A 72,089-nucleotide genomic window follows, 5' to 3' on the forward strand; every position below is an offset into this window, starting at 1 on the left:
TCCACATGCTGAAGTGTAGACCTGTACACAGCATCAGAGTGTGCCTGTGTGGACAATGTGGAGCATCCTTGCTCAGGAAGGCACTTAAAGCATTTAAACAGTGGTAGTCATAAGTAGATACACTGCGGGAGAGTTTTTTATTTTCTCCAGTAATAATCATAAAGAAAGTGAACCACTTCTTCCATTCTTTTGACCCTAGCATGCTAACTCTACATAGTAAACTAAACAGTCATGAAAGATTAATCACTTAGGAAATTAGTATCTTCTTATATTTCAGTCAGTGAAACTTCACCAGCGCCATCCGTTCAGTGACAGACAGGACGATGTTGATGTGGTACACTTTATCTTGATCCACTCAACCTTCAGCCGATCTCTTGTATAGGTGGCAGCTGGAGCAGCCCTGTGAAATAGTCACGATGCCTAAACATGAAAAGCCAAACGACACTGAAGAATATGGTAATTACAACTATAATTATGCATCTCAAGCACATATTTTCTGCATGTAGCTCAGCAGAATGAAGTTTTGTTTTCTTCTTGTTCTTTCTAATACAAAATCTCCTTTGCCACAATTCAGTATGTTTTTGTTCATAAACGTATTTTACTTGGCTTTTGAAAACAGCTTTGCTGTATGAGTTGACTAGTTGTAGAATGGCAGTGTGGCTTTCCACTGGTTAGGAAATGAAAAGACTACATTTGTAAGTACTTTTTAGGGAATATAAAGAATGCAAGGATTTGTCATGGTTTCTGTAAGCTGTACAAAGGTAATGTTTCCTTTTCTTATTGCTTTCAGTATTTGGTATGAAATGTCAAGCATTCTTCATAGTAAGATTTTCTATAGTAAGTATTTCTGTATTGATACTGCTCTGTTCTGTACATAAGAAGTGTTTTGAAGGATGATCATGCCTAATGGCTTATCCTGGCAAAGTCCAAGGCAGCTCTTTGATATAGTAAGTGCTTTCAGTTCTCATGGGCAATACTACTCAAAATATGGAACTTGTTCATACAGAATAGGCATGATCTTTCTCATCTTCAGCATGGAAGAGAATTGCCAGGGGCCTTATTCTAGACTGGTTTCTGCATTAGTTTATTAGGTCTTGCTAAGAAACAGGGCTGGTACTAAACATTGCTTTCCATATTTTTAATCCACTTTTGTAATAAGCAATAGTAATATAATGCTGTGACTTCCACAGAAAACATCAGAATGGACTGATTAGCATTTCAGCAAAAAGGCACTGAACATGTAGTTCATTTTAAGAGTCCATCCTGTTCTCTTTCCTTTTGTTGTCTGACCAACATCGTTGCTTTTCCTCCCCATGTTTTTCTGCAAGTCCCTTTCCTGACCAATTTAATTTTCAAGCTGTTCATGCTGATGTAGCTCATTTTAACATGAGAGAAACACAGAATTTAACGTTGCACAGCCAAAACACCTCCCAGCTTCAGCAGAATTTTTACCTGAGTAAGAAACAAAACTAATATAACCATAGAACATACGTATTTTTTCATTTTCTAATGAGTAAGTTCTTAGAATATCAAGGTTCTAAGTTTACCATAAATACCTGTCTTCTACTTACAGGTATCTAACTGACTTATCTTCTGTTCAGTGACTTTATTATCCATTCAAAGTATAGGTTAGCATTCCCATGGTGAACAAAAACCACATCTTTTAACTGGAGAAGGTTGGATCATGACCACTCTTTGACATATTTTGCTTGAAAATTTATCCTGTACTTAATTTGTAATAAAATATAACTATCTTAATGACTGTCATTTGGATATTTGGAGATGAGAACATGTGAGCAAATTCAAGACTCCATCTTGGTTTAAGACTTAAAAAACAGGAGCTCCATTGTAAGTAACTATGAGATGCTTTCAGAATGTGGTTCTCCATCCTCTTTTGATTTAAAATGTTACAAGTCCTGGAGTTAGCACAGAATCAGGTACAAATCTAGTAACAATTTCTTTACAGGAGGTTTTGCTTTGTTGTTGTTGATAGAAGGTCCTAAGGAATATTCTTGCAAAGAACGGAAGACAGTTGCAAAAACACAGTCTGAGAACATCCATTTTTGCTGTTTGATATCTGTAGCTCTAGTGAAGCCGAAGCCCTCATTTGGACAATATTATTGTTTCGTAGCATGTCTTCTGAAAATCTATGATAGTAGGAGATATATGATTCATTACTCTAAACTCATGGGTATGAATTCATTGTTCTAGGCATCTCCTACAGGAAAAGAAGACAGGGCACAAACCTTCTGAGCAGATGTTTAAAAGAGATCAGATGGAAAGTGCCTTTTGTCCTCTAAAAATAACAAAGAGAATATGTGGTGAGCTGGTCAGCTGTAGGTATCAACCTTAAAAGAGCTGTCTTCTCATGAGGTAGTCAAAAATACAATTGACTTTAGATTCATCAAGAATGCCACATTTGTATTGAACATAACCTGTTTTCTCCATATTAACATGTTCTTCCCGTGTTAACAGTACTATGAATGACTCACAATAAGATAAGTAAGTCAATTTTCAGAACATGAAAAGGTCAGATTGGTATGATTTAAGGCATTTCCACACTCCTCAAAATGCACTGGACACTTAATATTCTGATCCTAATTCTCGCAGTAAAGACCTGCAATGAAAATGAAAAATTGCCCACCAGCAGGCCATCTGTGTTCTGAAGATACAATGCAAACATGACTTCTCCTTTTTGTTTTATTATAGTAACCAATAGGTCCTTCAAGCTTGTCAAATCTCTAGTCTTGGGTACCACAAAGCACTACCTGGTTAGGTCTTTGTCTGGCACAGGTAGGGTTGTGGAGCTGCATCCATAGAGGTGATGTAAAACACAGTGGCCTGGAAATTTTTATGCAATGCTTTCCTGAAGGGGGGTGAAATAATGAGGGGATTCTCACTGAATTATCTTCCTCCTGTAACTTCTGTGGGTTTTATAAAAGCAAAATCAGATTTGGCCTAAAATTCTTGGACTGAATTGTGCAATAAAATTATTCATCCCTGAAGGGGAATTTTGCCTAAGAGAAGTCCTGACCCACAAACAGAAGCAACACTCAAACCTTATGGTGCGTAAATACAGCCCAGAAGTAAACTAAAGAGAAGAGGGTGTTATCAGATGATGTGCCCAATGCCAACCACAATGCCAACTTGATCTGTGCTAGCTCTATCTCTGTTGTTTTAGTAGAACATTTGTAATTTTTCCTTACCAGTGGAAAACAGATGAGAAATCTATGGATGTGAATTGAATGGATTCCATTTGTTCCCTATTGTCCCCATGTTAATTTTCAAACATTGACTGAGCTACAGTATGTTGGGGAAATTGTCCTTATTGGGAATCTACAGAGAGGGAATGTTTATTGTCCCACAGTCAACTTCTGGAAAATCTTTGGGTGTAGAAGTCTGCAGGCCACAGCATGTACATCAATACTAATGAGTCTTCCGAGGCACCAGTTGCTTTGTGACATTGTAGTATAAATATTTTGTCTACATTAGTATTTACAACCTTGCTAATTTAGGTGCAGAAAAGTAAGCACTCTATTTGCTAGTGTAAGTGTAACTGTATAGGAATTATTTTACTTCATAAATTCTTAGCTATTGCTGGACAGGATATTTTTTTTGGCACTGTGAATTTCATTGTAGTCCATTGGAAGAAAAAATTCAACATCAACTGAGAAAAAGATAGAAGAAAAATCAAGCATGCTCTGAAATACTAAGCATTCTGGTTGTTCTATAAATGTAATTTTTATTTGCAATTTCTGTGTGTCAAGTCCACTTCTCCTGTGCCTAATGTGGGCTGTCATTTTTCCCTGTGTTTGGAAATACTCTAAGAGGATGGGATCAGCATTGTTAAGGTCTTGAATCTTGGATCTTGAAGTCTGCACAAGTTCACTCTTGCCATAGATGTTCTTCAAGATCTTGGCATATTATTTCTTATATTATGTTACACAGCTGTTACTTCTAGTGGCATTTATCCTCACAGAAGTGTCACATGTTTACATGATCAGAAAGAATAGTATGAAAATATATGTAAATACCTAGACTTGAAAATTACACAACTCTTCCTGCTCCTTTTGAGTAGTACTTCACATGCATTCATTGTCTAATAAGGTTTTGTGTTACTGACATACCTACCTGTTGGACAATCAGTTTATTAGCTGTCTATGCTAATGCCTTTCTGGCACTGAAAAAATTCCAGCATGTTCTAGACCAGGGGAAGGCACAGTAATTGCCATCAAAGCTCTATCTGCATATGATTCAGTTCATTGGCTTGGCAATTAATTAATAAAATAAAAATTAATTTTATATCATATATAAAAAGTCTGAATGCATTTTTTGACTTTCAGATTACTTTGCATATTACTGATTTGTGTTTTGTTTTTTTTTTTTAAGACTCCAGCACACAGAATTGCTTAGCAGCTGCCAGTTTTACACAGTAGTAATGTGAGCAGTAGTATGACAACGGTGGGCCATATTTTACTGGGTAGTTACAAGAATCATTATTCCTCTCACAGTGAAAAGTTGAGGAAACTATGTCAGTGTAAAACAAGTTTAAAAAAATTCCAGAACATGAAATCTGAATAATACACTGTGATAAGTGGTATACAAACAACCTGGGAAAACAAGGTAAGGTTAAAACAGCACCCACAGTCTGCTAAATGGACACCTCATGTAGTGAAAACTCCTATGGTTTTGTACTTTTTTTTCTGGCCTTAATTGCCAACCAATATTTCAACATTTTGATCTTTCTACTGAGCTGTCTGATACTCTGTCTTCACTGCAGTCTGTGACTTACAGGTTAGTCCGAGCTCATATTCAGGACACCCTCCTTTAGTCTTGTTGACTCATTTGTGGCTATAGTCTAAAACATAAATAAGACTTCAGGTAAAACGATAGCTTACTCAGATTACACTTTCCCTGCCCTTAGTCTAGAAAGATGAGAAAGTTTCCCTTAAACTACTGTGGAAAAAAAAAAATCAGAAAGTGATTGGGTTTCCTAGAGCATAAACAGTTATGGACTATAGATCCAAATATGCTTAATGATATATGTGTCATTAGGGCAGGATAATGTATCCTGGAATATATAACTACTGAGCAATGGTTGCTCTGGGTCACATAAACTCAAGTTAGCTGACTCAAAGCCGAATAATCTGATACTAGCCCTATGAATATTGATACCATGAAGAAATGGGGTCCTATCAACCCTTTTCTGGTACAAGAAGTACCAGTATCAGTACCAGTACAAAGTACCAGTGCTTTAGTGAGGCTTACTTCATTTTAGAAGATTCACTGAATTTTTGATAACTGGGATCACATGAAGATCTGTTTAAAAAAATAGAAGTCATGTATGTCAGCCTAAAAGGATCTTATGTATTGACGATTTTATTCCTGCAACAGAGACTGCACATTCTTATTTTGACAAACCAGAGCATGAAAAGTGATCATCAGTTTTTTTATAGGATGATAATACAGTGCCTGAGGAATGCACTTCGCACTGTACTGTTTCTCTGCATTATGGTTTATAGAAGATTTAAATTTAGTGCTAAACAGCATGAATTGTAATTTGTGTATCACTGAAATGCTTCTCCAGTAATTCAGTAAGACAGGGTTTGCCACAAGTACCTAAAGTGCTGAGTTATGAGCTGCCTAGCCTCTTGCCTTCCTATGTAGCTCACATGAATGCATGCATATTCACTATGCAGAATAGACCTTACGGATGTTAAAACTCCTTCAACCCCCTCATAAGTGATTTTGTTCCTCCTTGGTGGGATAGCACCTGCTACTATCACAGCTGACACAAGGGAAAAACATTTTACCCTGAGCTTCAGCTTTTATCCTAGTGACACAGCTCATGACACAGAGTATGAGAAAACTGGAAGAGCCCTCCTTGGCTTCCAGCTTCTTTTAAAAACAAATACTAGGACAATGCTTTCTCAGTCATAGCTCAAGACTTGGGAGGGTTCTCTTCTGTGAATACAGCAGAATATGCACAGAACTCTAATATTCTTTATATCTACATGTTTCATCTCTATGTGAGCATGAGGCTGTGGAGGCTGGAATGTTTTAAACCTCGGTTTGGAGTTATAATTTCAAATTTTTGCAGAAATAGTTTTGAAGCTGCCCTTGTGCTTGTTTAGTCTGTCTGTAGTACCCCCCCTCTTCTGGCTGCCTGATTCCATGTAATCACTGGTTGTGTTTTCTACTGGTCATGGCTGTTTTGTGGCAATATATACTTCCATTTGATTTTATGCTACTTCTTAATTTCTTCAAAAGCTTCTTCAATATGAACCTCAGCATTTAAGTGAAAAAAAAAGACATAAACATATGAAGTCTCTTTTCAGATACACTCCCCTCTAGTATTGTTCAGTATTTTCTTCAAGCAGCCTGAAATCTAATTAGTTTACCTGAAATGTCAGATATATTTCCCTTATGCTATTAGAATTAATTAAACCCCAGCAGCTCCCTTCTTCCCTGCTTAAGTAACTGTTTCATAGCCCATTGTCACTTTCACTGTTATGTCAATAAGAGGTCTGCTGAACTAGGATAACACTTTTCACTGCTAATGCCTGTTTCAGTACATACGATGAATCTGCAGCTGTTTGCTTGTTATATGACCTCATCAGAATCTGCAGTGAGGCCAATCTTATACCACTGAAGTTCTTTCCCAGGAATTTCTGTTTGGCTGGAGGAGATCAGCAACAGCATTAGTTACAATAAAAGACCATGCCCTATTGTTGCATGCAAAGTATATTTTTAGAAGTGTCTTTCTTCATCTTTGCAAGCTTTCAATAGCGACGTAATGATCTTTGTCAAATGGAGATCCTGTTACTTTCAGCAGCAGAAGGCATATGTCCAGACAGAACAAAGAAACACTTATTTTCACATTCCACTGATGATATTCAAGGGTAATATCTTTGCACAGTGTTAAAAAATTATTGTGCAGACACTGTAGAAATTGTGGAAAATGTAATTACAATGAAATGTTTTGTGCAGGGAATTTAGACTCCTGACATATATCCCAGTTTTAAAATGGATGCCAAATTCTGGATATTAACCCTTTGCCCATTATTGCACATAGTGAAACAAGACCCTAGATTTCTTCTTTTTTTGCATCCTTAGGTATTGTACTGTTTTTTTTTTTTTTTTGATACTAGGTAAAGCTAAGAAGTTGTGCCTCAATATTTATCTAGCAATTTCTAGATAAATCAATTTGTGTATAAATTTTTGATGAATCATTAGGGCTAGTAACATTTATAAAAGGAACTAGGGAGCTAGGGTGGAGAGAGAATATAAAGAAAAAATAAAAAGTATTACATGAGCAAAGAAGGAAGATAACTGTAATTTCTTCTTGCCTGAAAAATGCAACTGTAGAGCTCATGACATGTCACCTCACCTGTCTTACAGAGGGAAAATTAGACAACTTACATCTGGAATATACATGGTATAAAGGAGTGGAATGACAGCTGCCTTTTTCTATCCATAGTAATACTTAATAGTCTTCTTATTACCCTCCTTTTCTACCATATATTTCTATGTCATCCACTGATACATCAAGAACTGTCACACATGTATAAGCTCAAAGACACCTCAAGAGAGCCTATTAGCTGCTGGCTTCTCAGGTATTAGTTAGATTGCTTATGAAGAAACATTGCTGGTGAATACTAATAGCAGTTTCCATTGTGTTGTGTTCAATATTTGCAGAATTAACTAAATATTATGAGGCATTTAGTGTATATGAAAGAGGGGAGTACTTTTTGAATTGGATACCTTCCTGGTTTTTGATGGATGGCAGAGACATCTCAACTCATTGAGACTGAAAAACTTCAGCAAGAGATCTACCAAATCAAAGATGTTTCTGAGCAGAAATACTACTTGCTTCTGTTAATAGGCTCTCTAGAGACTCCAATGTTTTTATCATCTTCTGAGTGGTAGACCAGGACTGTGGTACAGCATACGAGTGACCTGGGGTCAACTTTTGTCACTGTGCTTAGGGATTTGGTTGCTGGAACTGAGAGTAAGTGTTCTTCTTCTGGGACTGAGCTCTTCAGCCATGCTGCCACTATGAAGCTTCATGCTGTTCAGTCTGTCAAATCAGAAAATGATTCTTTTAATCTTCTTTAATATCAGATAGTGCTTATCTTTCATATGCTCAAGAAAATCTCTGAGAATTGTCTGAAAAGCATTTTAATTTTCCTTGTTCTTTTACCAAATTGTAGGATATTGTGCTTCTTTTTGAAGGTCTTCCTGCCCTGCATATTTTTTCCACAAAATGGAGATTGTCATGACATTACATTGGATCTTACTTATTTGGGTGCTGAAGGAATGTGCAACTATTATTTCTGCCTTCATCTTATTTTTTGAAAACTATGTTTTTGAAAACTATGTTTTTGAAAACCATGTTCCAAAAAACTGGGTTTGTGAAATGGTGTAAGGGAGTACAAATGTGGTAATTGCCAAGAATGTCTTGAAAACCCTGCATTCCTAATGACTGATCCACACTTCACATGCACTGGCCTTTGTTTTCACTCCACAGTGGGCAGTGATGTTGACAATGAAGAAGGGAGTGCAGCTGAGAATGAAGAAAATGTCAAAGTAACAGGTCTGTAATGCTGATTACTTTGTAAGGCCATACTCAGATGTTTTCTGATTATCTGCAGGAATGAAGGAGGTGGAAAGGTCTCCTTCTAACATATTGCCCTCTCTCATGTGTTTTTTTTCCCCTCCATCACAGATAAAGGAGGGAAGAGAGCAACACCGAGAACCAGAAGGGGACATGCTAGAGTGAGAGCCAGGTGTGGTGGTGAGGAGGATGATGATGATGAAGATGGTACAAGGAGAGCTGGGCATCGCAGGCACAGAAACCGTAGAGGACGGGGACGAGCAGCTAGAAATGAGGGCAGCGACTCTGAAGGAGACCCTACCAGGAAGAACCAGGCAAATGAGAAAACCAAAGAAGATGATGCAGAGGAAGATGAGAAAGGGGGTAAAAGTGGGAAAGGCAAAGAGAAGAAACAGGACAAAAAGTCTGATAAGAAAGGGAAAAAAGAGAAGGCCAACAAGAAAAAAAAAGACAAAAAGAAATCAGGATCTGGGTAATTCAATATTTTTTTTTTTAAATGTAAGACCATAGTTATCTTACAGGAAACCTCCTTTCATTTATAGCTGTGAAATACCTGTGGTCAGTATGACTCCCTTACTCATTATAGCCCAGTTAGAGCTGGACAGATACTTTTTTTCTTTCTGCAGTGAAGAAATGCTGGCTGAATGGAAATGGAAAGTTCCCACAAATCCATATCCACTTCAGTAGAATGAAGTCAGGGTCACAGGTCCAGGGTGTGACCGCAGGAAATGACAAGCCCGGCCCTTCTGTGTCTTCTGATACCCTGAGGATTAGGTCAAATCTGGACATGTGGAATAGGAACTCAAGCCAGGGTCACCCTTATTATAGTTAAATATCCTAAGTTTATGAGCAGTTCTCTGTAGAATACATGTGAAAATAAAAGAGGAGAGAAGCAAATGACAGAAAGATGTGACAACAGGTAAGACCCCTCCTGCTTTTCCCTTTCATCAAAACTAAAATTCCCCAACACCCAAGATGATAAACCTGCAAATACCCAAGGTCTAGTTTTATTTCCAATATAGAACTAAAATCTTAACACTTTTCACAACATGAAGTTCTTTTTTCGCAGTCAGGTTTGAGTCAGCTCTATATAAAAAGATCAGTCAGTTGCCAGCACCTATAATAAATGCTCAGAGCAATGTAGAGTTATTCCAGCCGCTCAGCTGGAGCTCGGCTCAGATGCCTCTATACAAATGCCCGTAGCATGGGGAACAAACAAGAGGAATTAGAGATGTGTGCACGTCCATGGGGTATGATATAATAGGCATCACAGAAACATGGTGGGATGGCTCCTATGACTGGGATGTTGGCATGGAAGGTTGCGGGCTCTTTAGAAAACACAGGCCTGGCAGGTGGGGAGGGGGAGTTGCCCTTTATGTTAGGGATAGGCTGGAGAGTGTGGAAGTCTGTCTGGGGACAGGTGAGCAGTCCACAGAGAGTTTGTGGGTCAGGTTTAAAGGGAATATAGCTATGGGAGACATTACTGTGGAGATCTGTTACAGACCACCTGATCAAGGAGAACCTGCGGTTGAAGCACTCCATAGACAGATAGGAAAAGCCTCACACTCGCAGGCCCTTGTTTTCATGGGTGACTTCAACCACCCTGACATCTGTTGGAAGGATGGTACGGCCCAGAACAAACAATCCAGGAGGTTCCTCGATTGGAAGACAACTTCCTTCTGCAAGTAACAGAGGAGCCGACAAGGAGAGGTGGCATGCTTGACCTCGTGCTCACCAACAGGGAAGGGCTGGTTGGAAATGTGGTGCTCCAGGGCAGCCTTGGATGCAGCGATCACGGGATGCTCAAATTTGGGATCCTCAGGACAGTGAGAAGAGCGTGCAGCAAGCTCACTGCCCTGGACTTCAAAAGAGCAGACTTTGGCCTCTTCAGGAACCTGCTTAGTAAGGTTCCATGGGATACAGCCCTAGAGGGCAGGGGGGCCCAAGACTCTTGGTTGATATTCAAGGATCACCTGCTACAAGCTCAGAATTGTTGCATCCCAACTAGAAGGAAGTGCAGCAGGAGGGCCAGGAGACCTCCTTGGATGGATAAGGAGCTGCTGAGGAAAATTCAAATGAAAAAAGAGGCTTATAAAAAGTGTAAGCAAGGATGAGCGGCCTGGGAAGAGTACAGGGATGTTGTCTGGGAAGCTAGGGACCAGGTTAGGAAAGCTAAGGCCCAGTTAGAATTAAACTTAGCTAGGGATGTTAAGGATAACAGGAAGGGATTCTACAGGTACGTAGCAAATAAAAAACAGACTAGGGAGAAGGCAGGCCCTGTCAGGAAGCTCTTGGGAGAACTGGCTACCCTGGATTTGGAGAAGGCTGAGGTTCTGAATGACTTCTTTACCTCGGTCTTCACTGGCAAAGGCTCTGACCACACCACCCAAGTCTTGAAGGCAGACGCAGGGACTGTGAGAATGAAGACCTTGGGCCCACTGTAAGAGAGGATCTGGTTCAAGACCATCTTAAGAACCTGAACGTGCACAAGTCCATGGGACCTGATGAAATCCATCCATGGGTCCTGAAGGAGCTGGCAAATGAAGTTGCTAAGCCGCTGGCCAACATTTTTGAGAAATCATGGCAGTCAGGTGAAGTTCCCGATGACTGGAAAAAGGGAAATATAACCCCCATTTTCAAGAAGGGGAAAATGAATGACCCGGGGAATTACAGACCAATCAGTCTCACCTCTGTGCCTGGCAAAATCTTGGAGCAGATTCTCCTGGAAGGCACGCTAAGGCACATGAAAACCAACAAGGTGCTTGGTGACAGCCAGCATGGCTTCACTAAGGGGAAATCCTGCCTGACCAATTTGGTGGCCTTCTATGATGGGGCTATGGAACTGATGGACAGGGGTAGAGCAGTTGATGTCATCTACCTGGACTTGTACAAAGCGTTCGACACTGTCCCACACGACATCCTCGTCTCTAAATTGGAGAGACACCAGTTTGATAGATGGACCACTCGGTGGATAAAGAACTGGCTGGATGGCCGCACACAAAGAGTTGTGGTCAATGGCTCAATGTCCGGCTGGAGACCAGTAACGAGTGGTGTCCCTCAGGGATCGGTGTTGGGACCGGTCTTTAACATCTTTGTCGCTGACATGGACAGTGGGATTGATTGCTGATGACACCAAGCTGTGTGGTTCGGTTGATACGCTGAAGGGAAGGAATGCCATCCAGAGGGACCTCGGATGGGCTGATGCCAACGTCATGAAGTTTAACCATGCCAAGTGCAAGGTCCTACACCTGGGTGGGAGCAATCCCAGGCACAGCTACAGGTTGGGCAGAGAAGAGATTCAGAGCAGCCTTGTGGAGAAGGACTTGGGCGTGTTGGTTGATGAGAAAATGAACATGAGCAGGCAGTGTGGGCTTGCAGCCCTGAAAGCCAACCATATCCTGGGCTGCATCAAAAGGTGCGTGACCAGCAGGTCGAAGGAGGTGATCCTGCCCCTCTACTCTGCTCTCGTGAGACCTCACCTGCAGTATTGTGTGCAGTTCTGGTGTCCTCAACATAAAAACGACATGGAACTGTTGGAACAAGTCCAGAGGAGGGCCATGAGGATGACCAGAGGACTGGAGCACCTCCCGTATGAAGATAGGCTGAGAAAGTTGGGGCTGTTCAGCCTGGAGAAGAGAAGGCTGCGTGGAGACCTCATAGCCGCCTTCCAGTATCTGAAGGGGGCCTATAGGGATGCTGGGGAGGAACTCTTCATTAGGAACTGTAGTGACAGGACAAGGGGTAATGGGTTAAAACTTAAAGAGAGGAAGTTTAGATTGGATATAAGGAGGAAATTCTTTCCTGTTAGGGTGGTGAGGCACTGGAATGGGTTGCCCAGGGAGGCTGTGATTGCTCCATCCCTGGCAGTGTTCAAGACCAGGTTGGATGAAGCCTTGGGTGAGATGGTTTAGTGTGAGGTGTCCCTGCCCAAGGCAGGGGGGTTGGAACTAGATGATCTTAAGGTCCTTTCCAACCCTAACTATTGATTCTATGATTCTGTGATGGCTGTCAGCTTTTTTAGGACAGGAAATTAGAGTCTAATAATTTCCTTTTTATCATTCTTCTGTTTGCTTGTGTAAGAAGAGGAAACTGGTGCATGGAGAAGTTCAGATTACAAGCACAACACATCTGGAGATGCCAAATACTATTATGTCTGCTTACCTTGAGTGGTAGGACACATCACAGCCTTGCTGCTACTTGGCTTTGAATCCTTCCCATCTCTGAAATGCTACTGCCTTGATCAGTTGATGGGCTTCATCAGGTGTTTAAACTTGTCTTTGCTGTGGTTGTGATGTCTCTTTTCTCTCTTGTGGCACACTGCAGTGGGATGAGCAAATTCATTTTTATGGCCACAGTCAAGTTTCCTCACTTGACTAAATTTAGGTTGGACTCTTAGGAGCCTGGTTAATCCTGAAGGAACAATCGGTGGCTGTCAGACACTTCCGCTGGAGCCCTGCCCACTCTCCATGGGATGCTCTGGGTGTAGTGCTGGTTCAGCGGTAGCTCTGCACTTTGTGTGTGGGCTTTGCCTTTCATACTGAAATTAACAAGTCTAAGTGAACTGTGTCCTCCCCCCTGTGAAGCAGTGAAGGCATTTGTCTAGGTCTTTAAGAAGAATTAACACCAAGCTTCTGTGAATACTTCTGTCCTTTCTGAGTTTTGGTGATGTTTTTTCTTCTTGCATTTGTTTGAAGCTCTGATTCTGACTCTGAAGAGGAACCAATTACAGAGGAGGAATTGGCCAAGTTGAAAGAAGAGGTAGAAGAAAAAAAGAAACTAATCGCCACACTACGAAACAAGCCATGGAAGATGAAAAAGAAGTTGTCTGTCCTGAAGTACGTTTTGATTACTGTAATGAGTATCTGCCATCTTGCTTTGCACTTTGCACTGTTTTTTTTAACTTTTAGGGTTTTTTTAGACGTACTTATACTTTAGGCAAAGTTATAATTAACTTCAAACCATCTCTAATCTCTCTTTCCCGCTGTGTGCTTTCACAGAAAGTGGAAGTAAATGGCATTGCAGATCAGGGCTTTCTTGTCTCTGTAAACCTGAAATGAGATATGAAAAACATAAATATTTTTCCTTTTTAAGTTTCCATTACACCACCCTGTAAAATCTTTCATTTTTCTTCAGTTAGGTAAAAATAGGTAAATTCTTCCATGAATAAATTTAATATCTTATTCAAGAAAAATGATGCTATTTCAGGAATACCTCAACATTACTGGGGCAGAAAGAGAGGATTTATATTTCTTTTTTAACTTTTCGGAAAGAAAAACAGATTATTTTTTTTTTTTGACTTACAAAAAACCAAACTAATTGGAAAATGATTAAAATGATCTCATGCGTTTTAATGTATGCCACACACAGAACTGTATTTTGCCCTAGCAAACCTATCACTCTATTTTTTTTCTAAGGCTAAAAATTAAGTTTTCATTTACAGTTACATTTCCAGCAAATAGAGGTAACTGGGTAAACACAGAGAACTTTATTCTTTTGCCAAAACTGCCAAAATTCTTTGTTTGCTCCTCCGTTTTGAATAACTCATTCGCTGCAATACATAGTTCAAGGGCAATCAAAAGAGACTTCTGGGCCTTGGTTGGTAACAGAGGTTGGAGCAGAGACAATTTTTCCCTCTGTCCTTCCAGTTGTGGGTAGTAATATTGGAAGAGCCAGATGGATCCAGTCGATTAATACATGGGTCCATGGCTGGTGTTGTGTTATGATCTGCATGGCACCAGGACTGCTGGTGTTAAATGGAATTCTTCTCTCTCAAAGAGGGAAGAAAGTCTTTGCTCATGAGCTAATGGGGTTGATTGGCAGAGCTTTAAACTAGACTTGAAGGAGGAAGTGGATAACATCAGGCTTGCCCATTACAAATGAGGGGACAATGCACCAAGGTTTGAGAGATGGGGTGCTGTGAGGGCCCTCAGCCTATTGCTCTGTGATATGCTGGGTGCACTGGAGCCCACTTGAAGTCCTACAGATAGGAGCTAGGGTTTTTTTGAGGTAGTAAGAACAACATGGAAGCACAAGGGAAATAATTGAAAGGATTTAAGTGTTCCTTATTGTTTTCATTATTATTTATTGTTATTGTTATTTTTGTTGTAATTATTATGTTCCTCTAAAAAGATGACATGGCTGATAGCCCAGGTGAAGTGCCTCTTCACTAATGCACACAGCATGGGCTACAAACAGAAGGAACTGGAAGCCACTGTGCTGCTATGACTAGTTGCAATTGCTAAAATTTGGTGGGACGAATCCCATGACTGTACCACTGCTATCAATGGCTACAAGCTGTTCAGAAGAGATAGGTGAGGCAGGAGGAATGGAGAGATTGCCCTCTGTGTCGAGCAATGGGTAGATTTTGAAGAACTCTCTGATGAGTAGCCATAAACTGGTTGAAAACTTATGGGAAAAAATTATACACCAAACTGACAAAGGGGACCTTGTAATTGGCAGTTACTACAGGCTGCTGATCAAGGGGAGCCTATTGACAAAGCCTTCTTATTCCAGTTGCAGGAGGCATCATGCTTGCAGGCTCTTATCCTGCTGAGAAACTTCACTAACACCCAGTATCTATACAGGCTGGTGGATGGAGGGATTGAGAATAGCCCTGCGGAGGAGGACTTGGGTGTACTTGTGGATAAAGAACTAGACATGAGCTACCAGTGCATGCTCACAGCTCAGAAAGCCAACCATGTCCTGGGCTGCATAGAAAGAGGCATGGCCAGCAGGTAGAGAGAGATGATTCTCCCACTCTGCTCTGGTGAGACCCCAGTTGGAGTACTACATCCAGCTCTGGGGCCCCCACATAAGAAGGGCATACACTTGCTGGAGAGGGTCCAGAGGAGGGCCACAAAAATTTTCAGATCTGGAACACCTCTCCCATGAAGAGAGAAAGACTGAGAGAGCTGAGTTTTTTATCTTGGAAAAGAGAAAGTTCTTCTAGCAATCCTCAGCGAATGCTACACCTCTCTACTTTTTTCTTCTCTGAGGTGGGCTTTAAACCAGTGGTGAATTTTCAAACTCCTACCCTTGTTGTCTGCCTTTTTATCTTAATGATTTCTTTGTTCATATTCAGGGCAGAGTGGGCCTTGTACATTCAGCATGGGCAGCAACTGTACCGAAGAGTCCATTAGTCTAGCAACTTTTAAATTCTTATATTTTAAGAAATCTAGCCTGGAAACTAGACAAGCGTTCTGCTTCATTTGCTGACATTAGAAGATTTGTTTTAGTAAACAAGATGCATCAATGTGTTCTTACAGCAGTTTGCAAAAATGTGGGTTTTTTTAATCCTTTGCTACAGCCCTCTCTAAAGAAGGCCAGGAAGCATAATATCAGCTGATTTGTCCTAGAAAAATGTGTATTCCAAAAGCAAGTTACAGTTCTTCAGATCAGTTTAATTGTTTTGAATCTACTTTAAGTAACTTAAGAATTACATTTGTTACTATGTTTCTCTGTCAAATAAGATTTCAAAAATAGTCACTTTTTATTCCAGGCAATTTTATTTAGAGTGTTGCAGTTCTGACAGAGTCCTGCATATCTCAGCAGAGGAAACACATAAATTCAGCAAACACCTGGAATGAAAAAATAGAAGCTAAAACCCAATATTTGGTGACATTTTTAAACCTGAGTGCTGAGAATTAGGCCTTTAAATCTGTGTTTAGCATCTTAAATGAAAATAAAGGAATTAGAAAGCACTCAGAACTTTTAAAAAGTCGAACCCCATCATTTACATACCAAAATAAAATCACAGACTGATTTTTCTAGGGTCCTGTTTATGTAATTGGCTCTCTCTAGTCTAACTTCAACTAAGCTGCAATGTAACCTGGTGTTACTATACTGCTTAAAATAAGAAGCAATATCTAATCAATGGATGTGCTTTTATGACTGTAGTTGCAGAAGTGCCTACATCAGGACTTTTCAGGGTATCTGTGTATTTGTTTTGTATTTTAGCAAGACATATAAGATTTATAACAGAATCATTAGTGGGATTGGCATTATTCTTGTACCTGTGGAAAATGGACAAACTTTGCCTTAAAGTCCTTAAACTTGTAAATCAATAATGTGACTTTTGAGTACCCTTATATGAGCATCTCTTCTTGTTGAAACTTTCGGTCAACATTTATTATTAGCAAATATTTCTTTGTCACCCACTTCTTCCTCTGTGCAGGATTTAGAGTATTATGGGATATGGGGGAAAAAAGAAACCTATCTATCTTCTTAGAGATAGAACAAGAAGTCTCCCTATTTTTTTGTCTTCCAGTTTCCACAATAGAGACATACTTAATTGGAGATTTCTTCACAGCATTATGAGAAATATCCTTTATTGTGCCAAAACCAACTACCATGTTTATTCTGTATTAGCACATACTTTTTCTGAGAATGAAAAAAAATGTTTTCCCAGGAATGCTCAAGGATCTGTTATATATTTGTGACAAAATAAGACAAATATATATATATATACTTTTTCATATCATGGGTTGATTAGGACTTTTCATTCTCCATCCTTTTATGCTCCATTCCTGGCAGTGTTCAAGGCCAGGTTGGACAGAGCCTTGGGTGACATGGTTTAGTGTTAGGAGGGGAGCTGGAACTGGATGATCTTAAGGTCCTTTCCAGCCCTAGCTATTCTATGGTTCTATGTTTCTATGATTCTAAATATTATTTTTTTTTTGTTTTAAAGAAATGTTGATTTGTCAGAGCCCTCCCGTATTTTGGGGTAAAGATTTAATTTCCACTAATTTTTATAAGAAATTGATAAGTAATTATAGGGTAGGAAAGATTATTTGTATTTGGCTCTAGTGACCACTTGGTAAAATAGTTAAACTTTTCCTTCAATCTTTGTTCTTAAAATGCATGAATGAATGATAACTTTAGAACACAGATGCAGAACTATATGATCTCTATAAAATGCCTTCTGTCAAGACCTAGCTTAAATGGCATTCTTAATAGAGCTGCATTGGCAAATTAGTTCAGCTCTCATTTCTAATTTATATCCCTGTGTCTTGAAAGATGCATTTCAAACAGCCCCTGATTATTCTCTGAAGAACCATAGCTGAAGACATGGCTCTGATGCAGAATGTTCCTCTGCAGTTTGAAGCTGAACTGTACTGGCACTGTCAGACTCTCACCTCACCTTGAGGTCTGATCTTTACAGGTTTGGAGATGTGAAAAAAGTGAGGAACAAGCCCTGAAAAGGTGTTATGCAGGCAACTGCATCACCATTCTCTCAACCCTGAAGAAACAGAGGTTAGACTGTGGGATGGGGACATAGTGGTCTGTGCTGGTGAGAGCATAGATTTACTTGCAGTCCAGATGTTTCCTCTTTTCTAAGACTAATATTCCTGTTCAGAAAGGTTTTCTTGTTCTCTTCATTTTTTTCCTACTGGTTTAATGGTTGGTGAGTACTGCTGTTGTGCCTTTTCAAAGGGAGATAATTTTTCCTCTTGATGCTGCCTACTCACGCAGCCTTTTGGCCAGGACAAAATAACCTGAAGATCCATTAGATGATAATGACTATCAATCATTACTTACAACGTTGAGATTTAGAATGGGGAGTAAACTGTTGAAAATATTTTTGGATTACAAAAAGGCACAAAAAATAAAACTCATGGGCACTGCTTCAACTGTTGAAATTGGAAAACCTCCAGGGAAAGATATCCTAATTTACCTCTGAGGGTTTGATTTTTGGGGACTGCATCCCTGTCTGCTCATTCTCTTGGTCAGGTTTTGCACAGGTGTGAAGGAAAGGAAAGGTTTAAAAGCTGTGCTACTGTGTTTGGCTCTGCTATGCATATTTCACCCCCCTTGTTAGTGCGTGTACCTGTTTGGATAGCCAAAGTTTTGTGCTATAGAATAGCAAAGGCTGTTAACAACTATGTAGTTTATATCCACCAGCAAAGCCTGTTATGTTACTATATAATCAGAGACTTGAACACAAGTCCAGAAATGTACCCATAGTGGTCTTACTTTAAAGCCAGTTAACAAACTATCACAACAAGTAAAATGACAATATAAAAATTAAAAAGGCAGTCAAATATCAAGGTTAGGCTTTCTAAAGGACTTCCAATTAAATACAGATTTAAAGAGAGCCATGACAAATTTTTGGCTTTTTCTAAGAAAAAGAGTAAAGAGCAGAGTAGTCTTCGCTTCATCTGCCAGGGAGAGAATATAGTGTGCAGTTTTTCAGTACTTAGCATCATTTATTTCATTACATGACTTAAGATTACCCATCAAAACAGATGAATTGGAAAAGAAGTATTTTAAAGTATATATACAAAACCCAATGATACATAAGGTACATGTGTGGGATGGTGGAAATTTCTCATCTTTGGATGCCCTCTTTGTATTACAGTGAATCAGTATTTTATCTCTCTTACTATGGACATACTGGATGTTCTGGAGGCCAGCTGGGTATTAAATAACACCATAATTTGCCCATTACTATCACTGAATTGCTTTTCAAGTGAGCTGTGCCTGCCAACAGTTGTTTTGCAGTCAGTTTTTAGCCAATCTTTTTAAGAGTTGGAGAAGTCCCGGGTAATCAATATTAATAAGACATTTCTTTTAAATGAGTTTTTGGATCTTGGAGACTGAAACCTTCCTGAACTGTTACTGAAAAATGTGAGCAATCCACTTGAATTCTATTCATTAGCAACAACCTCTAAGAGCTGTAATGCATCCTCCCTCTGCAACACTGAAGTGCCCATAGCACTGTACACCTAACACTCTGGGAGCTGTAACTCCACACCTGGTATTAATAATTAACTCTGCCTTCTCTGTGACAATAATGCCTGACCCCATGCAACATTTATTAGTTCCTTGTGTCTGTAATTCAATTAATAAGGTTTCTCAGAAGCTTCTTTAAATTCACGGTTAGCTAACAGGGCACACTTTGGCCTGTCTTGTGATATAGATAATTTACCTATAACACATGATACCAGTGATTACAAAGCTCAGTTTTGTCGCTCTGTGTTGGTTTTGACACGTCCTCATGTTAGTGAAGTTTCATTACTTCCAAATAGGTATACATAGACATGTATGTGGTTTTGGTTGTTGCAATTTCTAAAATAGTTCTGTGGGTTCAGAACTACTTTTTATTGCTTGATCATTCTTCCTGTCTTCACATTTTATTTTTAAATGGAGAAATGGAGGAACGGATAAAGTGTGTCAAAAGTCTGCAGGCATGTACAAACAGAAGTCTTTCAGGGAGGTAGTTTAGAATTCAAGTTAGAAACCTGAATTAAGTAACATGTTGAATTATATTTAACAAAAAAACCCACGTGTGACAGACACTGAAAGGACATTGTAGGCCTGTTCCTTGGCTGAATCATGCCAGGTTGTTCCTGAACTTTTAAATCCAGGAAGTTTAAGAAGTCAGGGAAAGGTCTCCTTACCCTACAAATCAGAGGTCAGGAGTAACACAGTGGGACTAACCTGCTGCAGAGCTGGTGAGGGAAGAAAAGCTGAGGGTGTGAGGGAAAACGTGTTCTGTTTGATGGCTCAGCATTACCTGGTAGTTATGGTTTCTGTATTCCTTCCTTGCACGTAACTGCACACATTACTGCCCCATTACCCGTAGGCCCTTTTCCAAGCTCTGCTTCTGCAGTGAATTTGCTTTTCAGGTATTTCTGAACTCTGGGGGGACTTTTTCATTTCAGGATCAAGTTGTTATTGAGATTTGCATTTAACTACCAATTAAGTAAGATCTTTAAGTCATGCAAATCTTCATGAATACAGTTAACAGGCTGCTGTGGGGCACTTAATAACTCCTCTGTACATTTGCACGTGGTGGGTTTCCCTTGTAAGACTTACTCTCTCTAAATGAATGGTATGGAAATGCTATTTAGAATGTTAACTGGTAAAATCCACTGCACATCCAAAGAAAAGGTGCTTGTAAAACATCAGATGTAACTTGATGTCATTTGTTCCAAGAGTGGAAGAAGGCTTACACTCTTTTCTTTCAGAAAATGCTTTTTTAAAAATAATTTCTTTGAACTGCATAATAATCATAGAATCGTAGAACCATTTAGGTTTGAAAGGATCCATAAGATTATCTAGCCTAGCCTGTAACCTGACACTGCCAAGTCCACCACTAAGCTACATCCCTAAACACCACATCCACACATCTTTTAAGTTCCTTTAGGGATGGTCACTCAGCCACTTCTCTGGGAAGCCTGTACCAATGCTGGACAACCCTCCTGGTGAAGAAGTTTTTCATAATATCCAATATTTATAATATCCAATCCCCTGGCACAACTTGAGGCTGTTTGCTCTTGTCCTGTCACTTGTAACTCGGAAGAAGAGACAAACATCTGCATCAGGACAACCTCCTTTCAGGTAGTTGTAGAGAGCAGTACGGTCCCCCTGAGCCTCCTCTTCTCCAGACTAAACACCCCCAGTTCCCTCAGCTGTTCCTCATCAGACTTGTTCTCCAAACCCTTCACCAGCTTCATTGCCCTTCTCTGGACCCTCTCCAGCATCTCAATGTCTCTATTTTAGTGAGGGGCCCAGAACTGAACACAGGATTCGAGGTGTAGCCTCATCAGTGCCAAGTACAGGGGGATGATCACTGCCCTGGCCATGCTTGCCGCACTATTTCTGATACAGGCCAGGATGCTGTTGGCATTCTTGGCTGCCTGGGCACAAGCCGGCTCATGTTCAGCTCTATCAGTTAACACCCCCAGGTCCTTTTCCTTTGAGCAGCTTTCCAGCCACTCTTCCCAAGCCTGTAGCTTTGCGTGGGGTTGTTGTGGCCCAAGTGCAGGACCCAGCACTTTGCCTTGTTGTAACTCATACCACTGGCCACAGCGCACTGATCCAGCCTGTCCAGATCCCTCTGCAGAGCCTTCCTCTCCTCCAGCAGATCAACCTCCAACAGCCACCACTCCCAGTATGTAAATTTACTGAGCGTGTACTCGGTCCTCTTGTCCAGAGCATTGATAAAAATGTTTTCAATAGAACTGGTCCCAGTACTGAGCCTTGGGGAACACCACTTGTGACCATCTGCCAACTGGATTTAATTCCATTCATCACACCATTCAGGCCAAATAACATGTGTTACTTTTTATTAACTATGCAATGATTTTTGCATTATTATGTGATGATTTTGGCTATTACTTCACAAAAAAGGGAAATATTAATAGGCAGGTTTTAACGCATTTTTGAAAGCTAATGCATGTTTAAAATACGCTTTATTGTAAAAAATGCAATTAGTCAAAACCCCACAGTATATTGTAACTAGACTAGAACATAAATACAAGATAAACGTAAAACTAAATAATACTACAAGTCCAGTTTTATAGAACAAATTTATAAGCACTGGAAAGCCATATCTGAAAAAAATGAAAGGGGTTGCTTCATACTTTTTTCACGAAACATTAAAGTAGCTTCACAAATATTGTGCATGCATGGATCCAACTGGTTTTGTGCTCTGATCTTGCATATGTAACTCAGTCAGCTGCGTAGTATCAGTTTCAGATCATTGTCTGGTTTGTCTGTGCTGCAATGATGAACTCAGTCCAATGAAGACCAATGAAGTGAAAATCTGAGAAAAACAGATTGTAAAGCAGTTTAGGGGCAGTTTATAACAGTTCTGTACCCAGCACACATTGTAGCAGGCAGTGTTGAGGAAGAAGAGATTCAGGGAGAAAGGAAACCTTAGCCACTGGCAAAATAAGACTCAGGGAAGCATTCAGGAGGGTTAGCAGCATTAAACCTGGAGATCCAGATCACCTTGTTCAAAAAGCAATGTTTTGGTTTGTCGTTGAGAAAAGTCTTAAATAGTGCTAAAAGTGGTGAAGTGAAAGGTTGCTTGATGGAGAGTCCAGGAGGTAGAGAGGAAGAAGAAATACTGCTTTTTGCAAAAAACTGTGTGAAAAGACATTTCGAACAAATGAACAGAAGCCTTGGATTAAGAGTTAGAAATAAATCTTTCTATGTTTTCCAGTGTAGAACGTTCCATTTTGCTCTGTTTTGGCTTAATTTTATAGCAGAACATGTTTGTGGAGAATTTCTGTGTTCAGCTATAGGTGCAAAATATGTTCATATCTGCTACAGAGGACTTTTTATGTTAATGATTATTTTCATACTATCCCTTACATTTCCAATTTACTTCTACTCTAAAAAAAAGAAACAAAACCAAAGCAACAACAAACAAAATGACAAAACAACCCCCCCAAAACCAGCCAAACAAAAATCCCTGTGATTTGAAATCCTCATATTCTGCTGTGTAACATCAAGTGATTAGTGACCGAAAGCAGAGGTTTTCTGCAGCTCTGGAGGCTTTCATTTCAGTAATTTTTCATAAACAAGCTGAAGTGCTTGAATTACCTAGTGACAGAAGTGGTAGTGGGAAGTTTTCCTCTTAAATCCAGAATACAATATGCTTCCTTGGGAAGCAGGTACATTTCCAGTTTATTGATTCTGGCTGCTTTTACGGTATTGCTCCAGCACTGAGTGCGGAGTTTATGAGGAAGCTGCCATCTGCTGCTAGGACTGCCTCATATCTCCTGACAGTGCAACAAGATTTTAATTCCCAAGGACATGGATTTAAAAGGGACTCTTGGGCACTGGAACAGTCTGTTTCCTCTGATTTATTTGAGGGGGGCTGAAATTTAAAGTTGAATTTTATTTTGAGAATCAGAATGGAAGAATGAGATGTGAAGGCTGAGCCAGAAAATCTTTCAAAGGCTCAATTTATGGAAAATAAAGAAGGCTCAGTCAGTGACAAAGTTAGCTAAAGTACAGAAAGATCAGACTCCAAAATCCAGAACACAAATATGATCCAGAAAAGCAGAACTGCGAATAAGGGATCTAGAGCATTAAAAAGACACTGACTTGGTCCCTGAGGAACACTTTGAAGAAGTGGTGAATAGGTGTAATGCGTGGCTGGGTGTTTTTTTTTTTTTTTAAATAATCTGAATTTGCCTTATACCACAGGAAAAAAAAAAAAAGAGTGATTGGATTGGGATACATTTCGTTGTGTGTAGTTTTTGCTTCTGCCAACCTTTGTCTTTAAAGAAGGAAAGGGAATCTCAGGTGCTGGGAAAATGCATGCTGAACTCCTGGGGAGGTCAGGTTAACTGGCACTGATCCTAACGCCTCACCATCTGGGTTTAGGTGTGAGCACTTGGAAGGTGAGAGTGCTCAGAGGGCTGTCAAGTGTGGAAAGCTCTCAAAGAGTGAAAGCTAAATACAGTAGCTCAATTTTGCAGTCTTGGGAAGTGTAGAAACAAAAAGCCATTTGGAGCCTTGTTACTGTGTGCAAAAGAGACTGGTGCAGTGGGTGTCTAGTGGGGAAAGATTTTGGTAGGTCTTCAAATGGTAGTATGAAGATCGCCTCAAATATTTCTAGTTACTAAAAATACATAGTATTTTAAAAGATGATTTTTAACCATCTTTTAAAAAATCATAGTTAAGATTTTTAACTATGAGTTAAGGGAAATTATGACACAGGTAATAGCCTTCTTCATACATAATTTTAATTCTCCTTTATCACAACTATGCAACCATTCTGAAACGCACAGGAACCAAGACGTTAATGTATACGTATTTCCAAAATAAAAACTGAAAATAAATTTTGCTTAGATAGCCCAACAACAATTTATATTAGGTGGAAGCAGGAGGAATAATAGTTTGTGAGTGGCACATATGAGCAGCAGCTGAACCGCAAAAGAAAGTCACTATGACTAAAAATATTTGACAACGTTAATTGGATATAGGCAATTCTCAGAGGTCCAAATGAATTTGTTTGAGAGCAGATTACTGAAGTTGCGTGTTCTGTTTGCACTACATATAATTCTTCTGTGAAGTACAAAATCTCAGCCTTGTTCTTTGCAAACCTTACTAAGGGAACAAAATTTTACAAAACTCTTTGAGGAGTTAGAACACATAAAAAATTACATTGATGCATCAGAGACAATATGAAATTTACCGTAGCATCATCTATATCTTCCTTTTGGTTTCATTTTCCAGGGAAGCCCAGCTTTTTGTTGAAAAGTTTGAAGGTGCTCTTGGAAAAGGAAAAGGAAAAAAATTCTATGCATACAAAGTGATGATGACCAAGGTAAATTTATTATTTCACTAACTGCATGTAATGCAAACGGGGAGCCTTTTGTCCATTATTGCCATATATACCCACCTACATAAACAGAATTCCTTGTCTTTCTTTGCATTTTGACACTTTTATTTCCACTGCTCTTGCATGAAAATATTTCTAATGCAAACTCACCATTTGATTGAGGCTTGATTTTAGAATAATTTGCAAGAGTTTAATATCTTGTGAATTTCTCTTGATATATATTGGTTTTTTTTGCGTGGGTTGAATCCAAAGCTCAGTCTCTCCCTTGGGACAACCTTCTTATTGTGTCTTTTTGCCCTACAGCAAAAAAGTGTCTTTTTGCCCTGCAGCAAAAGTGCTGTAGGCATCTCCACTGAGCTAAGGCTCCAGGGCTACATATATTCTAGGAAGTAATATGGCGCTGTAGGATTGTGACTGAAAGGCTGAACAGCGGTTGCTGAGGATCCAATGTTTGCACGATACGTATTCTGGCAGGTCTCTCTTACAAATAAGTTTTATGCTCTAACACTGCTATACAATGCAAATCTAAGTGTGGTAAATAAGGATGGTTTGGGAGATTTGCTTCAAAAGCACACTCTTGCCCCAAACTAAAATGCTTATGTAGAATGATGCTAAGAATATTTGGTAAGGTTACTTGCTACAGAGAGGTTTACCCTCAGTTAGACTGGACTTTCTGCAAACATCACAGACTCAAGCATCTGCTGAGTCACGTCTCATAAACATTAATGTTCACAAAAAATAGTGAGGCTTTCAAACTCAGCTGGGCACAAGAAGCTCTATTACAGAAGTTACACTTATCTAATAGATAAATTATTGTGTAGAATAATTGTAATTAAACCACACAGTTTGAGCTCCAGATCTGAATTTTGAATAGCACAGGAAATAAATCAAATTCTCAGAAAAAATTCTTAAAAAAAAAAAAAAAGAATGGAATGAAAAGTAGAGGTTATTTAATCATTTTTCTTGTGGAAGAGAGAGGGATTCACACAAAGCCTGTAGGAGACATATTCAGAACAAACGAAAGAAGATGGTTCTTCATAAGCTAGCGCTTCTATTGCAGTGGGCTCTGTCAAAGGATATTGTGAATGATTAAGGGGTTACGTTATCTCAAGGGAAACAGCATCTGGGCACTGAGATAATGGTTGTCTTTTCTATCTGTGACCCATTTCAGAAGTGGATGAAATTTCAGAGAGATTTTGAGAATTTTAAGACAGCCTGCATACCCTGGGAAATGAAAATTAAGGAGATTGAAAGTAAGTACTTAAGGAAGGTAATAAAGAATAGTATCTAGGATCATATTCCTGATGCATGTAAAAATGGCAAGTTACTTATCAATACTTTAGAAATAAAGGTCTGTATTCAATGTATAGTATAAGCTCGAGTATTTAATTTTTCTTAACATTTATTGAGCTAGATATTATAGCTAGTTGAAAATTTCCTTGAGCGAATGTTTATCAATTTACAGATAAAAATCTTGAATACAGTTTAGCAGCCAGTGGTGAAGTTAATCCCTGAAAATGGAAGTAGGATTTAGATATTGCCTACCTTCATTTTATTTTGTGTGCATTTATACTATAATTATTTCTGTGATATTTTTTCATCATCTTGAGCCTTATGCAAATGGTATTTTGGCATTATTGCTCTCATTTTCAACCATATAATACAATACAGAGAAAACAACAGTGGTCTTGTATGTCCCCATGTATTAAGCATAAATATAAAAGCACCCAGGGTACTTAGTACTATGTTTATGTTTGAGAGTAGGTTTTTGGCATGTCAGTTTTGTGTTTAAGTTCCAGTGATGCATTTAAAATTCAGACCTTTCTTTGAAGGAGATTTAGCTTAATTACACAGGTACCTGAGTGAAGCTTGCCACTGATGAAATGCAGATGAAAGTGTGATGCAAACTGATTTTAGAGAAGCTGCCTTTGGAAGAAGTTGCGGTTTGCATCAAAAGTCAATAACCAGAAAAGCAGAATAACAGGAAAATGATAAACTGTGAATTTTGTGCTGTTTTGACTGCAAAATAGCCCTTGAGAAGAACTTGCATAATGTCCTGAAAGATATGGTCTATGGACTCCTCAATAAATTATCTACTCACTTGAGGCAGAGTTTAGAAAGAAGCTGCTGTGTGCGCGTAGTTAAAATCAATCTCGGCAGTTAGATATACATGGTCTCTTACTGGTCTGGAGATATAATAGACATCTCGAGGATTTGTGAGAACAACATTTCTGCAAGTTTCTGCAAGGGAGTAATCATGGCACAAGCTGTTCTGCTAGTAATAACTTCCAACAGATACATTTGTTTCCCTGTAAAATCAGAATGCAAAAAAATAGAACAGGGTAATTTTTCCAGTCTTGCTTTTATATCTATTTAGTTTTTCATTTAAATGAGTAACAGTTTTACTGTTACCTGGAAGGTCCCCAAATGGCAGTGGGATAGCAACTTTCAATAATCTCAACAGGTGAGATTATTTATTCTTTTTCTACTTATTTTTATTTTTCATACGCTGAACTTTGGTCGGAAAGTATAGTCTAGAATAAGGCTTTATTTCAAGGGAGGAGCTGTGAAATATTGCTGAGGAAAAGAGTTTGCAGTCACAATTTACTTGATTCTGGTTAATCCAAGCAGTAGCTCTCAGGATGTACCTCATATTAATACGTTTGTAGTACTAAGATCAAGGTCATCTTAATGATGACACTGATAAAGCTGCCAAGGAAAAAAAGGGGATTTAGGTATTAAACAAGGAGAATTATGGGAAACTTAAATGGAAAAAGTATAGTCTGTGTGTAAGGGAAAGTAAAGATTAAGACACATTGAGTCACAGAGGCTAAAAAAACTACTGCTTCAACTTCTCCTAGAAAATCAAGTGTCATCTGAAATTATGTAGGTGGTGCATGTATTGCATGTTTATTAAAAGGGAAAGAGTAATCCTCTGTTTCTTGTCATTTAACAAACTCTTGGTGCTGAGTCAAGGATTACCCTGCATTCCCAAAATTTCAGGTTGGCAGAGTCACTATGCGATCATTTGTAAAACCATTTTTATATCAATCTCTGATCAAAATCTCCAGATTTGATCAGAGATCAAATACCTAACAGATAGGAGGAGCAGCCACCTTTTCAATGCTCAGCTTCAAGCTTGTGTATGTGAACTCCAGGGAACGAAATGTGTTTAACCATTACTTTCTTCAGACATGCAGTTGTGTTAAAGAAGCAGTGGTACCTCTGCAAGGAGAGGCATGTTGGGGCTTAGTTCAAACCCTTGTAAAATAACAATAACAGTACTAAATTAAACACATGACGTCAGAAAGTGAACAGAATGTGCCTGATACTGCTTATAAAGAATTTAGCAGAAAAATATTTTTGGCTGCTTAAGACTTTACATAAGACTTGCTAAATGCAGAACATTGAACACCTTAAAAGAATCTTGTTGGGAGAGGTAACACCTTGCATGTAACCACTGGATCCTTCAGTCTACCCAAAATACTGAGGAGTGATTGAAGAAAATGATTCAATGCTAGGCTTGGACACCAGGATCAATACTTTTATAGTTACTGTTGTTGGATAACATTGTTTGTGATGAGTCCGTACCCATGTCAGTTCCCATGGACTGCAGTTTCATGTAGCAAAATGTGGCTGTATGAAGGAAATCTGAGGGAGTATTTTCTACATGACAGTTCAGTTTTAAAGGAGACAGTAGAGTGAAGCAACAGATGACATCAGATTGTGACAGGTAAAGTAGGTTGTTTGGACCGTTCTTGGAATTCTGATGGTAGCAAATATGCTAGCTCAGTTCTCCACTATAGAGTTGGGCCTGCATGACTGCTTTCCCTGTCACTACACAGGTTAGCATTTTTAAACTAATATTTCTTTTTTGATAATTTTTCCACCAGAACACATGCATACACACAGGTAAGTGTCTGATATATTTCATTCACCAGGTAAATATGTTTGAAAAAGAAATGTTCATGGGTAGCTCCTACTTCTTCCAACAGCTGGGATTATAGTTCTATAAGCAGTCTCTTAACCCAAAGAAACTAGAAATAAAACTTATATAATCCTTGATGATCACTGCTAACACTATGCTACAAGTTATTTTCTTTCCAGAGGCAGGCACTATGCACAGAAGCATAAGTATTTGCAGGGTATAAGAAGAAGTAATGTCAATAGCACCTGAAAGAGATGTAGGAATTTTTAGGAGTTCTGTTTGAATCTTGTGTGATCCTAGCTTAAAAAAAAGTGTAAGCAGTGAGAGCATGAATAGAACAAGAACCTGACAGTTATATGCAGACTATTCTGTACAGAAAACATTTTCATTTGGCTAAATACCTTTATGTGAGGGAATATTTTATGCTCAGCAAACCTTTAGAGTTGTTAGCTTCCAACCAGTAAACTTTTCAGCATGAGTCATGTCTATGCTCTCATGTGAAGACAATTTGCATTTTCTGATATCAAAGTGAGCTCTTTATTAAGAAATCCCAAGCAAAAGACAGTACCTGTTTACAGTAGAAATAGGTGAAGTAAATATCATTTTCTAACCACTGAGAAACACTTATTTATCCTTCAGTCCTTCTAAAAAACTACATATGACCAACCAAGCATGACTGATACCTACTTTGAAATCTAGAGGATCAACAAAGTGAAGGAGATCAAGCCATATATTAATAGAATGATCTGTCTTTTTGGTGCAGCTCAGGAGTTAGCATGTACTAGAGGCTTTTTTTAAAAAAAAACTCTGATGCTTATACTTATGTAGTGCCGGTGGGCATTGATCCATTTTCAAAATTAGCCAGGGTAGTAGGTTGCAAATGAAAAGTGAATTAAGGTCCTGGATAGTGGATCAGTTAGATAACTACTGTGTAAGGTTTCTTCGACTTTTAAAAAAATACTGTATTGGTAAAACAATGATAGATGACATAGAAAGTTTTCTTGCACACAGACTGAAGAAAATCAGTAGCTGTGCTGCCCTACCACTGCCTAACTGATGCAGGAAACCTAAAGGGAAAAGCAATGTTGAAATAAACACACTTAATGAGAACAACAGAAGGGCTGAATTCACATGAAGTCAATAGATACACTATACCTTTAGGGAAAGAGGTTAAATGAAGAATGTGTTGGACTGGGAAAGGTGACACACCTGTGCCTGCCAGTGCTACTGAACCAAAAAGTTCCTTGAGCTGTTACTTACACACTAGAAAGACCTGGAAAGAAAATGCTTCATATTGAGCAAATTCTCTGTATCTTAGAGTTACACTGGTATGCTTGGGAACTCCTAAGGTACAAGACACAAGTTTTACTGAGGTTTTTTTTCTTATCATAGTTTCAGCTTGATGGAGAAATTTAAGCAGACTTCAAAAAGGTACTTTTGATAAACAAAGGGCTCCTTTATGATAGGTCTGAATAATCTATGAAAGAGACCAGCTAATGCTACAGGGAAATCTTAAGCATTCCTGTCTGCTTTGAAGAAATAATTCTGATTTTATTTCAAGGCCACTTGTAGACATACAAAACCATCTTGACCACATAAAGTCAAGTAATTCAACAGTCACTCTACTACACCTTGGATGTGTTACAGAAGAATATAGGAAAAAAATATTATTCATTATTAATTTTGGCAGAGAAGACAGACCTCTGTTTTAAGCTTTTCATACAGTGTCCTAAACTACAAACTTGCATTAATCACACATTTGGACTTTATATAAGGATTGTTTATGATGGGCCTGTGAACTGGCAGCAGGGGGATTGTCAGTGTTTAGATACTAAAATTATTGAGTTTTTCTGTATGTGATAATTATAATCAACAATTTCTTATAATAAATAAAAGAATAAATTAATGGAATAATCAAAACAAGAAAAAAGGAAAGTGCTAGCTCCATTTAAGCCCTAGCAACAAAACTCATCTGTAACATCTGCTTAGTTTCATAATGCTCCCCACTTTAACAAATAGGACCCTTCTTTTTACAGCCCTCTTTGGTTTGGTCTTGACTCTTTCAGGCCACCAGGTATCTAGAAAGGCCAGGTATCAACATGAATTTCTAGACTGTCTCAGGTAGGCTTCCTGCTTGAAAATTAGGGTCCTTTCTAGCACAGTGAGCCCTGCTTCAGACAACAGGTAGCAATCTTTGTGTTGGCAGTAGATAAATCTATTATTGATGTTTAAGAGAGATAGAAGTAGATAAGTAGATTAAGTATTTATATTTAGAAAATAGATGCTTATTTTCCTTACAGAATAAATATTCAGGAATATCTGCAACAGGACTTTATGGAAAACGCACATTTCTGGGTTTGGACAGGGAGAACCTCTTCATTGCACTGCTGAAATTTATACTGTGCATGACAATCTGTATGCCAATGCATAGTATGATGAAGTTCTTGATGCAGGAAAAGATGGCTAAAGACTACTTTAAAGTATTACTCTTCCATTCATAATTGCAACATATTGCACCACAGAGTGAACTCAAAACACTTGTGAAACTTGGACTGTTTTTTTTTTTACAGCTGGTGCAAGCTGATTTTTATCATGTTCCCTCTTGCCCCCTTTTTGGACCTGCTCAGTCTGGAAATGTAGTTAAGGGCAACCACAGCTAAATTATCCTCATCCTCGGGTAACCTTTTCACTTGTCAGAGGTTGTTCTTGACTCATTGATGAAAAAGAGTAAAGTCCATGTACAGTCTGTGCATTGTGATTTAGAGTTATAGAATCATAGCATGGTTTTGGTTGGCAGGGACCTTAAATACCATCTAGTTTCAACACCCATTCCATGAGCAGGGACACCTTCTACTAGACCAAGTTTCCCAAAGCCCCATCCAACCTGGCCTTGAGCACTGCCAAGGATGGGCCAGCCACAGCTTCTCTTCCAGTGCCTCACTACCCTCACAGTAAAGAACTTCTTCCTACTGTCTAATCTAAATTTCCTCTCTGTCAGTTTAAAGTGATTACCCCTTGTCCTGTCACTACCTGCCCTTGTAAAAAGTCCCTCTCCAGCTTTCTTGCAGGCCCCCTTTAGGTACTGAGAGGGCTGCTATAAGGTCTACGTTATAAAAAAAATTAGAATTATTGTAATAAAGCAAATTAAAAGCCTCCCCTGATTTTATTTATTTTAAATGAACTCTTAGTGTCTTCATCCTGAGGTAAAATAACATAAAACACCTGATCTATCTGGCCTTTTTTTTTACTTCTCATATTTTCATAGGTCACTTTGGCTCATCAGTAGCATCTTATTTCATATTCTTGCGCTGGATGTATGGAATAAACATGATTCTCTTTGGACTGACCTTTGGACTTGTAATGATCCCTGAGGTGGGAATCTTTTAAATTATCATTGAGAATTGCTATGTGAATTTCTGTCTTTGCAGTGAGATTTCATAAGACTGGACCTTTAAATAAAATTTTCATCTCTTTATGTTCCATTTAAAACTATTAATTTGTACTAAGTCTTTAAAGATGTAGTTTCTTTGGGGACGGTTTTCTCTACAGAGAAATGTCTTGAAATAGACGTGTTCTGAAAGTGTTTTCGCATAGTCTAGGATTGTGCTAAACTTTTTTTTTCTATGGAGAAAAGAAGAGGAACTGAGACTAAGAGGCTGACAAGTAGAATATCTTGACTAAAATGTGCATTTGAATAGAAAGATGCATTCCAGGCCTCTGAGGCACCATGACTCCTTTTTAGCTGCCTTAACACTCACATGTTGATAAAGTCCAGCAGGCCTATAAAGTCATGAGAGACCCCTCATGTTTTGCACTGTGTGCAGCATCAGTTAATAGTGCTGCTCAGGGCAGATGTAATTCAGGCAGAAATTACTTCTGTGAAATGTAATATTTTTCTAGTTCATTTAAGGCACCATATTGTCCCTAAAAAGAGGATTTATATGGAATTGAAAGTATTCTGCCATCTCCCTGATTTCAGTATTCCACATCCTCTTGTCTTCTAGTAAGTGGATGGGAAAAGGTCAAATAGAAATTTCAGAGTTTTCTAGTTCAACATTTCAATAGCATGATCCGTCTTCCACTGAAGCCAAAACAGAAAAGATCCTCAACAGTTTTCAGGGTAAAGCCTGGAAAGGACCCTGTGAGGCCTTGTTCTGTGGCTGAGCAGCAGTGGGATAACTGTCCCTTCTCTTTCTTGGTATTTTGCTTTAAAATGTAAATTACTCTAATTTTTTGGTTCCAGGCTTTGATGGGGAAGCCATATGGCTCTTTACCTAGAAAAACTGTCCCAAGAGCTGAAGAAGCAAGTGCTATGAACTTTGCTACTCTCTGGGATTTTAGTGTAAGTATGCGTAAGCTTGCAGTACTGCATATTCACATGACTCTTTGATGATTCTCTTATTCACTTCAGTATCTAATATTCAGAGATATCAAATATTTCAGAAGAAAATGGCAATAGAAGTAATTTACTTTTTTTTCTCTATAAGTTCTGAACATAAGTGTTTCCTTCAGAGTAAACATGTAATTAAGCTCAGTGTCCACATTTCAGTGCACATTTCAGTATATGTAGCAATACGAGAACACATGGGGAAAAGTCTCGAAGATGGATTCACCTCCCTGGCTACTTACTTTCTGTTTCTTATAGATTAATTTTGTCCTCTGCTTTTATATGATTAAGGTTATGAACTTGAGAATGCAGTGTGAATTAGAAAAAAAAAAATCCGTTAATGTGCTATGTAGACTTCCTAAAACAAGCAATGCTGTCTTTAATTTTTCTCACAGAATCTGCAGATATTTTAGCTGAATTGAGAAATATGTCTTAATTCTTTACCTTTAATATGATGCTCGGTCTAGTTTATGGATCTATAACTTTTGTAGTGCCAAGCTAATGGTATGTTCTTAAATATGTCATTCTGTTTTTTCTTCCTGAAAACAACAGTTTTATCTAATTTTGCGTATGCCATGTCACTGTAGTCAGCCACTTTATATAAATGATACAACTTAGCATAAAGTCAGCTGACAAAAGTTTGGTAGTACAATATGTAGCTTTGAAGGCTGGTAGGTTTCTCTCTGGTGTGCAATGTCATCAAAAGGCTCTCTTCAGCTGTGAAAGGGTGCAACCACCAAGTTAAGGTTTTCCTTCAGATTTATAGAAGCAGCATCCACTGGACTGAGTGTGATTTCTCCCTCAATCTGCTGCTCCCTTCTGTAAGACATACCAATACTTCTAAGGAGTTATGCATATGCATATCTTTTAACACTAGTATTCTTTTAGAAAAACCAATACGAATATGATGGTGGAGGGAGACCCGTTTCTTGGAAAAAAACTCAGGTGCAGGTTCCTCCAGTTTACAGTACATCCTTTCCAGCTGTCTGCAGAATGACTTATCTAAAAGTGACCTCTCTGAGTACATTTAGCACCTCATTTAAAAATTACTACTCTGTGCAGACTTGGTGCATGTAGGGTCCTGTTCCATCTCTGCCAATGGGGAGAAATGTGCAGGCTGTGGAGCCTATGTAGGCAATCCCAGGAGGGGCATAGGCAGATTTTCATACCTGTCCCCTTTCCAATAGGATGTCTTCATAAAGAGGGTACAGGGTACATGTCTATACTTCTTACTAATATTGCCATTTTTAGTATGGTTAACCTGTGGAGGGATCCCTAGTCTCTGGTATGCAAATCTCAAACAAGATCCCTTGGTTTGTGACTCAATACCTTTATGTGGGGACTCCAATGATGCCAGATTTCTGGTCCTTTATTTATCTTTCTTGGCTCTACTTTCAATTTGCAGCTATCAGAAGAGTTAAAATGAGGTTGTAAAATGACAGAACATTGGAAAAACTTGACTGGATACACCCATTTTCTCATTTACAAGCAAATCTTTTAGGTTTGTTAACTGTAGACAACTGAATTTAAAGAAAATCTTGTAATAATAGGTAAAAATAAAAATCACAATATTTAAAGGTACAGAAAGTGAAGAGATTATTTCTGCTTTATTTTACCACATAAAGTGATGGAGCTTCCTTGGATGCAAAAGGATAGAAAGATCTTTCTAAAAAGCCACATGGTACATTTTGTAATGACTGCTGCATAAAATGATATTGGGTCTCGTTCATTAGGAGTTGTATATTTGAGTGACATGAAGAATACATCTAGACACGTAGCTGGAAAGTTAGATAATGATGATGACAGTATAAAATGAGAAAAATCACAGCGATACTGGAGAAAAAGGAATCATAGTAACCTGGAGATTTTGTAAAGAGAATAGAGACTAGAAGAGGGTTATACAGCAAATATGAAAAAAGTTTTAAAAAGAAACATATTTGAGAAAAAATGAATGAAGACAGATTGTGGAAAGAGACAGGAAGTTTATAATAGGTGTCAAAAACAGGATCTGACAGCTCCGAAGAAGAAATTAGAGTAAATAACAGAGTAGCAGTTCACACAAGGTGCAAATGAAAAGCTAATAAACAGAATAAGGCAGTGCAAGAGAAGGATCACCTTAAATATTGAGGGGAAAAAAGAAGACATCTTTAATTGAACATCACAGGAAATGGTATCTTTCATCTGTTAGCAATTCTTGTATGCTACCAAGTTACAAATAAATGAACCCAGATCAGCAAACATTATTTTATCCCAAAACAAGAAACTCAAGCTCCCACCAATTTTTAGGACAGTAAAGAAAAGATGATTTCAACATATCTTTTGCTTTTGTGCACTTGATACCCTTGCACTTGCACTTTTGCTTTTTGTGCACTTGCACACTCTCTGACATGTCAGAGAGACACAAATTTGGATTTTGCTATATTTAAATAATATTCTTATCTCACCCCTCTTTTATGTTAGTCTTGGGAAGGAGTGGAAAAGATCTTCCATAAATACCTTTACACAGCTAAAAAAATATTTCAGGTCGCATGGCGAAATGCAATAGGCAAAGCCTAGGAAACAGCATAAGGAATGACATGCAGTGGAGGAATTATCTCTGACTTTTCAGAACACAGTGACTTAAAAAACATTTTAATACTCTGAGGGACCCAAAAGGCTCTCCAAAGTTGTGTTAGACTGTAATGAAACTTAGGCTCAGTTGGAATTATAGGGATACTCTAATACTATTGAATTTGAATATGTCCTGATTGTGTAGATGTTTTACTAGTAGTTAGCAACAAATGTATTCTATAACAATAGTTCCTTTATCAGAGAAGAACATCTGTTCCGTGTAGGCACATCTCTCAACGCTATTCTGATATGAATTAAAATTAGATATGTTGATTACTAAATCAAGACATTTTGAATAATATTTTTAAAAGCCCCTGCATGCTGGATAATTATCCATAACATGCAACTATCTGTTGGTTCACGTATTTTGAATGATTTCACAATGAACACCAGACAGCACTGATAGGCAAAGAAGGCATATGAGAATTTTGTATCAAATAGGCTATGAAAGTAAATTTTAGAAATGTGAAAATTCAGTTAAGTCTGGCATTTTATCTGCACATAATTTTTAAGGCAAATTTTGTAAACTGAGATGTTTTTGCCTTTGCAACAAGAAGTATGTGGATAAAAACCTTTTCACTCATAAAATCATAGAGTGCCCATGAAGAATTTTAGAGGTAAAAGATTTGAAAGTTGCCATGAAGTATTCTAGGTCTTTGTAGATGAAAGGAGAATTTTTTTTTCATCCTGTGACATTTATTATAGTGATGCTTACACCTGTTAGAATGCATTGAAATGGATATTTCGGTACACTTCTATTGGTACAATTTCTGAGTACATGCATATTTAACAGACATGACATTATATTTTTTGATGACTTTTCAGGGCTTTGCACAGTATTCTGTACTCTTTTATGGTTACTACAATAACCAGAGGACAATTGGATGGCTCAAGTTCAGGATGCCTCTTTCATATTTTCTTGTTGGTGTTGGGACTATTGGCTACAGCTTTATGATTGTCATTCGAACGTAAGTTCTCCTTGGATCTCAGATAAAGTACACTCAAAAAGGCAGATAATTCCACTGTTGATCACTGAGACTACCTTATAAAAATATGATACTTTTAAGGGCAGGACAATGCAACATCAAGTGCAAGGTCTAAGTCATGTAGGATTCCTTCACTCTGTGTTTATTTGTCTATTGTTTTACACAAGCAACTGGGTCACAGTGTTGTGGAACTAGGAAAAAATATTTGCTAAAATAAGTTAACACTTCCCTCCTGAATTTCAGCCCATCTTTTCAAAATACTCTGCATCTAGCAGAATGTCAGCTAACATCCAGGAAATTCAGTTGTTCTACCTTTAATGATAACTTATGTGAGTTAAATTCTTTTATGAAGGAAGAGGGGAAGAAACAAAGAAACATATGGCAAATAATACTGTGTGTAATTCACAGTCAGCAGTAAATGAGTCTCTGCAAGACTATAGCAGAGTGCTCACATTTGCACTGTAGTGTAGAATTAATGCTACTGGACATTGTAAAGATTTAATCATAGAGGTAAGTGAAACAGGGCCTAGGCAGCAAAACTGGTGATACATTAGTCATTTAGCTCTTAAATTCTGGACTTGAATATAGTCTTAAGATCAGAATTTAAATGAAATAAAATTATAATTTTATAGCTAAGTTCATTATAGGGATAAACTTTGATAATTCTGACAGTTTCTAAGGAGATAAGCTGCCAAGGAATATAACTTTTAATAATCTTGATTCAAGCAAGGTGACCTACTACAACAATACTGTCAGCTGTAGTGGTGGCTTTAAAAGATGCCTACAGTGAAAAAAAACAGAGCATTGCAAGGCAAGATTCAAGGACGCTTGTCAATACAGAGAAAATTGCAGCTGATATTTCCAGTGTTTTGTCCTGAACTCAGGATTTTTTACTTGCATGAGCACTAGGTTAATTCATGTTCTCTTTTTCAAATATGATATGGTTTCTGCATAGGGAAAGAAACATTTCAGAAGAAAAAAAAGAAAGTCTGCAGTTACATATATGTATTTTGGAGGAGGAAAAAAGTAGCACAATAAAAAAGTAATAGTTTTGGTTCAAAACTACTTTCTTTTCTTTTTATTATGTAGATGCGAAAATAAGAAAATTCTTAGTCTCAGACAGCAGCATTTCAGTGACTGCCACTCAGAAAAAAAAAAAAAAGAAAAAAAGAATCCTCTAGAAGAAAATCCCTGTGGCCCAAATGAAGGAATATCCTTGAGGAAAAAAATAAACTGTTAACTTCCCATCTGGCCACGTGACAGAAACTAAAAGCAGTGTAACAGAAGGTGGTACCATTTTTTTGCTGTTGACTAAGATCTGGAAAAGGGAATATCTATGTTAAAGAGGTAGGGAGGATACTAAGCATTATTATTCTAATTAGGGAACATATTTATATGTAGGGCTTCTCTTTGCAGCTCTTTCAGTACATAACATAAAAGAAAAATATTTCAGCTCTCAAAGAAATCATATCCCAACCACAAGACTCTTCCACTAGTTCATTGGGAACTCTTGAGAAGGAATTATTTTAATTTAGAAAGAAGCTGCAGGACAGATCCTAACAAGAACCTTTCCTGATGTCTCTCCCTTCTGTATATGAGCAGCAAAACAAAAAAAAACAGCCCTGGTACTGGTTTATGACAGCTCAGAAAGATTTCAGGTGTTGTTTACTTATTATTGTCTTCTCCTATTTGGCAGTATGTATTTTAACGAACTGTTAAAAATGAGGTATGTAGAGTGTATTGATATTAATAACATAAATGTGCTGCATTAGTGAGCTTTTCCTGACCAAGAAATAATTCAATACTGAAGGCTAGATGGTTTGTACCCTACCAATATACTCCATCCTTGTGCTTAATTGTTTGAATTAAGTAGTAAAATCCATAGAAGCAAGACCACTATTATTACATGAATGACAATGCTTTGAAACGAAGTTACCATTTAAAATTAATTCAAATCACTAAAGAAAGAATTTGAGGCTTCTGGATACTGTTATCAATCTTGTTTATAAATGCATAGAAGATGAAAAGGAAGCTGTACTGGTAATACTGTTATATGGTAATAACCACATTTGCTCTGGCTTTTTATTTTAGATTTTTTCTTTGTGAAATCTCTAATAAAATCTATGATAGTTCAGGATGCTTTGCACCTCTCCATTCCAGAGATTTTCTTCATATTGTTTTCCTATTGGGTTTCTCTCCAGCAGAGTTTCTCTGATGTGTGAATGAAAGAAATTAATTCTCTCTCATGAAAATGTGCTTATAAAATGTCTAAATATGAAAATCTCTATCCTTCTCTCTTGTTTCAGACTAAATGTTCCAGGTTTAGTATAACATAACTAAATGCAATAACTTTTTTTTTTTTCAGAACAACGTTAGGATTTAGGAACAATTTAAAAGTTATGCTCACATTTCAGAAATATTTCTAACAAGGACTTCATCTGTCTTTCTGGCTTTTGTAGAATGGCAAGAAATGCAAATGATGATGGTGGTGGGGATGATACTAGTTTTAATTTCAGCTGGAAAATGTTCACAAGCTGGGACTACTTGATTGGAAATCCTGAGACAGCAGATAATAAGTTTGCCTCCATCACAACAAGCTTTAAGGTAAAATAGTGCTCACTAAGGACAGGTAACCTGATTTGTCTGTCACACGGGTGTTAATCAAATGAAACTAAGGTCAAGTATTAGTTGTGTTGGAGCCTTGAAAATTAAACAAGAATTGTCACCTCTATACCCTTCTGAGTATTGGTCTTTGTGCCTTGCTGTCTTAATTTTTTCTTTCTTGATTGTGGAAGAGAAAAGCATTAACAAAATCTTTTGTGTTCTCTGTGACTGTAATACTAGTTTTAGAAAAATGATTCTACTGTAAAATAATCTCCTTCTTTTCCTCATCTCTGATGTCTTCCATTTTCTATGGTGCTTGTCTGAAAAACTTTTTTTTTTTAATGCTGGTGACATTTTGCTAACCTCACATTATCATTTTCTCTTGCTACGTGGAAGAGACACCATCAGATAAAGCAATAGGATCATCTATAAAGGGCTATTCTTCATATCAGAATTAGCCTCAGAATTTTGGTGTATACTTGCATTTCAATAAGCAAAAGAGGTTATCTTCCTTACATAAAAAAAATTTTTTATCTTGAAATTAATTATCAAATAAATCCCAGTTTGCAAGGCAATACAAGGTTTTTTCAGGCCTCTTCAATTTATAGGCTATGTTGACGTCAAGAGTCACTGTATGAAGAATCTGGGGCAGGATGTGAGATGCACCGCTGTGAAAACAGTGAAGGGGATATATTCTATATGTTGAATGTTAAAGAATGTGTTTCTACACTGGGGTCACTAGGACACATCAATGCAGCATGTAAAGGAAAGTTTAATTTAAAATGTAATAATGTACAGGGAATACACTGGAAAGGAGTTGCCAGGTAATAATCAAGGTGCTAGACTTTCAGTCATACCGACAACATAACAACAGGGGAGCTGGAGGACTGAGCACTGATTGCGTTATCCAGTCACACACAACATCCTTCTCACCCTTCCTTTTCCTACATGCCTACTGTTCTCAGTTGCTGAAAGATATTTGGAGAGGCATACAATTCAGTAGAGACAGAGGAAATTTTAACAAATAAACTCATGAAGCTTTACTGCTATCTTTGCAAATGAGAAAAGAACCTCATAAAGAAAGAGAAGTTTTGTCTTGGGTGAAGTCATGGGAGTTTTGCTCAAGACTTTCATTTATGTAACAAACAGAAGTCGCAAGAAAAACAGAACTATGCAAGGTAATTATTTCAATGCAGAAGATCAGCTTCTCCTCTGTGCAGGTGATCTTTATGCCAAAGTGAGAAGCTGTAACCAAACTCCCTTTCATGAGGACACTTCAGAGCAAAAGCCCCTTCTGCTGGTCAAACTCAAGAGCTGCAGATTATAGTTACACCTGAGTCTTAATATTTATCAGTACTGGCCAACAAATGTTTTATTCTGCAGTCTGAAGCTGTGCACTGTCTGCCTTTTTTTGAGATTCCTACATCTAAACTGTCCATTCCTTCTGAATTAAACATTTTTTCTCATTCTCACAAATTCACATTTTAAAGGTGTGCCAGTTCCTTTTCTGACAGCTATTCACACATCTATCCTGCTGGGTCACTCAGCTGCACAGCACCCCACAAGCTCACAGAACATGCTGGTTCCTGTTTGGCACACGAGTACAGGTATAATGGGACTCAATGGGGACACACTCAATAGAAACAAATTGAACTCTGGGAGACAAAACCCCAAGGTCTCCCAGGGTCTAAACCGGATTTTATGACACAATGTAAGTTCACGTCAAAACATGATATCCAAGTGTGCATTCACATCTTGGTAATTTACTTAACTGACTTCTAACAACTAGGGAAACAATGTGGGGTCTTAACCATTAAAGTACTCATAGTATTTTCTTTCTCACAAGTGCAGGAAGCTATTGTGGAGGAGCAGGAGAGCCGAAAAGAGGAAAATATTCACTTGACTCGATTCCTGAGGGTTCTTGCTAACTTCTTAGCCCTGTGCACACTTGCTGGGAGTGGCTACCTCATCTTTTTTGTCGTCAGAAGATCCCAGAAATTTGCCCTGGAAGGTCTGGAGAACTACGGGTGGTGGGAAAGAAATGAAGTTCGTGCTAGCACATTTTTAAAATAGATGTGGTTTGAAACTGTGTTCCTCTGCTCTGCATGTTGCCTCTTTTTCCTGAGAACTTAAATACTCTGAGTGTGGGTGGTAAATTCTAACAAAAGAATTGTCCTTGTCTCTCTGCTTCCAACTTCATTAACATGATTATTCCTTGGTTCATTCTTTCAAATGCCCCTTTGTATTTAGTTTCCATTTGAGGCATTTACCTTTCCTCCTCTGTGCTCTTAAGATTGTTTTCCAGCCACTGTATGGACTCATAAGATGTTTGTTGTTGCTTTCCTCCTGAGAGTGGCCCAAGCACCGGTGTGTAGGCATATCCAAAGTTATCTGGGGCCTTGTGGACAGCAATAGGATGAAACTCGTGTGTTGCTGTTCCAGATGCCCAGTCAAAAAGTCCAATATCATTTTTTTATGCTTCTCTTCTTCTAGCGCAGACGAAGCCTTGCCTGATAGAGGTGTATAGTGATAGTGATTCTGTTTGCTGTAACAGTGTGCAGTAAACACCCAAAGTCAGTGCTGCTATACGAAAACCTAGGAAGGGTTTACTTTCTTAGCAGACACTGCTCTGCACATTCTAAAACTAGTTGTTTGTTACTTCAAGCTCCTCTTCTGAGCTGAAATGTAAAGTAGATGTCTGATTTAAGGTAAGGCAAAAAAAGATGCTAGCCTCAAAAGCTGCTGGGATGGGTGACAATGGACTGAGGAAAGTCAATTCTGAATTTTCAACACCAAAACCTTACTGGGACAGTAACATAAAAACTCCATTAATCCACCTCTGGAATCCACAAAAAGGGGGCTGTTGAGATCGGGTTATTTTATAAAAGTTGTTACATTTTGATCTGATGGAAAAGTTGTGTACAGAACTGCTTGAATTAAAGTCACATTAGCTCTAACTGTGATAACAGACTAGCAGATGGAGACAGTTCAGGAGGAATTCAGCTTTCAGTTGAAAGGTGTAGTAACAGATTTGTAGGAACAAGAACTGTCCTACTGAAAGCTGTTATATTATCTTATGCTGCAATCTGGAAAGTAGTTAGGGGTATGCATGTTTACATTCATTGTTTTACTTTGCTTTACAAAAAAGTACTGTTAAGGAGACCCTGTATCACAAAACTAGGATGTGGAGCAGATGTGTCTCTACAGGACAGTAGATACTGCAACATTGCCACTATTTGGCTAAAGAATTTTTCTTACTGGCAGAAAATGGATGTGTTTGTGAGGCATAAGATACTGCCCTTGCTTGGATATCAGTATTTAATTACATAAATATATGACTTATATTTAACAACCATTTAAAGAGTTTTCTAGACTCTCTTGTGTTTGTATCATTAACAAACAAATTGAGACTTTGATGAGAAAAATACCCTATAAATACTTAATGTACTACTACTTAGCACAAACAGAAGTGCAGCTCTTACACTTCAAGCAATAGTATGTAAAAACAGCATTCTTCATAAAAATAGCTCTTTTTGAAATAGATTTCTTTTCATCACACTGGATGTATTAAAGGATTAAAACAATGTTTACATATAATTATGGTGTCAGGTAAACACATTTTTTATCATCTATTCCTGAGATTCACAGCCTAATAAATTGCCACTGGTCACTTTGTGGATAACACCTTTTCCTCTCTGACTACCTTGTCATAATGTTGCAAATTTTTAAACTCCCTTTCCACATTTGTATTACCTAATTCTGTCAGATCACAGTTCAGATATAATTGTCTAATGTGTCATGAAATGCAGAAAAATAGAGGAAACAGAGTGGGACTGATAAGGGATTACATCAGTCCTTGCATTGCTTCTCATGCATGGATTTGCCTTGGTGGTTAGTCATGGGTGAAAGATGATTCTGCATCATGTGACAATTTCCCCATGGTTGTAAAATGGAGAATAGTGCCATGATTCCCTTGGTAAAGAGTTCTGAAATTGGATCAAAATTACTAAAAATAAATTTGACTTTTCTCATTTGATAGAAGACAGTTTGCAGAGGTAGAAGATAAAACGAGCATCTCTCTGTTAATGAGGTACCCCATTTTCTCAAATTTATTCCTGTACTGTTTAAAAACAAACCTACTTAAAACCAGAAAAAACTCATGAGGAGACTTTTTTTAATAATTTTTAATATTTCAGATCTTGCTAGCTGAAACAACCCCAGAGATCTTTTGCCGAAAAATATCCTGCTATTTACTTTATATGTTCCCAGTTATGGATATGGAGTACATTTATATTGAGGTTATTAAGCCATGTTGGTAATGCTCTGTTTAGTTCTAGAAATCATCAAGCAAATTCTATTACTATGAAATATAATTTCTAGTTTTAATTTCTTTTTTTTTAAAAATGAAACTGTTTACTAGAAAAGTAAGTCCTTCTTAGTGCTTTCTGCAGCCAGTGCTAGACAAATCTATAACTACTGCAATTATTGTTAGCTTTAGATATTTACTCTTAATGAACTTATCATTTAATCAACTAGCAGTCAGTGTTCAATATTTTATGTTGTGTTGACACAGTTTAATGTGCTCGGGGGCTGATATTTACATGCTATTGAAGCCACAGGATTTCTTAGTAGGTTCAAAGTAGCCAGAAAATCTTCTGTAAGCAGTAATTTTCTGCCTTTCAGAGTGTAACACAGGGGTTTGGGTTTCAGGAGTATTTAATGTCACAGAAGGATAAAACCCTGTGTTTTGGACCAGAGTTTTAATAATTAGTGTGCCCCTTGGTTGTGGTTCCTTTCTTACAGAAACTTCTCATATTAAGGCAGAGACAGCTTCTGAGATCCCCTCAGCTGATAGTGAATATAAGACAACATTGACTATCAACCATAATTCTAGCATGATAGCGTGCTGCCCCAGTCACACTTTTAAATTCCAAATCCACTTTTTTTTTAAAGTCACACAGAGCAGTGAAACTGGCACTGATAAAAACAGGGAAAGAAAATCTGCTCCAGCACCTGAGCTTCAAGAGGACAAGAAGTCCAGAATTTAAATCAGCTCCTTTGTGAAATCAAACTGGATTAAAGTGGATAAAATTGAATGGATAATTCAGTGGATGATTTTTTTGTTCAGCAAAATCCCTCTCAGAAGCCAAAAAATACAGAAAATATATCTATGAAACTACATGAGAAATGTTTAAGTTTTTGGTATACCAAAACCATTATAGCTTTGGATTTTGAAGACTTGATGTGCTACATGTCTAAGTAAAATTTTTGCATTTTTGGTTGCAATAATTTCTCACTTTTCAGCTTTGTAAGTTTCTGGGCCTCATTTCACCTCTCATCTTCATGATGTCTTTTCTCCAGAATGAGAAATGCTATTGAGATGGGTAACATGAATAATCAAGGCATGTAAAAATGCAGATAGAAAGCAAATGAGAAAATATGCATGTTTCAGATAAGTGATAAAAAAGGCAAAACATAATAAAAATATAGAAAATAGTGAATGTTTAAGAGGAAGAAAAGCAGTGATTTCTGTCCTGCCTCTCCCACACAGCAGAAAGAAAGCTTTCAATAAGGTTAGCAGGTACTGCATTTAGAAGTGCCCAAAGAACACATATCTTCTTCCAAAATGCATATTTATTATGTCTTCTAGTATGAGAACTAAGGGACATCAAATGAATTCGGTAGAAGCCAGCTTCAGAAAAGGCCAAAGGGAAAGAATGGTAGATGGTGGGTACCAGTGCTACAAATGTCAAAACTTACATTTGTCTGAAGTATTTCATCAGAACAGAATTTTTGTATTGAAAATAGGATGTGCAGCCTGTTACAATAATTTTAGGAATACACAATTAGTTGTGTTGGCTATAGCTGACTCCTGCAGTTTTGCCATCTTGGGCCATATCTGGTGTAAAGTCTGGTGTAAAGAAGGACTTGGGGGTGTTGGTCAATGAGAACATGAACATGAGCCAGATTCAGTGTGCGCTTGCAGCCCAGAAAGCCAATCATATCCTGGGCTGCATCAAAAGGAGCGTGACCAGCAGGTCAAAGGAGGTGATCCTGCCCTTCTACTCTGCTCTCATGAGACCTCACTTGGAGTATTGTGTGCAGTTCTGGTGTCCTCAACATAAAAAGGACATGGAACTGTTGGAACAAGTCCAGAGGAGGGCCACGAGGATGATCAGGGGATTGGAGCACCTCCCGTATGAAGACAGGCTGAGAAAGCTGGGGCTGTTCAGCCTGGAGAAGAAAAGGCTGCGTGGAGACCTCAGAGCAGCCTCCCAGTATCTGAAGGGGACCTATAAGGATGATGGGGACAGTCTCTTCATTATGGACTGTAGTGATAGGACAAGGGGTAATGGGTTAAAACTTAAACAGGGGAAGTTTAGATTGGATAGAAGGAGAAGTTCTTTACTGTGAGTGTGGTGAGGCACTGGAATGGGTTGCCCAGGGAGGTTGTGAATGCTCCATCCCTGGCAGTGTTCAAGGGCAGGTTGGACAGAGCCTTGGGTGAGATGGTTTAGTGTGAGGTGTCCCTGGCTGTGGCAGGGGTGTTGGAACTAGATGATCTTAAGGTCTTTTCCAACCCTAACTATGATTCTATGATATTTGTGAGTGCATTTATTTGTTGGGATAGTGTCTTTCTGCTGCCATATTATTTCTGAAAAGCAATAGCAGTCCTAGCTCTCTGGTAGTAGAAAACATGTATAGTATTAATTCTAGCAAAATGAATTCCAGCATGGCTGAGAAATGCTCATTTCAGAGACAGACTTCTGTGAACAATTACTTGTTTTTTTTTTTCTGTGACTAAATAAGTTCTTTTTACTTAATTGTTTTAATATGGTTCATCTCAAATAAGCATATTTGTGTTTTCCAGCCAGCTTTGCGACTTAGACTGGGGCTTTGGTTTTTGTTTCTTGTTTGTTGTTTATAGTCCCTCAAAGGCACCTTTTTGCAATGCAGTTTTATTTCAGATTGAAATTGAATAATTGCACTTTGAAACTTTTTTAGTTATTTTCATTTTTGGCTGATAAAATGAATTAGAACCAAAATTTTCAAATAATTTCCAGCAAACACTTAGGAATGTTTCATTACTAGAGTGCCTTACTCATCTGTAGAATATATAAGCTATGCTGTATTTCAAACTTTCTATAAATGCTAGGTATCTGTTTTTCTCATTTTGCCTTCAGTAAACTTAATCTATTTCCATATTTTTAAGAAGATGAGTTAATCATATTAGAGGTTTCTAAGAATATCAGGCAGAAAAAAGCAGGGTTGATTTGAATTTCTTTATGTAGTAAGGACATAAGGTCTGAGATAGAGAGCTGGGCAATCAGCAACTGTACGAAATTTAACAAAAGCAGATGCAGCACCTTCCAAGTGGAATGGGGTAATCCTGGTGATACATGCACACTGGGGAAGAAGAGGATGGAGAGCAGTCTTATGGAAAGAGACCTGGCAGTTTGTCTTCATGGCAAGTTGAATATGAGCCACCAACGTGCCCTGGCAGCCAATAGGGCCAACTGTGTCCTGGAGTGCATCCAGCCACAGCCAGCCTGTTGAGAGAGGTGATTGTCCCACTCTGCCCCACCCTAGTGCAGCCTCACCTCGAGCCCTGTGTGCAGTTTCTGGCACCTCAATTTGAGGAAATCAGACTGTTAAAAGCATGTTCAGAGGAAGGGGACCAAGATCATGAAAGGTCCTGAGGACCAGACTGGTGAAGAATGGCGGAGGTCGCTTGCCTTGTTCAGCTTGGAGAAGAGAAGGCTGAGGGGTCATCTCATGGCAGTCTACAACTTCCTCAAGGGTGTGCAGTGGAGGAACAGGTGCTGATCTCCTCTCTTTGATGACCAGCAATAGGACGTGAGGAAATGGAATGATGCTGCACCAGAGGAAGTTCATATTGGACATTAGGAAAAGGTTCTTCACTGAGAGGGTGTTTGGTCACTGGAACAAGCTCACAGGGAAGTGGTTGTGACACTAAGCCTATCAGAGTTCAAGGAGCCTCTGAATGATGATCTTAGTTGGATGGTTTAGTTTTAGGCAGTCCTGAGAGGAGCAGGGAGTTCGACTTGATGCTTATGAGTACCTTCCAACTTGAGATATTTTATGATTCCATGATTCGTGACATCTACAATTAACTTTTAGTGAGATCTCAGATAAATACTATTTAGTGCAGTATTTCTGTAAGAATGCTTGTTATGGGATATCTAAGTCTATTGGGAAGATGCGGTAGAGATGCAGCATGAAACAGTACTGGAAGCAGATTTTACTAAGTTCTCTGATAGCAGAATTTTGTTTGAAACGTATGTTCTAGTCAGAACAACTAACATTTGACTATTTTTAAGTGAAATGGAAAATTAAAAAAGAACCCTCAAGTATCCATCTGCAGAAGGTAACAACTAACTTTCCAACTTTTTCTTCCTTTCTGAAAACATCTTGTGACTCCCAGGGTGGATTTTGTTTTTCATTAAGCAAAAGGTAGTAATGGAAATATGCAAATATTACACCCAAATCAATAATGACAAAAGAGCTTGCCTAACATTTCAGTATAAACCTTTTCTTTTTTTTTTTTTCTTCTTTTTTTTTCCCTCTTAGGTGAACATGGTTATGTCACTTTTAGGAATGTTCTGTCCAACTTTATTTGATGTAATCAGTTCTCTGGAAAACTACCACCCTCGAATAGCTCTCAGATGGCAGCTGGGACGAATCTTTGCTCTTTTTCTTGGCAATCTCTACACTTTCATTATTGCCTTAATGGATGAAATCAATCTCAAGGCAAGCTATTTATTTCCTTTTGCTGATTTTAATATGACGGTGGGCAAGGATGAGGATTTCCAGGCAGTCACAGATGTATCAGTGAAAGATGTTCTTTTCTTTCTGTGCTGTATATCATGTTTGTGCCTCAACTAGTAATAGGAGCTTTGGAGTAGAAAAGGTTGTGAGCTGGTAACAAGCTGATGCTGTATTTCCCCCCCCCACACTTCTTTCTTTACTTAGTTGGAAGAAGAAAAGATAGTCAAGTATAACATGACAATATGGGAAGCTAGTCTGTACAATGGTACTGTTCCAGAAAATTCGACTGCTCCTCCAATACAGGTGGACCCTGCAGATGTCCCCAGAGGGCCATGCTGGGAAACAATGGTAGGACAGGTAATGTAACTGCTTTGAGCTCATATTTGAAAATAGGTCATTGTCTGTTACAAGGTATGATATATAAACCTTCTTTGTTTCTGCTAGTAAGCGGTGTTAAGGTGGGAAAAATGTGAAGAAAAGCACAATGTGGGACTTTTTCCTGAGCAAAAAGTAGAGAAAAATAATTTGAGTTTCTTTGGATCCTGTCTAGTAGAAAATTATTTCTCCTGGTAGGTAACAACATTTAAAACATTCCCCCCCCCCTTCACTATTCTTTTCATTTACCTTCGTCCTTATCCCATATTTGTGTTGCAAAACCTGTTTAGCAATTTTTAAAACCTGGATTTGTCACAACCCCTAATAAATGTCGTGATTCTTATTAGAACTCTGATAAGGCACTATCTGTTTGTGACTGCTACAGACCTATAGAAAATGTCTACAAAAAATCGAGTAGCTCAACAAGGAAATGCATATAAGACAGCTGTTACAGCAATGTACTTTTGAGAAGGCATCTCTATATGTAGCCGAGTAACAAAATGCAAAAGAACAGTAGTGATTGATTGTAAACCTGCTCAGTCATTCTGTTTGATTCAGTTGAACGTATATAATTATTGACTTATTAATGCAAAATGTAATTTCAAAAGAATTTTGTAACATCCCCCTTTTCTCTATTTGGTCATACCTCGTTGTTTTGTGCATAAGAGTGGATTCACCACTGAATCACAACATTTTCTGTTGTTCCATCACTTTCATCATTTCACCTCCTGTCTGACTGTATCACTATCGTGAAGCAGGCAGGGAGGAAAAACAGCCCCTCTGTTCTTTTCAGTGATGCTGAATAATAAACTAAGAACACGAAGAGCTCATCACTGCACTAGTTTTCTACTTAATTTCATAACAGGGAGAGTAATAGACTTTTGGGGTACTGGATAAGGCTTGTTACAGTAGGGTTTAGTTCATTTTCTAAAAGTAGAGGAATGAAGACTTCCATTAGGATTTTCTTCTTTCCTCTCCATGTGTACTGGGAGGTTTGTGCTCCTTGAGAAAGAAGCCACTCCTTTTTTATTAAATTTTCCCACAGTCAAAGAGATCAAAAGCAGTTTACTATATCAGCTCAGATTTCTGTTATAGCAGCGATCTTGGCTGGAAGCCTTTCCCAGTCTAATCATGCACTGGAAGTTTCATCTGATAATATGAGCACAAATTAGAGCAAAGCATACCTCTAGCAAAAAAGGGGCAATTTTTTTCCTAGCATTTCTCATAATTGGTTAATGTAGAGCAGAAGTAGTCTTTTCTGTGTTGAAGCAGGGTAAGCTAAATTTGGGATGTAGTCCAGTATTTCATTATTATTGTAATTATTTAATTGCTTAAACCAAAATATTGCTCTAACAGGAATTTGTGCGGCTGACTGTCTCTGACACGATGACAACATACATCACAATTCTAATTGGCGATTTCTTGAGAGCTGTTTTTGTCAGGTTTTTCAATTACTGCTGGTGCTGGGACTTGGAGTATGGATTTGTAAGTATCTGATTTGCTATATTAAATGCCTTTGTCAGATTAACATTTCACATTTTTATAGTAAATTACATTTTCCTTTCAACCCTATAGAATTAGCAGCTGGCTAGACACACCACCTTCAAAATACTGTGTTAGTTTTTCTCAGAATTTGCTTGTGCCTTAATATTTGTCTTATTCTTCAACCTTAGGAAATGTTGTTTTTTTTTATATTGGATCGTCACATTTCCAATTTTAAGACTTATTGCTTGCTCCACAGAATAAAATCTCATTGATTTCTACAGGATTTTGGATAGGGCCTTCTAGCACACAGTGTTTGTGGAGAAAACGATGAAAGAACTTGTTCTAAAAATCTTATATGTATTTGCTAGAATTAGTGTACCTGAAATAAAGGTAGTAAGTCCCTTAGGTGGGTGTACAGCTCTTCACTTGGGAATGAGCCTTCCACTCTTTTACAGAGAACTGAGCTAGGTTAACATAGCCAGCTAACTTAACTACACTGTAAAGTCTGATGCTCCTTTTTCACCTCTTAGCTGTTAGTACTTACTGAGAGGTGTGGGAAAGAGCTAGGTCATTTAAAGCCATCTGCATGAGTGGCTGAAGTACCTGTTCTGCCATCTTCTAGTCTTCCTTTCCTCAAAATTTTTAATTCACACATGTACAAATTTCATTTTTCACTAAAAGTAGCCTCTCAGGAAATGATAATTTTGTGAAATACCTGAATCTTCCAATGTTGAGAGTCACACAGTAAATTACAGGACATTTTTGCTTGAACTGGGAGTGCCAGTTCTCAGATGAATACACATACACTCATTCATTAACACTTCAGACTTAATTTTTTGCTCTTTGTTTTTTGTTATCATTAAGGATGTTAATAGTATGTAATACAATGATTCAATCAATAGAACAGAGGCTATAAAGGAAAGAGCTTTAATTAAGAGCCTGGAATGAAAAGCTGCACAGATACCATCCTTCTCATCATTCATCCATACACAAAGTAAAGAACACGCACAGAGGTGAAAAGCAGTGAGAGTGAAACTCACAGGCCACACACAAGGGCTTCAACACTCTTAAAGGAAGCTGTGGCATGCTTATCTAGCAACAAGAGGATACTTATTGCCACGATATATTTTTGTTCTCAAAGTGTCAACAACACATCTGCTTGTAAGGGATGTTGAAATAAATTTATTACTGACATTTTTATTTGGCAGTTTACAAGAGTGGCTTCAATGATTTGGTCTGTTATGGTCCTCAGGTCCAGTAAACTGAATGAAACGTCAGCCAGAAGTGAAAATGAAAACTGGAAATTGTTAAGTTTATGAAATTATCTCAGCTTAAAATCTTCCCTGGGAAGTAGATCTACCTGTATCTCTGTGATTAGTGGCCATGATGTACCTATTATCCATTAATGTTTAAACTAAGTATTTTGACAACCAAAATGTCCTTTGACAAAGAATTCCAGAAATTCTACACGTTGTGTAGAAAACCACTTCTTTTTATTTCTTTAAAAAATAAATTTCAGATTATTAGTTAATGGTAGCCCCTATGTTATGAAGAACAGTCACACATTATTTGATTATGTATTATCCTATTCATCTCTCCATGCCAGTTATTATATTCTTTCCATACAGTTCTCCTTAGTCAACAGATTTCCAATTGAATACTAGTAATCTATTTAATCTATCCTCATATAGAAGTAGATTCCTAAATAGATGCAACATAAACATAGCAGTTTGCTGTAAACATATACATATATATCTGTACATATACGCAAAAATACAGAGGAGGAGTGTAGGGACTCTCCAACAATGTAACGTAGTACAATTCAAAATTGTGACTTTGGTGATTTTAATAGAACAATTTTGTTGTGCTTCAGCCATAAGTTGATAGTTGGTTTTGTATGTCATGCACCTTCTCCCTACCAGTCATCCATGTAATTAATACGTGGTAGATACACATTATCCATGACCTTTTTGTACGCCTACTGAGGTGATCATGCAAGTCACCAGCTGTGGTGTAGCAAAACTTTCTGAGAAAGCTGATTAAATCAGAATTGAGACAGTGCAAAGCCACATGAATAATATGCCCGAAGCAGACATTTAGTTGGAAAGCAAAAGTTTACAGCTACAATTTCTTACCAGAAAGTTTTGTTCTGGTTCATGTGTGCACAAACTCACGTGTGTGTGTATTTCAGTCATTGTTCAAATCCAGTGTATTCACTGTTTGCAGATGGAAGTGTTCATGAATTAGAGACTAATAAATAAGGTAGAAGAAGAGATGTGGAAATGGTTACATGTTTGAAAAGCCAGAATGAAAGGGTCAGATGGATAGTTCAGAAATACAAGACTAAAGAATTATCTGTTACGTCTATCCTGGAAACAAAAATTCATGATAGTGTGCTTTCTTCCACAAAGTGATAACAAGACTCAATAGCTGATTTGAATTAAAAGTTAGAATCAAACAAACACACTCAAGTAAGAAATAAGATTTCTTTCAATTTTAAACTGGGAAGACAATGACTGGCAACATCAGTAAATGTTTAACAGGAATTCTTCAACAGTGTAACTTAAAATATGAGTTACTGTTATAATTCAAATGAGAATTAAATCACAGCAGCCTCATGGCTGGTACTGTGTCAGAGTGCACGTAGACTGACCACTACTAATCACTCCAGTGGCATATGAATACTTGTTTTTGCAATTTACCTGTTACTCAGAAGTATTTGTAATTCTCCATTAGTACCTTCTCCGAAGAAGTCTCAGAAAGTTTTCCAGTAAAATACCACAAGCTGTGTTAAAGTCTGCCGGCTGGTCTTGTGTCATATCAATTTGTTTCATGATCCACTGGTAACATGCAACAAGAGTTCTTACATCACAATGCCAGTATGCTGAACAGGTTTAATCTACTGTAAATCATTTTAAAAGTCCTAGTTCAAGCCTAATGAAAGCATCTGTATTATTTCTTTCAGCCATCATATTCTGAGTTTGATATAAGTGGAAATGTCCTGGGACTAATCTTTAACCAAGGCATGATCTGGTAGGTGTGGCAAAGCATGTTGCATCTTCAGGACTGCTATATCTATGAAAGTTTCTTCTGAAATGCTGGTCCTGTCCCATGACTTTACTTTAATGAAAGTGTAATGTAGCATATATCAAACTATGGTATACTGCAGTTAGTGGGACCACTTCAAAACTAGTTCTGAGCTAAGACTGTTGGATCAGACGCATCAGAATTTTGCAATGAGACAGTACAATCAACCACTAAAAAGCTGCAAAGATGAATCTTACTTTTGTACTGGCAGCTAGCTACAGCTAGCACCTAGACAGTACTGTTTTGCTTTGAATTTCAGCCTTTCAAAATACCTTACCACTCTTTTCCCATGTGTCCTGTGGAAAAAAGCTCTTATAACAAATGCATGTACTCTTATCTGTGCAAGCATGTGAATGTGTATAAAATGCTGCTGCCGCAGTATTAGTCCTTAGCTGTAGAGGTTAAGAGGTTTATGTTGCATCCTGGCTTTGGACTTTACAGGAGTTGTAAAGAATACCTGTGTGTATAGTCGTCATGCGAGATGCTCAGTCTTCCTCAGGAATTATCCTCCTCAAGGACTGTTGGCTTCTCAAAGTTAATCCTTTCTACAGCTCAATTTTTCCTCTTTAAAATGACTTCGGTATCAGACTTTCTGCTTGGTCAAAGCTCTTACTTTCGTAAAGCCCAAAGTTTGTGTGTATGTCAAAGAAGTGACGCAGAAATGCATCAAAGAAAGAGGCTGTAAATATGACAATGCTTAAGGAAAAAGTAGATTCCCAATCTTTTACATTCTGTATCTTTTGGCCAGACAAATGAAAGTAATTGCCCTTCAGTTAGCATGGCACAAGAAACAAGGTGTGATAAAATAAAATGGTTGTAACTGTTTCAGTGCCATAACATTGCAACAATACAAACCAAGGAAAAAACAAGAAAAACCAAAATTGTTTTGGTAATACCTAGCTTTAAAGCTATTAGATTTTTTTTTTACAACACAAATGAGGTGCTACTTGAATTAAAGGGACAAAGTAGGATTGGATAACATTTCATCAGGTGATCACTTAATTTGCAGAGAAAGAGGGCATTGCAACTTTGAAACTAAAAGTTCATATGGAGAATTAGCTCCCTAAGTCTCCAGTTCTTCTTAAAGGAAGACTGAAGAGACAAGATCAGTAACAAAACCCAACCAAAACCATGATGGTTTTATGAACTTGATTTCTGAGTGCATGGTGCATACGGCTACAAAGCACATTGACATAGTGAATGGGTGGTGTATCTAGGAAAAGAGAGTCCAACAACAAAGCGGTTGTTTTTTAATTTGCTTTTTTTTTCCAGGATGGGATCTTTTTATGCTCCATGTCTCCCAGCCATCAACGTGTTCCGCCTCCACACTTCAATGTACCTTCAGTGCTGGGCAGTGATGTGCTGCAACGTCCCCCAAGAAAGGGTCTTCAAGGCTTCCAGATCCAATAACTTCTATATGGCCATGCTGCTTTTCATCCTCTTTCTCTCCACACTGCCTGCTGTGTACACCATTGTCTCCATTCCACCATCTTTTGACTGTGGTCCTTTCAGGTGTTTTGTGTTTTACATCCGTCTTTTGTTATTGTTGTAATGAGCTGCCTTATCATATCAAACAAATGATGCAGCTCCTATAATAAGTTTTAGCACCTGACACACTGCTTAATTGTGTCACATTTCTCATTGTGGATAATTCCTGAAGCTGGAATCCTAGAAAACTGTGTAATTCCCTAGAAAGTTTATTTGACGTGTAGAATAGAAAATCTTTATTTTAGGTAGTGTAATGTAAAAAAATGTCATTACACTAGAAATTATTCTTTAGAAGGAGAGCAGTAACTTCTTATTATACACCTCTGGTCTGCTGGCTTGAAGCTGATGGCTTTCATGAAATGTCTGCATATGCATGGGAAGGGCATACCAGAACTTATGGCGGTGTGCTAAATGTATAGTGGTGCAGCCTTTGACTGTTGTGACTCTCTCCAACTGACACAGTATTTCATGTGTCTGTACTACCGCTGGGAAGCTGATTTTAGTTCTGAAGTCTTCAAGACCTTCATGTTCATTAGTCCCTTCTAAAAACTTAGTCCAGCCTTGCCTGTGCAAATGTGTGCTTTGCATTCAATCTAGTTTAGATGTTGCCACATTTTCTCCTGTGCACGCTACCCAGGAAGTCCAGGGCCGTTTTCACCACCTTTGCTTGTGAGGTAGTATAACATGCAACTATAATGAGTACACAACAGTCAACATATGAAATTAAAATTTTTAAAGACTTTAGTCTTTGGTTTGAGCAAAGTGTTATGAAAGCAAGGCAAGGAGAATAGTAAAAGAGACATCCTGATTCCAATGAAAACTTTGAATAATACATTACTATTGTGAATACAATGATATCTACACTATCCCCAGTGCTCTTTCTAGAGGAACAGAAATGTTGTCACATTAACTTTGGCCAATGCAAAATATCTGAGAGATTGTTTCTAGCCACCTGCAGTAGTCACAGTCACCTAAGATGAAGAATTACATGAAAAGCCAAAAATTCTGATAAGACAGAAAATTGCTTGCATTTATCAGAGCAAAGATAACATCGATACTACTTTAAATAACATTCTTTTCAGAGTGTTTTAGATAATGTTAATATTTAGTTTATTGTCCCTTTCCCAGGTTTGGTGTGGTGTGATTAACTTATATATGCATACTACTGCATTGACTTTGCCATCATATTTGTATGTGATACGTTGTTAAATTTTCTGTCTACTAGTGGGAAGACTAGAATGTTTGAAGTCATATCAGAAACTTTGGAGCATGACTTCCCTTCCTGGTTTGGGAAGGTGTTTGGTTATGCTTCTAACCCTGGACTCGTCCTACCTTTTATATTGCTGATGGTGTACGTATGGAATATTAACTCTAAGCTTGCTTTTTTTTCCACTCTGGATCTTCACTGCCTGAATATCTAATTAAATACAGTGCTGATTGCCCTGTAGTGAGGGACTTGAAAAATTCATGAACCTTTTATTTGATCATAATTAACGTGCCTTTACACAAAACAAAGGGTAATCTCTCTTTTGTGTTCAATGGCTTTCTTTTGCTTTTATTACTGCTTTTCAAAAATGCTGTTGTTACTACAATAATGGAAAAGATATTAAAATGCAAAAGCCTATAGGGGATCTGAAGTTCTGTGACTTTGATCAGCTTGTCCAGTAGGCAGAATAGCACATCTTAAATCCTTAACAAGTTCAATAGAAATATGACCATTCAGCATGAAGCAGAGTTATTTTTCAGTAACGTTCAATGTGTCCGTTGTTCAGTGCCTTGATCTTTCCTTGATAAACAATGTCCTCTATGCTGTTGGGGCAGGGGTATGAGACTGAGTGTTGGAGACCTTATGAAATAGGGATAGGAGAGATTTTTGGTAAGTCAGTCGGTACCTAGCAAAGAGTAATGACTCGAGAATAGTCTTTCTTAGAAGCTGCAGTAAGTCCTGCTTTTAAAGGCATTTTAAAACTCTGTATACATATATAGCATTATTTAGCATACTGCTGATCTAAAAATTAATTCTATGTAGAGATGAGCTGGGATTTAAACCTTCATTGTGGAACTGCCAATAAATATTGAGAAGATTATAGAATACAGTAGAAATTGCAGAAGGATTTTGTATAAGGAAAATGAAATCCTGAGATTAAATTTTCCCAAGGGTCACTTCACAACATATTTTACTATAACCGTGACTAGAAAAAAGAATCCAGACTGTCCTCTGAAACACATGGTCAATTCTGACTGACTTTTTTTTTTGAGTACTCTTCTGGAATAATCACAGGCAAAGATACTAAAAATAAATACAGAAAACTTAAAAAAAAGGAAGAAAAATGCAAGGCATAATCAGGCATAGCTTTATGGTAGACCTTCCTTATATACTATAAGACTGAATGTAGGTATTGGAAGATGGTAATTTTTTTTTCAATGTTTCTTTTCCCCGGTCTTCTTCATTCCGTGGGGAAGCATATTGCTTATTGTCAAAATACTACTGCTAATCAGCCATGACAAATGAGGAAAAGATACTGATTTTATATTAGCACAACTGTAATTGTTGTTATAGGAATGTTGTAAGAGTCTTTATATTTAAAACATTGCCTAAAAAGGAATTCTTTTGCTTTAAATTTAGCCTGAGTATTTATTATCTCAACGCTACATCCAAATCCTACAAGGAAGCAAACTTGGAACTTAAAAAGAAGCTGCAAAGTGTAAGGATTATGGAATTACTGATTTTTTGTTTTACTAACTATTAGAGAGGCTGTTCAGATCACTGAAAGATGCCCTTTCTCTCTCCCCATCATTAGCAAGCAGAAGAAAATAAAAGAAGAAATAAACAAAAGGCACAAAAATCAAATGAACAAGATGAAAATCCATTTGAAACAGAACCACCGCAGCAAACAGGAGGCAAACAAGATGAATCCACTTCAAACCAAGGTAAGGACTGTTTTGAACTCAGGAATTCATGTATGCCAGGCCATATTCTTCCTTACTGCCATGACTACTTCCTTTGCCATAATCTCCTGAAAGATATTCATAATATTAAATCACAAGTATTAGCTCAAGATCCAGTCCATCTTGCTTTCTTTGCTTTGTTTAAGAAACACTGTAACATTATTTCATACCAGGCAATGCCTAAGGAAAAAATCCTGTAGCAGAGCTATGAGTAGCAAGATCACAGCCTGGCAAAAAAAAACCCTAACAACCAACAGTTAAAGCCTGGTCTGAATGTCAGTGATCCCTCTTACCCATCACAAATCAGGTGGGTCCAAGTCTTGAACCTTCCTCTTGTATTTCATTGATCCAGGGCTGCTCAGGATAGCATTTATCCACTGTGCCGTGTTCAGTGGGAGAAGGGTCAGTGAGAACAAAGTATGGTAGCAATTGTCATTAGAAAGCCTAGCATGGTCAGGCAGATTTCAGTCTGTCCTGAAGATTCTCATAGGCTGTTTCTTTTTCGCCAGAAAAAAAGGACTGGAGGGAAAATAGGATGTAAAGATCGTGAAGATGCATTACCCTGATTTCAGGCTGTTGGCAGGGGAGGCCCACGACTTTCCACCACACTCTGGGGTGGACTGCAGGATTTGCCTCTTTGGGAATTTCTGTTTTGCATGTTCATGTTTTAATCCTGTTCTCAAACACATTGCAGACAACAAAAAAGGACAGGGTGGCAATGAAGTGAAGAAGACGGGACAGCCACAAGAAGCCAGCTCCTCTCAGGCACCCCAGCATCCAGGCCCTGACCCGAATGGCCACTATCTCCCACAGAGCAGAGGAGGAAACCTTCCTCCCCCATCCCTAGCTGTCACAAGGCCACCAGCCCCCAGGGGATATGGAATGCCAGGCTATCCACCTGGAAATGCACGCTTCCCAGGCGTGCAGCCAGGAATGCCTAGGGGCCCTCCCAACTACAGATAAAGAGCCTGAAGAACATTGTGATATGATGAAGGATCCTGAAGGATAAAAGAGCAGTCGTAAATGCAAACACACTTGCAAGTGCAAAACCCTGCCTATGTTTGTTGTAAATCTTTATGTGCATGCCCATGCTTCATGCGCTTCATTTTTTGCAGGATGGGATGCTTCAGAAGGAAATATTGCAAATGTCTTCCTGCATTTGAAAGCATTGGAAAAATGTGTTGTCTGTGTCAATAGGTTACTAAACTTAAGGATATTTATTGGAAGATATTTATTAGAAGAATGATTAACATTTTGTATTCAGTTGATTATTTCCGTATGAAAGTGTGTCCTTAAGATCTTTTACTCGGAAACAGTGCTTAAACACTGCGTATTTCTTGTCTTCTGCAGGTGAGATATGCTCACCCAAAGATTTCAGATTGTACATGAGAAAAGTAGGATCTTTTCAAAAACTGAATGATTGTGCCTGAAGTCTTTGGGAAAGTATTTAAAAGGTCAAAGAAAGGCAATTTTCTGCCTGTTGCTGTGAAGAAAAGTTAACTCCTATCACAGGACAACTTTTAGCTAATAATAGTTTTAGTACATTCTGAAAGACTAAAATTAAGTTTGAAGAATCAGAGTGGTGAAGAAATATCTCATGTGCAGAAAAACATATTTGAGGAATAGATCCAAGACAGTTATGCCATAATTTTCCCAAATATTTACAGGATTGTGTTATGACACAGGGGTACTTTGTATTGTATAAGAATACATGCTGTATAATCTGCTCTGTGGATTTATGATTGCATATTTGTATTGACCTTTATAGAGTCCAGGGTAGAACAGGTCCTTAGTCTGATAGGTTTAGTGGAAACACAGATACCTTGTGTAGAGGTCCATTTTGCACAGTAGAAAAAATATCTATATCTCAGTATGAAAGTCTGAGACATCGCAAAACAACCTCCATATAATTAAATTCTGGAACTTTAATCACATAATTAAACTGGCTTACAAAAGCCACCAGCATAGACCATGTATCTCCGTAAAACACAGTGATCCAGATGTAATTTTCATCTCAGGCAGTCTTTGATTGAATTGCCAGAAACTAGGAGGATAAACCAAGGGAAAGTGCACTTTGACTCTTGTACTGCTTCCATGAGCATCTGCTGTCAGCTGGAGATAAGATATTCGACCAATCAGACTTTTAGTGAGTACCACGGTAGCTGTTCTCCCTGCGCACTGAGCACTGATAACCAGATCAGGAAGTAAGTGGATTGCAATAGCTACAAGGGAGGGGCTTTTCACACAGACTAGAAACGTTGTTACTAAGGGAGAGGACAAATATGCTCAAACTGGTCCCGAGGCATGTCTGCATGTGGGGTGCAGAGAGTCTTGGACTTAGAGACAGTAGAGTCAAGTTCAGTGTAAATGGTTTCATGTTTCTCAGATAAGATTTCTAATCTGTGGATTTCAGACATGTGGCAAAAGTACAGTAATTCAAACTATTAATTTGAAATTTTCTAGCATGATTAATTTTTAAGCTGCATATGTTTTTAGCCAGAAATACTGTCAGTTGAGCACGGGCCCCATTTCTCTTGTGCTTCAATGCTTTTAAGATAACCTGTTCCTGCAAGCTGGGATTGATCTGTTGTGAGACACTGATTTTCACAGAGGTTTTAGCTCAATGTTTCTTAACATTTTGTAACATGAGAACAGTGGTTATTCCTTAGGAAAAAGAAGATTGTATATAGAATAAGCTAAGAAACAGTTTTTAAAGATGCTTTATTCCTTGGTGATCTGTGTTTTTTAAGGGGTGTTATAATAAATCAAAGTTATAAACTGGTTTTGATGCAGTCTGTTTTCCTGAAACATAGAAGGAGGTATATGCTACACGCACAGATCTTAATAAGGATTCCTTTTTCTGTTAGGACTAAAAATTTCCTGTCGGTATTAAAGACTTTATCATTATTAGTAGGCTTAGTATTTAATTTTGTGGGATTACTTTACATCATGAATGGGAGAGAGACACAGCAAGAAATCCACCAGATAAAATTATTCTGGGGCAATTTTGGTTAGATCTGTATGCTGTATTGATTTTCAACAGTAAATGTGTTCTCAGGATGCATCTGTGTATGCAGCAATGAGCATGTAATAGCTAACATGAATAACAATAAGAAGAGGTGGTGTTGTTTGTACCCTGTGATAAGCATCAGACTGCTGTGACGGAAAGTGTGGTATTTATTCTTTGGTACCTCTAAGTAAAGGTTTTTCATTACTGTACTTCATGAAGCTGTGCTTTCAAAGCTTCCTAGCTTAGTTCAGCTTAATCGCTTGACACCTCATTGATAACATAATATTGATTTAGCAGACAAGATGTAATCTCATACATTTTAATGTTCTATACCAAGTTCACCTTTAATAAAACATACTGTTTACTTGGTAAAAGTAATTTTGAAACTATTACAATAATTTTGCATTATCAAATTTTCAAGTCAAATTCCTTTCTGTACAACCTTTATCACTCATATACCGAGTCTTTCAGTTCAAATTTTTTGTCTCCACCTCATGCAACCTTCAGCTACTTACCTACACAGCTACTCCTCTGAATCTTGTGCTGTGCTGAACAGGTAACAAATACTCTTGATAACAGGAATAAAACTTTCTGTGATTCAAATCAAGGCAAAGGATCTTGCTTATAGAAACAGCATATATTTTGTATTCATTGGTGACACATACACTATTTTCTTTCTTCTATGTTGTTAGACCTGCAAACTGTGCTAAGGATACCTTAGAGCTCTATTATACAATTATGTTCAGTGAAATCAGGGCTCAGTGCATCTTACCATGTCCCACATCTTCCTCTGCTCAACTTACATGCCATTTTCATAGCATTTGGCTGAACGTTTTATATAATTTTCATAGAATTTTAGAATGGGTGGGTTTAGGTGGGACCTTAAAGATCATCTAGTTCCACCTGTCCTGCCCTGGGCAGGGACACAATTCAATAGACCAGGTTGCTCAAAGCCCCATCCAACCCGACCTTGAAGACTTCCAGGGATGGGGCATCCACAGCTTCTCTGGACAACCTGTTCCAGTGCTTCACCACCCTCACAGTAAGAAACTTCTTCCTAATAGTAATCCAAATGCACCCTCTTTCAGTTTTTCTGCATAATAAAAGTGCATTTCCCTATATTAGTGTACTGGTACAGAGAGACCTTGAAAATATTTTGAAGTCCTTGTGAAGGATTTATTTTCTTACTGACCTGTGAAAATTACAATTTCTGTAAAATGATGGTTATTGAATGCATCTTCCTTCTCCTATTTGACTTTTTTTTTTCTTCTTTGAATAAATATTTTACTCACTGACAGAGTCCTGGGCAATATCTTAGATGAACAGGAAGGAAAAGGAGGAAAATAAAGTCCAGACTTGACTGAATTCACAGCAAGTGTGGACAGAACTTCTTGTAACATACCCTTTTCAACACTAGATTTGTGGTACCTGAAACCATCAAGTATAACACATGTAGAAATAGCATCCATGACAATCTGCAGAAATTTATAGCTGCTTTAAAGATGATAGACATTTAAATCCAAGGAATCATTTTATTGCTCTACATTGTTTAAAGAGCCTGCAAAATGCTAACTGGAAAATTAGGCACAGTTTTTATCTGTGCTGAATCCTTTGCTACCCATTTTAGTCCTTCATGAGAAAATAGGCTGTTAAACTCTTTATGGCTAGAGATTGACTTCAGAAGCAGGTAACGTCTGATTTGTTCATCCTTTGTTGGAAAATGAGGCTGTATGAGTTCACTATGACATTTATGCTCTCCATGCTACATAACTAGTCTGCATTTATTTCTTGAAATCACTAAATGGACCAGAAAAACTGCAGCAACAGAACATGTCAAAACCAATACAGTGACACAAACAATATTCTGCTACCTCCCGTAAACAAAGTCATTATAATCTAAGGACGACCCATGCCCAGTAGTTTTAAAAAATTCTATGAAAACCAGTATATCCCTAAACTAAATAATGGCCTGGGGGCTGTGACTGAAGGTTCTGTATGGATGTGGCAAACTCTGCTTTACTTGATGTTTACAGTCTATAGACCGGACTATAAAAATGCCTGTGTGATAACTGATTTTAGCTAGCAGATTATAGCCATACTCAGTGGTAGCTCTTCTTCTTCAAATTATTGAAGTCAGATTACAGTGGAATGTACGCTTTTTTGTGAGTTCTTTGTTTTCTCCACCTATTTCAGGTCAGCTAGTGTCTCTAATGTGTTCTGAGCACAGGTATCAGCCACACTTGGTCCCAGGCAGCTGGTCTCCTTTGATCTCAGCAAAGGAAACAAATCACAGCCTTGTCCTTCTCTTCCTGTCCCCTTTTAGTTTAGCTTCTTTTGCTTAGCACCACAAGCAAGAAAGTGTCTCTCCATGGCCATACTCCATCACATGCAGCCATGAGGTTCTACATACAGCTCCCATGTATGTACTGTACATGACAGGTGGCCATCTACCTTGTCGTGGTTTAAACCCAGTCAGGTAGCTTGTTCACTCACTCCCAGTGAGTGGTGCCGAGCTGACAACAATTGAGGTCCGTGTCCGTCTCCCCCCCCCTGCCTCCCCGCACCGGGGCTCTCCCCTTCCCCGCTCCCGGAGGAACGGGGAGGAGGATCGAGAGAGTGCAACTCCTACGGGTTGAGACAAAAACAGTCCAGCAACAAATCACCACCGCTACTATCAGCTACAACAATGATAAGGGAAAATAACAAGGGAAGAGAATACGATACCACCGGCCAAGAGAAACGAGCTCCACCCGGAAACCCCTGTCCTTCCGGGTCACTCCCAGTTACCCCTCACCCCGGGCATGACGTGCTGTGGTATGGAATACCTCCCCGGCTAGCCCGGGTCAGGCGCCCTGTCTGCTTCCTCACAGCCTCCCCTCCTCCCTGGCAGAGCATGAGCCTCACAGAGTCCTTGGTCAGGGTAAACATCACTTAGCAACAACCGAGAACATCGGCTTCACCAACACTGTTCTCAAACTGGAAGTCAAAACACAGCACTGTACCAGTTAACACAAAGGAAAAACATGACTGCTACTGCGGAACCCAGGACATTATCCACCCCTTATTCCATACCATTCACGTCGTGCTCAGATCCCACATTTTTCAATACACCATCGCTCTCCCACATATATACATCCATATACATACAGACCAAGAGGAAAAATCATTTTCTTAGTGCATGGACCAATCCCTATAATGCTGCCGAGTCCATTCGGTCCATGATGTTCAAAGTTCATTCTCTGTTGGGATGATGGCTGGAGGGAAGTCAGGGCCAGTCGCTGGTGACCTGGAGACATCTAGTTGATGGGCTATAAAAGCATTACACAGCAGGCAACAGCATACAATTGAGTTCACTGGCTGTTTTCCCCTAAAATCAAATCCCCTTGAGGTATACATCGGACTTCCCCATCTTCCCGCATTACCCACCAAGTATATCCAGGTCCCTGAGCAAAAGCAATCCCACGAGTGGGTTTGCCTTTACCTGAAGCAGGAATTACCCAGACTGTCTTTCCCAGCAAATTCTTCATATGCACCACGGGAACTTTGTCCCCCTCTACAATATGTAACAGTTCTGACTGGGCTGGGCCAGCCCTGTTGGCAGATCCTCTGGTGTTGACCAACCAGGTGGCCTTTGGTAAGTGTGTATCCCAATGCTTGAAAGTTCCCCCACCCATCGCTCTCAGTGTAGTTTTTAACAGTCCATTGTACCGTTCGATTTTCCCAGAGGCTGGTGCATGGTAGGGGATGTGATATACCCACTCAATGCCATGCTCTTTGGCCCAAATATCTATAAGGTTATTCCGGAAATGAGTCCCATTGTCTGACTCAATTCTCTCTGGGGTGCCGTGTCGCCACAAAATTTGTTTCTCAAGGCCCAGGATGGTGTTCCGGGCAGTGGCATGGGGCACGGCGTATGTTTCCAGCCACCCGGTGGTTGCTTCCACCATGGTAAGCACATGGCGCTTGCCTTGGCGGGTTGGTGGCAGTGTGATATAGTCAATCTGCCAGGCCTCCCCATATTTATACTTCAACCATCGTCCTCCATACCAAAGAGGCTTTAACCGCTTGGCTTGTTTAATTGCAGCACATGTTTCACACTCATGAATAACCTGGGCAATAGTGTCCATTGTTAAGTCCACCCCTCGGTCACGGGCCCATCTATATGTTGCATCTCTGCCCTGATGGCCTGAAGTGTCATGGGCCCACCGGGCCAAAAATAATTCACCTTTACGTTGCCAATCTAAGTCCATCTGAGCCACTTCAATCTTAGCCGCTTTATCCACTTGTTGGTTGTTCTGGTGTTCCTCAGTGGCCCGACTCTTGGGTACATGGGCATCTACATGACGTACCTTCACCACCAGGTTCTGCACCCTGGCAGCAATATCTTTCCACAGTGCAGCAGCCCAGATGGGTTTACCTCTGCGTTGCCAGTTGCTCTGCTTCCACTGCTTCAACCACCCCCACAGGGCATTTGCCACCATCCATGAGTCAGTATAGAGATAAAGTACTGGCCACTTTTCTCGTTCAGCAATGTCCAGGGCCAGCTGGATGGCTTTCACCTCGGCAAACTGACTCGATTCACCCTCTCCGTCAGCAGTTTCTGCAACTTGTCGTCCAGGACTCCATACAGCTGCCTTCCATCTCCGATGTTTTCCCACAATACGGCAAGAGCCATCAGTAAACAAGGCATACTGCTTTTCACTTTCTGACAGTTTATTATATGGTGGGGCCTCTTCAGCGCGCATCACCTCCTCCTCTGGTGACATTCCGAAATCTTTGCCCTCTGGCCAGTCCATGATGACTTCTAGAATGCCTGGACGACTGGGATTTCCTATTCGAGTTCGTTGTGTAATTAGTGCAGCCCATTTACTCCATGTAGCATCGGTTGCATGATGTGTAGAGGAGACCCTGCCTTTGAACATCCAGCCCAGCACGGGCAGCCGGGGTGCCAGAAGGAGCTGTGCTTCAGTGCCAATCACTTCCGAAGCAGCTCGAACCCCTTCATAGGCTGCCAGTATTTCTTTCTCAGTTGGGGTATAGCTGGCCTCAGATCCTTTATATCCCCGACTCCAAAAGCCGAGGGGTCGACCTCGAGTCTCCCCTGGAGCTTTCTGCCAGAGGCTCCAGGTAGGACCGTTCTCCCCAGCTGCAGTGTACAGTACATTTTTTACATCTGGTCCGGTCCGGACTGGTCCAAGGGCTACTGCATGAACTATCTCGCGTTTAATTTGCTCAAAGGCTTGTTGCTGCTCAGGGCCCCATTTAAAATCATTCTTCTTCCGGGTCACATGATAGAGAGGGCTTACAATCGAACTGTAATTTGGGATGTGCATTCTCCAGAACCCCACTGCACCCAAGAAAGCTTGCGTTTCTTTCTTATTAGTTGGCGGAGACATTGCTGTTATCTTGTTGATCACATCTGTGGGGATCTGTCTACGTCCATCTTGCCATTTTATTCCCAAAAATTGAATCTCCTGTGCAGGTCCCTTGACCTTACTCCGTTTTATGGCAAAACCGGCTTTCAGCAGGATTTGGATTATTTTCCTCCCTTTCTCAAAGACTTCTTCCGCTGTATCGCCCCACACAATAATGTCATCAATGTATTGCAGGTGTTCTGGAGCTTGCCCCTGTTCCAGTGCAGTCTGGATCAGTCCATGGCAGATGGTAGGGCTGTGTTTCCACCCCTGGGGCAGTCGGTTCCAAGTGAACTGGACACCCCTCCAAGTAAAAGCAAACTGTGGCCTGCACTCTGCTGCCAAAGGGATTGAGAAAAATGCATTGGCAATATCAATCGTGGCATACCACTTGGCTGCCTTTGACTCTAGTTCATACTGAAGTTCTAGCATGTCCGGTACGGCAGCACTCAATGGTGGTGTGACTTCATTCAGGCCACGATAGTCTACTGTTAGTCTCCATTCTCCATTAGACTTTCGCACTGGCCATATGGGGCTATTGAAGGGTGAGCGGGTCCTGCTGATCACCCCCTGACTCTCCAGTCTACGGATCAGCTGATGGATGGGAATCAGGGAGTCTCGGTTGGTGCGATATTGCCGCCGGTGCACTGTTGTGGTCGCAATTGGCACTTGTTGTTCTTCAACTTTCAGCAACCCCACAGCAGAGGGATCTTCTGAGAGACCAGGCAAGGTGGACAGCTGCTCAATTTCCTCAGTCTCCAAAGCAGCAATACCAAAAGCCCACCGGTACCCTTTTGGGTCTTTGAAGTACCCTCTCTTGAGGTAGTCTATGCCGAGAATGCATGGAGCCTCTGGACCAGTCACAATAGGGTGCTTTTGCCATTCCCTCCCAGTCAGGCTGATTTCAGCCTCCAGCACAGTCAACTCTTGGGATCCTCCTGTTACTCCAGAAATATAGATGGGTTCCACCCCTTGACAGCTTGATGGCATCAGGGTACACTGTGCACCGGTATCTACTAGAGCCTTATACTTCTGTGGGACTGATGTGCCAGGCCATCTGATCCACACAGTCCAGTAAATCCGATTGTCCCCTACCTCCACCTGGCTGGAGGCAGGGCCCCTCTAACAGTCGTCACAGCATTGGACACTTAAGTCATGTTGAAAGGGATTATTCTTCTTTATCACAGGAGCTGGAGTAAAATCAGCTCTTCCACTCCATCTGGGAAACTGATCACCAGAGACTGAAGCCGTAGCTCTCATGGGACGATCAGTCTTGGCCCTTGCTCCCCTCTTCAGTTCACTCACCCGTTCCTCCAAAGCTGAAGTAGGTTTTCCATCCCACTTTGTCATGTCTTCTCCGTGATCCAGCAGGTAAAACCATAGGGTACCCCGTGGCGTATACCTCCTGTATCTCCTCTCTTGAACAATAGGACGCCTTTTGTTAATAGCTGAGACGTGTGTTGGTACACGTGAGGAGCCGGATAAATCAGATAGATTGTCCTTCAATTGTTCGATGTCCTGGGACAGTTTTTTCACAGCTGAGATGATGGAAGGGGTGAGATTGTCTTCGAACTCTCGGAGTTTATGAACCATTTCATCCACTGTTAGTGGTACTATGTCATTCCAGGTTACTGTTGCCAATGAATGGGCATATGATGACGGTGCATTCCGTGTAAGTTTTCGCCACATGGGTCGTGTACATTCAACTTCATCTGGATCTATAGGTGTATCCCCGTTATTCGGCTTGATGTGATAGATCATCTCTACGATGGCCGATTCCCTCAGAGACTGGATGCCTTTGTCTATAGTATTCCACTTGGCCGAACGACTCGTAACATCGTCCTTGTACGGAAACCTTTCTTTCACAGCTGCCAAGAGCCTCCTCCAAAGGCTGAGGGACTTTTTCTCTCTTGCAATTGCTTTGTCAATTCCCCCTTCTCTAGCAAGTGATCCCAGCTGCTTGGCTTCTGTACCTTCTAGTTCGTGACCATCAGCCCCATTGTCCCAGCATCGGAGTAACCAGGTGATGATGTGCTCCCCTGGTTGACGGGTAAAATCTTTTCGCATATTCCGCAGCTCGGTTGAGGTCCGAGGTCGAGAAGTTACCTCTTCTTCTTCTTCTTCGTCATGTGATGATGACTCCTGATCAGATTCTGGACCGGGTGGTGAATTCATTGGTTCTTCATCTCGCTTCACCCTTTTTGCCTCCTTTTTGCTTGTTCTCTTGCGTACAGGGGCAACTGATATTGGTACGAATTGGTCCTCTGGTTTGGCTGCAGTGATTATCACTGTGGTTTGAGTAGCAACTGTACTTGTTACTGGGGGTGGTGTAGCTACTGTGCTTGGAGCTGGGGTAACCGCGCTGTCTGTTGCAGTTGAAGTTTGAGCAGCTGCTGTACTTGCCACTGGGACAGCTGTGCTGTTCATTGCAGCCAAAGTTTGAGTAGCGACTGTTGCTTTGCCCTCAGATCCGCCGACATTCTTTTCCTTTTGAAGGTGCTGGATAGTGTTGAACAAGGCCCTGTAAGCATAGGCCAAGCCCCAGCACGTTGCCATGATTTGTCCATCTCTGGTATGGCCAGAATGACCACACACCTCATTTAAGTGTTTTACTAATTCTTCTGGATTTTGCAGTTGTTCAGTAGTGAAATTCCAAAGTACTGGAGGGGCCCACTGACCTAGATACTTGCCCATACTATCCCACACACCCTGCCACTCATGGCTGTCCAGCCTCAGGGAAAATCTCTCGGTCCTCCTACATCGTCGTTTGACCCCAGACAAGACCCAAACCTGAATCTGCTTAACTCTTGAAATCAGTAGTGGGTAAAACACACTCTGTATGCGTGTTAGCATGGTGATTCCCATCACCATCAGCAAACAAGTCTCAACAGCATTAAAAGGCCATTCAAAAAATTCAAAACTCTCAAATGTAAATGGTCTGGGGGGACGACTAGGAGGGTAAAAGGATGTCTCCTTCCCAGGTTGAGCACCTGAGAAGGAGAAAAAAGATGTGTAATTGCTAAGCACCTCCATCATATACCTCCCAAAGTATAAAGGTGGTGACCACACTGGGAACATAAGCCAGATCAATTTCATGATCAATGATTCTATTGTATTACAAGTCATTACCATAAAGTACAATGGGATAAAAACCTTAGCCCAAGCCCCATACTTGAAAAACACTAATACAGCAAGTACCGGATGGACGTAAGATATCATATACTGAAACTGTGAGATCAAGAGGAACAACCTTGAGAGCCAATAAATCAGCATTGTGACGAGTGACTATCAATCCAGTCAGATCTGTTCTTATCTCAACCCTTCGTGCCCCACGTTGGGCGCCAAAAAGAACTGTCGTGGTTTAAACCCAGTCAGGTAGCTTGTTCACTCACTCCCAGTGAGTGGTGCCGAGCTGACAACAATTGAGGTCCGTGTCCGTCTCCCCCCCCGCCTCCCCGCACCGGGGATCTCCCCTTCCCCGCTCCCGGAGGAACGGGGAGGAGGATCGAGAGAGTGCAACTCCTACGGGTTGAGACAAAAACAGTCCAGCAACAAATCACCACCGCTACTATCAGCTACAACAATGATAAGGGAAAATAACAAGGGAAGAGAATACGATACCACCGGCCAAGAGAAACGAGCTCCACCCGGAAACCCCTGTCCTTCCGGGTCACTCCCAGTTACCCCTCACCCCGGGCATGACGTGCTGTGGTATGGAATACCTCCCCGGCTAGCCCGGGTCAGGCGCCCCGTCTCTGCTTCCTCACAGCCTCCCCTCCTCCCTGGCAGAGCATGAGCCTCACAGAGTCCTTGGTCAGGGTAAACATCACTTAGCAACAACCGAGAACATCGGCTTCACCAACACTGTTCTCAAACTGGAAGTCAAAACACAGCACTGTACCAGTTAACACAAAGGAAAAACATGACTGCTACTGCGGAACCCAGGACATACCTAAATAGCAAATTTATCCAGGGAATTCATATGTGTCTGTGTTAAAAAAGGCCCCAGAACTAAGATTTTTGTTGGAGTCTGTTCTTGTCTTCTTGCCTAAACACTGAGATGGGAGATTGTGTCATATATTGCAGATCCCATTGACAGCTTGCAAATAGAAATGTTGCTACAGCTAGGACCCAAATGTGCTACCACTATTATATTTGGATACAAGAATTCTCAGTGAGATATTAATTTGTATTTACACTATCAGAAGGTTTTACATTAGTGTAAAGAGCTGAAAGATGTTTGGCATTAATAGTAATTCAAGGTAGGAATAAGTATGAGCTCCCTGAAAGTCTGATTAACACCTGAATATGCTGCCCTGCACTTCAGGTGTTTGACTCTTTTATCCTGCTTAGCATGAAGACCAGCTCTCCATGGACTGGGGAAAGTTTCTAATGTTTCAAAGTTTTAATCCATTTTTTAAAACTTCCTACAAAATAGAATCAGAACATCCTTGTCCTCTCTGTTTTGGGATTAGATCAGAAAATTCCTGTATGTAATCTGTAGTCCATAGCAGTTATAAGCCATTATCTCAAAATAATGGAGTAGAAAACAAGGTAATTTAAGAAGGCATTTAAATTGCATAATTGTCAAAGCAAATAATAGTCTACTTATGAAAGCCATTAATTTATGATTTTGAACTTTCCAACTACAAAACTGTACATGCGCTCCTCCCAAGTGATTGACTCCACTAAACAAAAGCTACTTCTATGCAATGAGCTAACCAAAAGAGGATAACGAATGTGTCTTAGTTTTTCCACTAGATAAACCCTTTTTTAAGAGTTGGAGAAATGAACAGAAGAAAGTTACCAAGTGTTACCTAATAACTGTAGGAAACAAAATATTCTAAAATACTTTCAGGTGTTCTCAAGATACAGAGACCAAATCTTTCGCAAAACACCAATTTCCACCAGTAAATGATATCAGTCTAATATTTATATCTTATTTGATCCTTATAGTGTGATTCGATCCTTATAGTATGAAGCAGAATTTCATTGTTATCAACATGGGATTAATTTCTTTCTAAATGTAAGTAAATGTAATATTTTGAAATCTTTATTTTTATTTCTCTTTCTTTTTGCTAGAAGGATGAAGCAAATATATTCTCAGTGTCATGCATTTTTTAGATCACTCTATGACTACCCTGAAGACAGTGGCAGAGAAACACTGCGTCAAGTATATTTTTAGTATGTAAGTACTTTTCAGAAAGTCTGCAAGATACAGCAGACTTTTGTTTAAAGGAACAATATTTAAAACATTGAGGATTATGTGGACCTTGTTGGCCTTGTCGTTACTTGCAAACAACAAAGGCTGAAACCCTCCAAAAGCTCTTATACTATTCTAAAGGCCTATTCTTGTTAATAGTTTATAGCACCAGTCTGACACCTTCAGGTATCTCTGATAACCACATATAACAATGGTGGTGGACCATAAATCATCTTATGTTCCAACTGAAACTGGATTAAAAATATACAAGTATATGTATTTTTTTATAAGTAATAGATGAAATATGAGACTGGCAATCCCTGTGTGTTAAGCTGTATATACTACACTAGTGGCACTGCACTGGGATGGCTGTCTGCAGCTGAGGCAGGAGGGTGGATGAATAAGTCTATTACTGAATGCATAATAACAAATGGTTTTAAAGTGAACAGTGAAGTGAAAAGAGAAATTTTGCTTTCCAGTTGTCGTGGTTTAAGCCCAGGCTGCAAACCAGAACCACGCAATCTACTTCCCCCCCGCCTTTCTTCCCCCTGTTCCTGGAAGGATGGGAAGGAGAATCAGAAGAATGTAACTCCCACGGGTTGAGATAAGAACAGTTTAATAACTAAGGTATAACACAAATCACTACTGCTACCACCAATAATAATAATGATAAAGGAAATTACAAGGGAAGAGAATGCAACACCTCACCACCCACTGACCAATAATACCCAGCCCGACCGAGCAGTGAACCTGCCCTTCCGGGTAACTCCCAGTTACATCCTGGGCATGACGTGCTGTGGTATGGAATACCTCTTTGGTCAGTTTGGATCAGGTGTCCTGTCTCTGCTTCCTGCTGGCTTCCCCTCCTCCCTGGCAGAGCATGAGGCTCACAAAGTCCTTGGTCAGACTAAACATTTGGGCAGTAATGAAAAACATTGGTGTTACCAGCACTGTTCCCAGGCCGCAAGTCAAAACTACAGGTCTGCAGCAGCTACTGAGAAGGAGAAAAAATGACTGCTACTGCTGAACCCAGGACACTAGTTTTTTCTTTGTTTTGTTTTTTTTTTTTTTT

General features: G+C 39.2%; 1 protein-coding gene across 5 annotated transcripts; it reads left to right on the forward strand.

Annotated features, from left to right (window-relative positions):
* Positions 1 to 283: 283 nt before the first annotated feature.
* Positions 284 to 58,476, forward strand: TMC1 (transmembrane channel like 1). Of its 5 annotated transcripts, none has more exons than XM_062641091.1 (20): positions 284 to 456; positions 8,531 to 8,596; positions 8,729 to 9,089; positions 13,312 to 13,452; positions 24,596 to 24,686; positions 25,873 to 25,954; positions 31,895 to 32,001; positions 32,873 to 32,971; positions 36,452 to 36,594; positions 39,072 to 39,216; positions 41,068 to 41,262; positions 47,809 to 47,988; positions 48,211 to 48,363; positions 49,738 to 49,866; positions 52,832 to 52,899; positions 54,226 to 54,465; positions 55,667 to 55,792; positions 57,068 to 57,146; positions 57,243 to 57,372; positions 58,085 to 58,476. In XM_062641091.1, the coding sequence occupies exons 1-20, from the start codon at positions 417 to 419 to the stop codon at positions 58,351 to 58,353; spliced, it is 2,844 nt and encodes a 947-aa protein (XP_062497075.1). In that variant the 5' UTR covers positions 284 to 416; the 3' UTR covers positions 58,354 to 58,476. The 5 variants fall into 5 exon arrangements, with proteins under 5 accessions (XP_062497075.1, XP_062497084.1, XP_062497100.1 ...); XM_062641100.1 differs by having other exon boundaries at positions 39,129 to 39,216; XM_062641116.1 differs by lacking the exon at positions 41,068 to 41,262.
* Positions 58,477 to 72,089: the final 13,613 nt, after the last annotated feature.

This window comes from Pezoporus occidentalis, unplaced genomic scaffold, assembly GCF_034315485.1.
Source record: "Pezoporus occidentalis ecotype Australia unplaced genomic scaffold, CSIRO_AGI_Poc_V1 ctg117, whole genome shotgun sequence".
In the NCBI taxonomy this organism is placed as follows: Eukaryota; Metazoa; Chordata; class Aves; order Psittaciformes; family Psittacidae; genus Pezoporus; species Pezoporus occidentalis.

Bases quoted from the DNA above. Each gene is read 5' to 3' on its own strand.
- TMC1 (XM_062641091.1), top strand. From the start codon at position 417: ATGCCTAAACATGAAAAGCCAAACGACACTGAAGAATATG. The intron at 457-8,530 runs GTAATTACAACT...TTCACTCCACAG, and splicing joins AAACGACACTGAAGAATATG to TGGGCAGTGATGTTGACAAT. The intron at 25,955-31,894 runs GTAAGTACTTAA...ATATTTTCATAG, and splicing joins GAAAATTAAGGAGATTGAAA to GTCACTTTGGCTCATCAGTA.